We start from the raw sequence: 72089 nt of genomic DNA, 5'->3' as shown, positions 1-72089 counted from the left end.
CTACGCTACATTTCCAATATATGTTTTGTGTTTATTATATTGACTCTTGACTTGACTCGGACTCTAGTCTAAAAACTCGTGACTTGACTCGGACTCTAACCTAAAGACTCGTGACTTGACTCAACCTCTAACCTAAAGACTCGTGACTTGACTCAAACTCTAACCTAAAGACTCGTGACTTGACTCGGACTCTAACCTAAAGACTGGTGACTTGACTCGGACTCTAGCCTAAAGACTCGTGACTCGACTCGGACTCGTGTTTTGTGACTTGTGAACATCTCTGCATGGGGCTAACTCGCTAAATCGCTGTCTTAGTAGTGTGTTCAAATAACCTGACTTATAAGTCAATGACTCTACTGAGACAGCTGCCTATGTAGGCAGTAAGACAGCAAGGCAGCTCACTAGGCTTTCGAACAGACCCATATACCTCAAGGAGTTCACTAAGTAGTTCAAGGAGCTGGAAACTGTAAATGACCATGCTTGTGTACAAAAGGGGAAAAAATCCAAAATTATGTCTGAATTAAATGCTTGTAGTTCAGCCTGGATTTTAATAATGGCACATTAACACACTGACTTTATCCTACATATGCTAGATAAAGCAAGGTTTTACTTGATAATCCCAAAGCACTGGTACTAGCAAAACAAAACACACTACTGCAGTTTTCCTTCTAAGGGGATGGGTCATGTAGTCCTAATGTGGCACTGTCAGACATCCCCTCAGGCATAGACATACCAGAGTGGTCATCGATTCCTATGCACTTAACCTGAGACGTGAACATCTGTCACTGATTCAGAGGGACAAAAATTTAAAAACACATGGCAGTCTATTGTAACTGTCTGAAATATATATATATATATATATATATATATATATATATATATATATTTACATATATAATTAAGGCAAGCCAAACAGGAAATATATAGCAAATGCTGATACATATATAATGAAACTCGATATATATATAAAGAAACTCGATATATATAATAAAACTTGATATATATATATACAGTATAATGAAACTCGATATATATATATAATGAAACTTGATATATACTGTATATAATGAAACCTGATATATATATATGTATAATAAAACTTGATATAAATATATATAATGAAAATCATATATATATATATATATATATAATGAAACTCGATATATATATAATGAAACTCGATATATATATATAAAGAAACTCTATATACATATATAATGAAACCTGATATATATATAATGAAACTCGATATACAGTATATATAATGAAACTTGATATATATATAATGAAACTCGATATATATATAATGAAACTTGATATATATATAATGAAACTCGATATATATATAATGAAACTTGATATATATAATGAAACTCGATATATATATATAATGAGACTTGATATATATTCATAATAAACTCGATATATATATAATGAAACTTGATATATATATAATGAAACTCGATATATATATAATGAAACTTGATATATATAATGAAACTCGATATATATATATAATGAGACTTGATATATATTCATAATAAACTTGATATATATATAATGAAACTCGATATATACAGTACAGGCCAAAAGTTTGGACACACCTTCTCATTCAATGCGTTTTCTGTATTTTCATGACTATTTACATTGTAGATTCTCACTGAAGGCATCAAAACTATGAATGAACACATGTGGAGTTATGTACTTAACAAAAAAAGGTGAAATAACTGAAAACATGTTTTATATTCTAGTTTCTTCAAAATAGCCACCCTTTGCTCTGATTACTGCTTTGCACACTCTTGGCATTCTCTCAATGAGCTTCAAGAGGTAGTCACCTGAAATGGTTTTCAGGTGTGCCTTATCAGGGTTAATTAGTGGAATTTCTTGCTTTATCAATGGGGTTGGGACCATCAGTTGTGTTGTGCAGAAGACAGGTTACTACACAACCGACAGCCCTATTGGACAACTGTTAAAATTCATATTATGGCAAGAACCAATCAGCTAACTAAAGAAAAACGAGTGGCCATCATTACTTTAAGAAATGAAGGTCAGTCAGTCCGGAAAATTGCAAAAACTTTAAATGTGTCCCCAAGTGGAGTCACAAAAACCATCAAGCGCTACAGCGAAACTGGCACACACGAGGACCGACCCAGGAAAGGAAGACCAAGAGTCACCTCTGCTTCTCAGGACAAGTTCATCCGAGTCACCAGCCTCAGAAATCGCAAGTTAACAGCAGCTCAGATCACAGACCAGTTGAATGCCACACAGAGTTCTAGCAGCAGACCCATCTCTAGAACAACTGTTAAGAGGAGACTGCGCAAATCAGGCCTTCATGGTCAAATAGCTGCTAGGAAACCACTGCTAAGGAGAGGCAACAAGCAGAAGAGATTTGTTTGGGCCAAAAAACACAAGGAATGGACATTAGACCAGTGGAAATCTGTGCTTTGGTCTGATGAGTCCAAATTTGAGATCTTTGGTTCCAACCGCCGTGTCTTTGTGAGACGCAGAAAAGGTGAACGGATGGATTCCACATGCCTGGTTCCCACTGTGAAGCATGGAGGAGGAGCTGTGATGGTGTGGGGGTGTTTTGCTGGTGACACTGTTGGGGATTTATTCAAAATTGAAGGCACACTGAACCAGCATGGCTACCACAGCATCCTGCAGCGACATGCCATCCCATCTGGTTTGCGTTTAGTTGGACCATCATTTATTTTTCAACAGGACAATGACCCCAAACACACCTCCAGGCTGTGTAAGGGCTATTTGACCAAGAAGGAGAGTGATGGAGTGCTGCGGCAGATGACTTGGCCTCCACAGTCACCGGACCTGAACCCAATCGAGATGGTTTGGGGTGAGCTGGACCGCAGAGTGAAGGCAAAGGGGCCAACAAGTGCTAAACACCTCTGGGAACTCCTTCAAGACTGTTGGAAACCATTTCAGGTGACTACCTCTTGAAGCTCATGGAGAGAATGCCAAGAGTGTGCAAAGCAGTAATCAGAGCAAAGGGTGGCTATTTTGAAGAAACTAGAATATAAAACATGTTTTCAGTTATTTCACCTTTTTTTGTTAAGTACATAACTCCACATGTGTTCATTCATAGTTTTGATGCCTTCAGTGAGAATCTACAATGTAAATAGTCATGAAAAAGTCAGCAGTGACAGTGAGGTGTTTAAAACCTCTGAATCTAATATTTGTTCAGTCTACAGTGGTACCTTGTAATTCAATGTCCCCTAAACTCTAAATCTTTGAAACCCCACACCCTTTGTTAAGAAATTTGTACCCTTAAACTTGATGTTTACCTTAAATTCAACGTGTTCAGCTTTTTTTTATTTATTTTTTTTATTTTAAATTAACAATGAGAAATTCAGTCTGAAGGCATGCACATGTACAGGGGTTGGACAAAATAACTGAAACACCTGTCATTTTAGTGTGGGAGGTTTCATGGCTAAATTGGACCAGTCTGGTGGCCAATCTTCATTAATTGCACATTGCACCAGTAAGAGCAGAGTGTGAAGGTTCAATTAGCAGGGTAAGAGCACAGTTTTGCTCAAAATATTGCAATGCACACAACATTATGGGTGACATACCAGAGTTCAAAAGAGGACAAATTGTTGGTGCACGTCTTGCTGGCGCATCTGTGACCAAGACAGCAAGTCTTTGTGATGTATCAAGAGCCACGGTATCCAGGGTAATGTCAGCATACCACCAAGAAGGACAAACCACATCCAACAGGATTAACTGTGGACGCAAGAGGAAGCTGTCTGAAAGGGATGTTCGGGTGCTAACCCGGATTGTATCCAAAAAACATAAAACCACGGCTGCCCAAATCACGGCAGAATTAAATGTGCACCTCAACTCTCCTGTTTCCACCAGAACTGTCCGTCGGGAGCTCCACAGGGTCAATATACACGGCCGGGCTGCTATAGCCACACCTTTGGTCACTCGTGCCAATGCCAAACGTCGGTTTCAATGGTGCAAGGAGTGCAAATCTTGGGCTGTGGACAATGTGAAACATGTATTGTTCTCTGATGAGTCCACCTTTACTGTTTTCCCCACATCCGGGAGAGTTACGGTGTGGAGAAGCCCCAAAGAAGCGTACCACCCAGACTGTTGCATGCCCAGAGTGAAGCATGGGGGTGGATCAGTGATGGTTTGGGCTGCCATATCATGGCATTCCCTTGGCCCAATACTTGTGCTAGATGGGCGCGTCACTGCCAAGGACTACCGAACCATTCTAGAGGACCATGTGCATCCAATGGCGGTGCCGTGTATCAGGATGACAATGCACCAATACACACAGCAAGACTGGTGAAAGATTGGTTTGATGAACATGAAAGTGAAGTTGAACATCTCCCATGGCCTGCACAGTCACCAGATCTAAATATTATTGAGCCACTTTGAGGTGTTTTGGAGAAGCGAGTCAGGAAACGTTTTCCTCCACCAGCATCACGTAGTGACCTGGCCACTATCCTGCAAGAAGAATGGCTTAAAATCCCTCTGACCACTGTGCAGGACTTGTATATGTCATTTCCAAGACAAATTGACGCTGTATTGGCCGCAAAAGGAGGCCCTACACCATACTAATAAATTATTGTGGTCTAAAACCAGGTGTTTCAGTTATTTTGTCCAACCCCTGTATCTGTGTTTAGCTGTATTTTTCTTCTGTTTCACTTTCAAACTGGCGTTATAGCTCAGGGTTCTGAGAAATTGTAAGAATCAGCTTTTTTTCAATAAAGAGTCTGAAACGCTTATTTTGAAATAGCTAAAAAGCTATTTTGCCGCTTTCCAAGATCAAGCATTTCCATGATTAAAAACCATAAAAAACAAGAAGTACTTAAAGAAGTAAAGGTAAAGAGCAGGTTTTATTGTATTTTTTATTGATTTTTAACTGTTTTCAATTGTATTTCAGTGTTTTTTATATTATATTTGTGTTATTTTCAGTGTTTAAGTGTCAAAAACAAACCCATTATTTTACATTAGCCTAAAATATATGCAGTTCCACTGGACTATGAAACGCATTAACAGGTTTCCCATACATCCTTATGGGAAAAAATACCTTGAAACTCAACTCCACTCCTAGAACCATGGCTGGATTACTGACCGGGCCAGTGGGGCCAGCGCCCAGGGGCCCTTGAGGTCAGGGGGCCCCAGGGGGGCCCTGGCCCAAAACATTTTGCGATGCCTATCAACATTTATGATACAATATATTTTTATTTCCGAGGGCCCTCCATTTTAAGGATCCTCTGACTATTAGGGACTTTGACCCCAGGGCCTCTTGGGGGCCCTAGCCATGCTTTTGGGGCCCCTAGCCATGCTTTTGGGCCCTAGCCATGCTTTTGGGCCCTAGCCATGCTTTTGGGCCCCTTATGAAAATGGATGAGGCGTTGTGGCACTGCTCTGACTTCGACTTCTGGCTATTAGGGGTCCTAGGAAAGAGGGGGGCATATTTTTAGAGGGCCCTGGTTATGAGAGCCCCTACCAGGGGGCCCTAGAGAAGAGCAGGGCATACCATTAGAGGGCCCTTGATCACGAGGGCCCCTGCTATGGGGCCCTTGACTTCCATAGAAGTCATTTACCATGGCTCCTTGACTTTCTAGGGACCTACAAATTGCCAGGCAAGCTACCATATTTCATATTTCATTCAGGATTAGGATGCGCCAAAATCGCCTGAACTCACTGTCATTTCTGGCCATTGAATCAGATTTGGTCAGACAGCTTAATTTTGATGAATTAGTGGATGACTTTGCAAGAAAGAAGAGTAGAAAGAAACTTATATAAAATAGATTCTTGTGTTAGGGTTAGTTATTGACAGGTTGTTTAATGTATTAATTTATTTATGTTTTTGGAGGGGGGGGGGGGGGGGGGGTGGCGGTGTGGGGCCCAGATTATCCTTAATCCGTCCTTGCCTAGAACCAACTTACGTTGAATTTCAAGGTACCATTGTATTAGGCTAAAACTGTCTGCAATTTTTTATATGTTTTCTTGGATCTTCTTGTCTAATACCTTATATTATCAGGTTGGTAATTTCTGGATAGATTCACCACTGTTCCAAGTCTTTTATATAGAGAAATGTGGTTTGGCTAGTCCTATAGTACTACAAATGTCTTTTCCAGAAGGTATTATCATGTTTGGTTTTTATAATCTGAAAATCATTCATCACCTACTAACATTGCAAGTACTTTTCCCACCACTGTATTGTTATAGATTTCTATTATTTTGACCACCCCCTCTACTAACTGTGTACAGCCTGGGGCATATTTGAAATGAAAAAATGTAAAAAGCATGTATTTAAAAAAAAGAACTCAAGCTGAGTGCTAAAATACATTTAGAAATGCAAACTAGGGCCCATCGAGCCCCTCTCTGTGTGAAGCCCTCTGTGATAGATTACAATATCAGAACAACAAAAGACGTTTAACAAGCCCAAATTTAAAGAGGCATGAATGATGCATAAACACGTGAGAGGCTGACAAAGATGAACGCTTCACAGAGCTGCATTAATATAACACCCAGACACTGTCTCTTCCGTTTCACTACCAACCCCCTACACCTCGCCTTAGAAGTCTGATGGGAAGAGAAGATCAAATTAGAGTCGAGGAAACAAAGAATAAAAGACAAAAATAAAGAGGGGTGCAGAGATGAGAGAGTAAGCTGACAATAGAAGCGAGAGTAAAGGCAGGGCTGTGACCTATTAATGATGGAATGCAGAACTCTCCGTCCGTAAAGACCCAAAAACACATTCCATTGCATCTTTACCCCCCAACCATACTACTATATGCTGGTACATGTGTACACACAAAGCAACCTAATCTATCCAGCTACTGTATGTACATGAAGTATGTAATATAGAATGCATTTATTTGTCATATATACATATACAGATGTACAGTACAATGAAATTCTTCGCATATTCCAGGTTGTTTGGAAGCTGGGGTCAGAGCGCAGGGTCAGCCATTGTACGACGCCCCTGGAGCCAAGAGGGTTAGCTGGAAGTTGCAAGGCTGAGCTGGGATTTGAACTCTCAACCTTTTAGTTGATAGTCCAAAGCTCTACCCACTAGGCTACCCAAACATCCCTTCTAATTATTGAGTTCAGGTGTTTCAGCCACACCCATCGTTAACAGGTGTATTAAATCTAATAAAATACACTATATGTTTTGAACTTGGAACTTGGGATTTGGATGGAAGACTGAATGCAGGGACTGAATTAGTGTTCTTTTTTACTTTATTATTTTTTGGGGGTGGCATGGTGGCTCAGTGGGTAGCACTGTTGCCTCACAGCAAGAAGGTCCTGGGTTCGATCCCCAGGTGGGGCGGTCTGGGTCCTTTCATCAAAACATGACATTAAAATCTTAATAAATGGCGCCCAGGTGACGCAGCGGGGTATTTCACTAGGATACCAACACCGAGATTCTGAACTGGTTCGAAATTCGGCGTTGCCTCCGGTCGGCAGGGCACCATCTAGCAGGCATAATTGACAGTGCCTGCAGCAGATACTAATTGGCCACCATATCTGCAGGGTGGGGACCGGACTATGCGTGGGTAAGTGGGTCTTCATACGCTGAGTAAAGACCCTGATTGGCGGAAGAGAAGCCTGTGCAGAATGCAGGGGCAAGAAGAGGTGATAACTCCCCATCCAGCTGCTCCAAGAGTGACTAACTGATTGATTGACAGTGGTGAAGGATTACTTGAAATATAGCGTAATCCCTCATATGTTTTAGAGTAATTTTAAGAATTAGAAAGCAATTTGGGCTGCATGGTGGCTCGAAGGCTAGCACTGTCGCCTCACATGAAGGTCCTGGGTTTGATTACCATGCAGGATGATCTGGGTCCTTTCTGTGTGGAGTTTGCATGTTGTCCCCGTTTCTGTGTGGGCTTTCTTTTGATGCTCTGGTTTTCCTTCCACAGTCCAAAGACATGCAGTCAGGTTAATTGGAGGTAATACAATCACCCTAGGTGTGTGTGTGTGTTTGCCCTGTGCTGGACTGGCGACCTGTCCAGGGTGTTTCCTACCTTTCAGCCATTAAACTGGACCCACAGCGTACCTGAGTATGATAAAGCGGTGGTAAAACAGATGATGAATAAACAAACAGGAATGACGTGTCTGGGAGGCCACTAATCTGCACCCCTTCTCAGCCAGTGTGGTGGTGGTGCACGCGACAGAGGAATTGAAATAGGGAAAACAGAATATTACATAATTATTATTATTAGGACTTTAATACTAGTTGGCAGACATGGTCTGATCAGGCTTTCAAGTCATAATTTACTTACATAACATGAGCAAGACTGGCTGTAACATTATTACACAACCACATCTTGTGGAGGGTGGAGACTGCACATGTCTAATCTGGTTCATATGAAGCTGTTTACTGTTAACAGTTTAAAGCTCTCACTGTCTCGGCAACACACTCTCTGAAAGTACAGAACATTACTGGATGCGCAGTTCAGTAATGTGAAACATGCAGTCTGTAAATCATATTAAATTAATGCAGAATTTGTGTACATCACTGTGGAAGCACTATAAACTGTCAGTCATAACAGCACAACACTGAAATCAACCCACATGTAGCTCATGGGGGAAATAATATGGATGAGTTTGCCTATACATTACAAAAATGTATCTCACATCGGCTGAGAGTCTGACAACTTCTGGGGGAAAAAAAGGGAATAGTCCAAAGCAAAATCCTGATTGGCTGTAAATGGATAAAAAGATTTACTGTAGAAGAGACTTATTAGTAGATACATGCTCTGCTATTCAATTAAAGTGATTTAGGTTATCCTAAATATATTATTAATATATTTAATATTAATAATATTATTCAAGGTAAATTAAAATAAATGTACCATTTGATGTATTGAACAGTAAGTGCTTTTGTTAATCATTAATATATTTAATATTATTAATATTATTCAAGGTAAATGAAAATAAATGTATTTAATGTATTGAACAGTAGTGTTTTTTTATTATTATTATCTTTTTATACATTTTACCCCCTTTTTCTTCCAGTTTAGTGTTGCCAATCCGCTGCTGGGGACCCCTACGCCATTCAAGGAGGATGTATATTCACCTGACACACTCTCCCCCTGACGTGTGCGCAGTCCACTAATCCCTACTTATTTACCCATACTTCGGTCGGCTTCGCAGACAGAAAGCTCCTCCACTTTCTGTACAGGTGCCCTGGGCAATTGATAACCCCACCCCTTAGTCCGGTCTTTTCCACCCAGCAGACTGGATGACAATTTTATCTGCTGTATTCATTAGCCAGTTGTGCCTGCTAGACGGCGCCCAGCCAATCGGTAGCAGAGCCGAGATTCGAACCCAGGAGCTCAGAATCTCGGCACTGGTGTGCTAGTGGATTATCCCGCTGCGCCACCTGGGCACCATGCTTTTGTTAACCTTTGTTGAATTTTGTATGATTCTAAACATAACATATACTAATTAATATTTCATTCATTGTCTGTCTTAGCACAGTTTTGTCCTATTCTGGGTCGCGGTGGGTACAATTCCAGTCCATCACAGGACAAACACACTCACACCTAGGGCAATTTTGTATGTCCAGTTAGCCTGATTGCATGTCCTTAGACATGAGGAAACTGGAGCTCCACATGGAAAGGACCCAGACCGCTCTGCCTGGGGATCAAACCCAGGACCTTCTTGCTGTGTGACAGTGCTATCCACCATGCTACATTCAGCCTTCCCTCCCTTAGACACAGTTAACTGTATGTGTGGTGTGTTAGTGGTACAAATGAGACTCAAACAAAGGTTTTAGGGGTGGTAAGCTAGTGTAGGGCTAAGAATGGTCAGGAGGATTATGTGAGGGGTTACAAGTTCAATGAGCAACAGTTCATCTGCATGGTATGTGTTGTATGTAATGAAATAATCAATGCATGTTCAGGTAGGTGCACCTATTAAAGTTCTAGGTGTGTGTGTATATACTGTATATAAGGCTTGTTTTACTACAAAAGTAGTAATAATAATGCACCTAAAATGACTTAGTCCAGGTGGACTATGGAACACCTTTAATTACAGTAATTATAGGGATTTAATATTCCAACTGATTTTTCTTTCAGTTTTGTAAGTGCACTTCCACTAGCTGACTTTCACAAATCTCAAGACAGCTACAAGTCTGAAATGGTGATGACTAACGTGCTTCCTCAAGAAAGCCAGCTACTGCATTTGTTTTGGGAGGGTCAACAAGCTTGGAGATAAGCACTACTTGCCTCCCTGTATACACATAAACTCACAGAGACCCAATATTGAAATAGTGACAGTTTAAAAACAGAGATAAAAGAGCCGCTCAGGTGGCACAGTGGTAAAAAGACACGCTGCAACCAGGGCTGGATTCTGAGTACGTAGTATCGAATCCAGCTCTGCTTCACCGGTTCGAAGCTGAGTGGCTGTATGGGCAACGATTGGCCGGTTTCTCAGTTGGGGGGGTGGGACAAAGAACCGGATGTGGGTCTCTCTCTGTCAGAATGCGATTACGACCTCTGCCGGCTGATTAGAGGCGCCTGCACAATAGATGAGGAAGAGTGCCCTTAGGGTGTGTCTCTTCACATGCAAAGCTGGGTGGTGCCAAACTCATAAAAATGTGTAGGTGGCAAAAATGCATCCGGCTGCTGCCCATGTTTCTGCATTTTTTTTGCAGAAATATCGGAGGGGATATGGGTTAGCTTCGGTCTCCTCGGTCAGGGCAGGGTTCGGCATAGACAGAGAGGAAGCACGATGCAAATTGAATAATGTAGATGTAGATTATAAATCAAGTCAATAGTCAACATTCCATTACAAGCGTCAACTAAACGTGCAAATAATAATGAATAGAAATGCTGTCAGCATCTGGAAGCTTTTTCTGATAACATTAGTGCAGTTTGGTGATATTCAGTGATATTCGGTGATAGAAATCCCTGTAGCTCTGCCTAATTCAAATTAAGATACTGAACACTACCAGAGACTCCACTGTGCATATTGTCTGGAAGTTCCTAACTTGTGCCACAGCAGCAAACCTGCCTGGCCATGGAAGAAAGCCCAAAATTTCATCCAGAAGCCTTAGCAATCTCATTGCTAGAAATATGACGGATGCATATGACGAACACTTAACAACCAAGGACTTCATGGCTAGACTCCACACTGCACACCACTCTTGACCAAGAAGTACAAACATGTTCAACTCCACGATCAAGCATGGAGGTGGGTCAGTAATAATGTGGGAATATTTTTCCACTGCAGGAACTATCAGTTGATCCTTGGTGATAATTAGACTTTCTAGCAAAACAATGATCCCAATCACACTTCCAAGTTAACCAAACTAGAGGAAAGCAGAAAGCAGTTGCAGCACAAAAGCCATTAAACCTCAATCAATACAGTTGTAACTGTATGACTACACCTGGCCATAAGCTTGTTGAATATCCAACCTAAAAACCATAGGCATTTATATGAAGTTGGCAGCTACAACAGGCCCCACTCCTCCGGATAATTCTTTCACAAGATTTTGGATTGTGTCCGTAGATATTTATGTCAATTCATTCAGTGTATGAAGAAATAAACAGTATAATTTGTTGTGTACACCTGAACACATCTGAAACACCAGAACTCAATCATTAGTGGGGGTGTCCAGATACTTTTAGCCATACAGCATATACACTGCCTGCCCAAAAAAAAGGTCACCACCTGGATTTAACTAAGCAAATAGGTAAGAGTCTCCCATTGGATAATTACTGCATGGGTGATTATGTTTCAGCTGGCAACAAGTTATTTAACCCTAACTGATGCAGTGAATAGCTTCTCATTTGTTAAACAACCATGTCGAAAGACACATCCTGTGGTCGTGGAAAAGATGTTAATCTGTTTCAGAAGGGTCAAATTATTACTGGCATGCATCAAGCAGAGAAAACATCTAAGGAGATTGCTGAAACTACTAAAATCGGGTTAAGAACTGTCCAACGCATTATTAAAAAGTGGAAGGACAGTGGGGAAACACCATCTTCGAGGAAGGAATGTGGTGGGAAAAAAATCTTGAATGATCGTGATTGGCGATCACTTAAATGTTTGGTGAAATCAAATGGTAGAAAAACTACAGTGAAACTCAGGGATATGTTTAATAGTGAAAGTAAGAGCATTTCCACACGCACAGTGTGAAGGGAACTTAAGGGATTGGGACTAAACAGCTGTGTAGCGTTAAGAAAACCACTTGTCAGTGAGGCTAACCGGCAAAAACGGCTTCAATTTGCTAGGGAGCATAAAGATTGGACTCTGGAGCAATGGAAGAAGGTCATGTGGTCTGATGAGTCCAGATTTACCCTGTTTCAGAGTGATGGGCGCATCAGGGTAAGAAGAGAGGTGGTTGAAGTGATGCACCCATCATGCCTAGTGCCTACCGTACAAGCCTGTGTGGGCAGTGCTATGATCTGGGATTGCTGCAGTTGGTCAGGTCTAGGTTCAGCAACGTTATGTGCCCAAAGAATGAGGTCAGCTGACTACCTGAATATACTGAACAACCAGGTTATTCCATCAATGGATTTTTTCTTCCCTGATGGCACGTGCATATTCCAAGATGACAATGCCAGGATTCATCGGGCTCAAATTGTGAAAGAGTGGTTCAGGGAGCATGAGACATCATTTTCACACATGGATTGGCCACCACAGAGTCCAGACCTGAACCATTGAGAATCTTTGGGATGTGCTGGAGAAGACTTTGTGCAGTGGTCCAAATCTCCCATCATCAATAATATTGAGTGTGTGACCTTTTTTTTGGCCAGGCAGTGTATAAGGACATACAGTAGATGCCAGATCAGACATTTGCTGGTGCTGCAAGCAGCAAAAAGTTACACTTTCTTGGACTCCTGGCACAACTCAGAGTCTCCTAAAGATAACTAAAGTGATGTGGCAATCTAGAACCAAGTTTTTAAAGTGTGCTTGGTGAATGTGCTAAACTGTACAGAGCCGGTTACTCTATAGGCTAGCCTTTATATAAATGCAAGTCATATAAAGAGGAAGTAAGGCCATAATGGAGCAGCTTATTGAATTTGATCTTGATATTGAATTATATGAATTATACAATGATATTTTATTCAGGATAAAAATCCCAAGGGTACATTATTGGTTAACATCAGGATGAGGCTAAGAAAAGCCCAATACTGTGCATGGATCAGATGACTTAATTTTCAATAAAACTTCAGGAGAGGATATAAGTTTAAGCTTTGTTAGGACATCATAAAGTATGTTGATACCTATGTTAGTAGGTGCATAAATCCATAGACAAAGGATTCAGTGGCATTGAACACAACAGTTTCATAGGTTGTCACCTGTCCACGACTACATTTATCTGATTTCTGCCTTAAACTACCTACCTAGTTGGTCCACCTTGTAGATGTAAAGTTAGAGACGATCGCTCATCTATTGCTGCTGTTTGAGTTGGTCATCATCTAGACCTTCATCAGTGGTCACAGGACGCTGCCCACGGGGCGCTGTTGGCTGCATATTTTTGGTTGGTGGACTATTCTCAGTCCAGCAATGACACTGAGGTGTTTAAAAATCCATCAGCACTGCACAAGGAGGTGGTTTTAATGTCATGGCTGATCGTTGTATGTTAAATTTAGAGGAAAGCATTCTCAAAAAATGTTATGTCCATATAACTGCCTGACCTCAAAAAAGCTCTTTTGACCTTCTTGCTGTGAGGTGACAGTGCTACCCACTGAGCCACCGTGCCATCCCTCCTTGATACTGAAGAAGTTATAGAAGAAGATAAATTGGTTGCAAGCCAAGCCAGTGTCTAAACTCACTCATGCTGTCCTGACTGAATGGGCACACTGAGTCCAGAATCTTGTAAGAAGTCTTTCCAGAAGGATAGAGGGTGTTATTAATGCTCATGGTTTTGGAATGGAATGTCCAGGTGTCCACATACTTTCAGCCATATAGTGTAGACCATCAGAGGTCTTCTTCAGGACCTTTAAGTCTCACCTCCTTTTCTATTTCAGGCTTCTCATCACTACTAATTAAATAACTGATTCCTCTCAGGTATGCTTTTATATGAGGGGCCGCTTAGAAGCTGAGTAAGTATAAACCTCGTCCTGTGAATCAAGTAAATGAGCCCTTTTAATAACACAGCACCCAAATTGCACTCCTAATGCTTTTTAAAAAATGGTAAAAACTGTAGTTAAAAGGTGTGTAATTAAACCACTTAGTAGTATGGAAGATTAACCAAATAGAGTTATAACTTTAATCATTGTTTTATTTTCACTTTTCCACTCCCAAATTAATCAAATCCAAGTCCCCATTGCAATTCCTCTGCTGTATATACTACACCCACACTGAGCAAAGACTATCACATGCCACCAAACCTTCTTTGGCCCCGGCCAGTGATCAGTTCTTACACAAAAAACCCTAATGCAAGACCACGCTATGCTCTCTGTATTCCCCCACCATTCATGTCAGTTGTGTCATGGCGCTGCACTAGCTGTCTGCCCTGTGATGGACTGGCAATCTATCTGTCCGGGCTGTTTCCTGCATTTCGCTCAATAAATCTGTCCCACCTCAACCCTTACCAGACGTTTGGTCAGTGACATTGGAAATATGCATTTCTTTGTATTTTTGTCAGTGAGTCACGGTGGCTTAATCACCTCACAGCAAGAAAGTCCTGGGTTTGATTCCCAGGTGGAACAATCTGGATCCTTTTTGTATGGAGTTTGCATGTTTTCCTCCCACAGTCCATGACATGTTAATATTATTTATTAGGATTTTAGGATTTTAACGTCATGTTTTACACACTTTTGTTACATTCATGACAGGGCATGTTATTACATATAGCAGCCAAACTGTCATCTGTTCTTATTCTTCTTGACCTTTCTGCAGCCTTCGACACAGTGAATCACGGCATTCTCCTGACCACTCTCTCCAACCTTGGAGTAACAGGTTCAGCATGGCAATGGATGGCCTCCTACCTGGAAGGGCGCTCCTACCAAGTGTCATGGAGGGGATCCATATCTACCCCATGCACTCTCTCAACCGGTGTTCCTCAGGGCTCTGTACTTGGCCCACTTCTCTTCTCTATCTACACCCGCTCTCTGGGTAAGGTCATAGCCTCCCATGGCTTCTCCTACCACTCCTATGCAGATGACACTCAGCTTGTTCTGTCATTTCCTTCTTCAGACACGCAAGTCTCCGCTCGCATCTCAGCATGTCTGCGAGATATCTCACAATGGATGTCAGCTCATCATCTAAAACTTAATCCCAGCAAGACAGAGATGTTGCTCATTCCTGGAGATCTGTCTCCAACCCAGGACCTAGTCATTTCTCTGGATGACTTCCAGATTAGACCATCTGATAAGGTAAGAAGTCTTGGTGTTGTCCTGGATAACCAGCTGACCTTCTCTCCTTATATAGCCAACATGACGAGATCGTGCCGGTTCCTCCTGTACAACATCAGGAAGATTCGACCATTTCTCTCCAGAGAAGCTACCCAGATTCTGGTGCAATCACTTGTAATCTCTCGGTTGGACTACTGCAACTCCCTCCTGGCAGGAGCTCCCATGGCCACTATTAAACCCTTACAGCTCATTCAAAATGCAGCTGCCCGTCTGGTCTTTAACCAACCTAAACACTGCCACATCACCCCACTGCTACGTTCTCTTCACTGGCTTCCTGTAGCTGCACGCATTCAGTTTAAAACACTGACGCTCGCCTACAAAGCCAAAAATGGACCAGCCCCAAGCTACCTTCGGGGTCTAATCAAACCCCGCTCTGTACCACGCAACCTCCGAGCCTCTAGTCTAGCTCGACTTGAGCCTCCATCCAGGACTAAAGGAAGACAAGCATCAAGGCTGTTCTCTGTTCTAGCGCCCAAATTGTGGAACGAACTTCCTCTGTCTGTCCGAACAGCTGAGTCTCTTGCTGTCTTTAAAAAACGATTAAAAACACACCTTTTCACTAAACACTTAGGCTGATTTGTACTTATTTACTAACACTTTATTCCAATCTTTTCCATTTAAAAAAAAAAAAAAAAAAAAAAAAAAAAAAGGCACTTTGGTTCTAACAGGTTTTAGCAAAGTTGTGTTCTTCGACTGTTGTCTATCTAAACTTAAGGAATGAAATGTTCACTATGGAAGCACTTCTGTAAGTCGCTCTGGATAAGAGCGTCTGCTAAATGCTGAAAATGTAAATGTAAATGTAAATTACAGGTTACACAAGATTCATCAGTTCAAGTATTTAATGTCAAACACAATCATGGACTATTTTGTATCTCCAGTTCACCTCACTTGCATGTCTTTGGACTTTGGGAGGAAACCCACACAGACACGGGGAGAACATGCAAACTACTCACTGAAAGGACCCGGACCGCTCCACCTAGGAGTCAAACCCAGAACCTTCTTTCTATGATGCGACAGTGCTACCCACTGAGCCACTGTGCCACCCTGTAGTCAGGTTAATTAAAGATACTTAATTGCCCTAGGTGTGAATGTGTGTTTGTGTTTATCATGTGATGGACTGGCGACCTGTCCAGGGTGTTTCCTGACTTTTACCCACCGAGACCCTGACCAGGATCAAGCGATGGTAAAACAGACAGTTAATGAATGTATTTTTGTCTGTTATATAAAGGTTCAAGATAATTAAAAATCACATATTCTTGTTTTTATTGCATTGTACAAAATGTCCCAACTTTTTGTATTTCATAGTAATACATACAACATCAAAAGATGTAAATTTGAGGTGAATATACAGTGTATCACAAAAGTGAGTACACCCCTCACATTTCTGCAGATATTTAAGTATATCTTTTCATAGGACAACACTGACAAAATGACACTTTGACACAATGAAAAGTAGTCTGTGTGCAGCTTATATAACAGTGTAAATTTATTCTTCCCTCAAAATAACTCAATATACAGCCATTAATGTCTAAACCACCGGCAACAAAAGTGAGTACACCCCTTAGTGAAAGTTCCTGAAGTGTCAATATTTTGTGTGGCCACCATTATTTCCCAGAACTGCCTTAACTCTCCTGGGCATGGAGTTTACCAGAGCTTCACAGGTTGCCACTGGAATGCTTTTCCACTCCTCCATGACGACATCACGGAGCTGGCGGATATTCGAGACTTTGCGCTCCTCCACCTTCCGCTTGAGGATGCCCCAAAGATGTTCTATTGGGTTTAGGTCTGGAGACATGCTTGGCCAGTCCATCACCTTTACCCTCAGCCTCTTCAATAAAGCAGTGGTCGTCTTAGAGGTGTGTTTGGGGTCATTATCCTCACCTGATTGCCGCCACACATGCTTGAGAACATCTGAACCAAACAAATTAATCTTGGTCTCATCAGACCATAGGACATGGTTCCAGTAATCCATGTCCTTTGTTGACATGTCTTCAGCAAACTGTTTGTGGGCTTTCTTGTGTAGAGACTTCAGAAGAGGCTTCCTTCTGGGGTGACAGCCATGCAGACCAATTTGATGTAGTGTGCGGCATATGGTCTGAGCACTGACAGGCTGACCCCCCACCTTTTCAATCTCTGCAGCAATGCTGACAGCACTCCTGCACCTATCTTTCAAAGACAGCAGTTGGATGTGACGCTGAGCACGTGCACTCAGCTTCTTTGGATGACCAACGCGAGGTCTGTTCTGAGTGGACCCTGCTCTTTTAAAACGCTGGATGATCTTGGCCACTGTGCTGCAGCTCAGTTTCAGGGTGTTGGCAATCTTCTTGTAGCCTTGGCCATCTTCATTTAGCGCAACAATTCGTCTTTTAAGATCCTCAGAGAGTTCTTTGCCATGAGGTGCCATGTTGGAACTTTCAGTGACCAGTATGAGAGAGTGTGAGAGCTGTACTACTAAATTGAACACACCTGCTCCCTATGCACACCTGAGACCTAGTAACACTAACAAATCACATGACATTTTGGAGGGAAAATGACAAGCAGTGCTCAATTTGGACATTTAGGGGTGTAGTCTCTTAGGGGTGTACTCACTTTTGTTGCCGGTGGTTTAGACATTAATGGGTGTATATTGAGTTATTTTGAGGGAAGAATAAATTTACACTGTTATATAAGCTGCACACAGACTACTTTTCATTGTGTCAAAGTGTCATTTTGTCAGTGTTGTCCCATGAAAAGATATACTTAAATATCTGCAGAAATGTGAGGGGTGTACTCACTTTTGTGATACACTGTATGCAGTGAAATTAGTTCTGGTATGTAGAGCTGGCTTGAATCAGAAGCTCTACTGTCAAGGTCTTCATAATAAAGCAGCAGATCTGAAGTTGCGGAGCTTATGATGTAACTGGAACATCTATTCCTGCGAGATTTGCTTAACACAGACCATGACAGCACGAGGGCATCAAGCAAAGTCACATGACATCGGCCTACCACAATGAATGGCACAGCCTTGAACCGCTTTCCTTTCTTTCTTTGCCACGGCGGAACTGTTCAAATTCGTCTTTACTGCACGCTGCATAATTGATAGGTGTAGCGGAGTTATGTTTTATAAAAGCCTTGAAAGTGTCATTCGCTTGACGAGCACCTCAAAAATGTGTCCGAAAAGGTGCCACAGTGATCTCTGTTAACAAAAGGAAGACCTCAGTATTTATATTTTCTCTAACTGTTAGTTCATTCAGCCTTGAAATTCTAGGTTATGTATACAGCCCTTATTCTGTTGCATAACAGTGATGCGCATCATATTCACCACACATGCCCAGGGGTCTCGTGTTCAGTTCAACAAATCGCACGCTGTTAAAAAACAGGCACATGGAGTCAAGCCATGTGTACAAATAGTAATGGAGTACAAGAATTCATAATATGTATTCAAAATACAAAACGATATATTTGTATTCAGTGATATATTTTAAAAAAAAAGCAGTATACAGAGTATAACCCTGTGCTCTGACCCCAGCGTCCGAATCACCTGGGAAATGCAGGACAAGAATTTTATTGTACTGTACACGTGTATATGTATATATGACAAATAAAGGCATTCCAAATAAAGTCTCGCTATACAGCTATTTTTTCGTAAAGCACTCCAAATATACACCGATCAGCCATAACACTAAAACCACCTCCTTGTTTCTACACTCACTGTCCATTTTATCAGCTCCACTTACCATATAGAAGCACTTTGTAGTTCTACAATTACTGACTGTAGTCCATCTGTTTCTCTGCATGCTTTGTTAACCCCCTTTTATTCTGTTCTTCAATGGTCAGGACTCTCCAAGGACCACTACAGAGCAAGTATTACTTGGGTGGTGGATCATTCTCAGCACTGCAGTGACAATGACAGAGTTTTTAAACACCTCACTGTCACTGCTGGACTGAGAATAGTCCACCAACCAAAAATATATCTAGCCAACAGTACCCCGTGGGCAGCGTCCTGTGACCACTGATGAAGGTCTAGAAGATGACCAACGTAAACAGCAGCAATAGACGAGCAATCGTCTCTGACTTTACATCTACAAGGTGGATCAACTAGGTAGGAGTGTCTAATAGAGTGGACAGTGAGTGGACATAGTGTTTAAAAACTCCAGCAGCGCTGTCGTGTCTGATCCACTCATACCAGCACAACACACACTAACACACCCCCACCATGTCAGGGTCACTGCAGTGCTGAGAATGATCCACTACCTAAATAATACCTGCTCTGTGGTGGTCCTGTGGGGGGTCCTGACCATTGAAGAACAGGGTGAAAGCAGGCTAAAAAGTATGTAGAAGAACAGATGGACTACAGTCAGTAATTGTAGAACTTCAAAGTGCTTTTATATGGTAAGTGGAGCTAATAAAATGGACAGTAAGTGTAGAAACAAGGAGGTGGTTTTAATGTTATGGCTGATCAGTGTATATATTTTTTAAGACCAACACCAGTAACTGACAGTTAATGTACCCAACTTACGCGTAACAGAAAAACATGAATGAATTCCACTTTAACATACAGAGAAATAAAAGGAAAAATCTGAATAAATGAGTAGAAGAACTTCATTCATTCATTGATCTGTTTTACCCCCATTTTATCCTATCGTGGTGGGTACAATTTACTGGGCGAAAGGTAGAAAACACCCTGTACAGGTTGCCAGTCCATTACAGGGCACAAACATACACACACATTTACTCCTAGGGCAATTTTAGTACAGTGGTACCTTGTAACTCGACATCCCCTAAACTCTAAATCTTTGAAACTTGATGCCCTTCGTTCGAGAAATTTGTACCCTTAAACTTGACGTTTGTGCAACTGCCGCTTTGTTCAGCACTTGGCTTGAGTGGTGCGGTAAAACGCCATCAAAGTGAGAATATAAGACGAATTTGCATTTGTGTGGAATAACCGTCAAATTCACTCTGAAAGCGTCCACATGTATCTGTGTTTAGCTGGATTTTCCTCCTGTTTCACTTTTATACTTGTGTTATAGCTCGGGGTTCTGAGAAAAATCAGCTTTTTCAAGAGTCTAAAACACTTATGATTAAAAAAAAGGTAGGAAAAAAATGTGACTTGAACCTCTCTTATTATTACTGCTTATAAGTTCTCTTCACTAATAAAATTTCTCTCTTGTTGTGTTAGTACAATAAGTCACGTTAAACTTTGTTCATGTTCAGTGTTGTTCGTACGGTCTGAGTCGCTTGTATCTCCACGATTAAGAAGCATAAGGAAACAATAAAAAAGTAAGGGTAAAGTGCAGGTTTTATTCTGTTTAACTGGTTTTTAATTGTATTTTAGTGTTACCACCTCCTTGTTTCTACACTCACTGTCCATTTTAATCATCTTTTAAACACAACGCCACTCCCAGAACCAATTGACGTTGAGTTTCAAGGTATCACTGTGTCTCCAGTTAGCCTGACTGCATGTCTTTGGACTGTGGGAGGAAACCAAAGCACCCAAAGGAAACTTACAAGAACATTTACGACTATCATCTATCAACTATCATCCTTATTATCAACGGTCTAAAGCATGTAGAAAATGGTGGGCACGTCAGTTAACTTTGTTTTGTATCAAAAAGGCAAGAAAAAATAGGTTCAGTTTTAAACCTAGACCATTTAGGAATATCTAGGTTCAGTTTTTAACCTAGACCATTTGGAAATATCTAGGATCAGTTTTGAACCTAAACCATTTAGGAATATCTAGGTTCAGTTTTAAACCTAGACCATTTAAGAATATCTAGGTTCAGTTTTGAACATAGACCATTTAGAAATATCTAGGTTCAGTTTTAAACCTAGACCATTTAGAAATATCTAGGATCAGTTGTGAACCTGGACCATTTATGAATATCTAGGTTCAGTTTTGAACCTAGACCGTTTAGGAATATCTAGGATCAGTTTTAAACCTAGACTATTTAGGAATATCTAGGTTCAGTTTTGAACCTAGACCATTTGGAAATATCTAGGTTCAGTTTTAAACCTAGACCATTTAGGAATATCTAGGTTCAGTTTTAAACCTAGACCATTTAGAAATATCTAGGTTTAGTTTTAAACCTAGACCATTTAGGAATATCTAGGTTTAGTTTTAAACCTAGACCATTTAGGAATATCTAGGTTCAGTTTTAAACCTAGACCATTTAGGAATATCTAGGTTCAGTTTTAAACCTAGACCATTTAGAAATATCTAGGTTCAGTTTTAAACATAGACCATTTAGGAATATCTAGGATCAGTTGTGAACCTAGACCATTTATGAATATCTAGGTTCAGTTTTGAACCTAGACCATTTAGGAATATCTAGGATCAGTTTTGAACCTAGACCATTTAGAAATATCTAGGTTCAGTTTTAAACCTAGACCATTTATGAATATCTAGGATCAGTTGTGAACCTAGACCATTTATGAATATCTAGGTTCAGTTTTGAACCTAGACCATTTAGGAATATCTAGGATCAGTTTTCAACCTAGACCATTTAGGAATATCTAGGTTCAGTTTTAAACCTAGACCATTTAGGAATATCTAGGATCAGTTTTCAACCTAGACCATTTAGGAATATCTAGGTCCGGTTGTGAACCAAGACCATTTATGAATATCTAGGTTCAGTTTTAAACCTAGACCATTTATGAAAATCTTGGTTCAGTTGTGAACCTAGACCATTAAAGAATATCTAGGTTCAGTTGTTAACCTAGACCATTTAGGAATATCTAGGTTCAGTTTTAAACCTAGACCATTTAGGAATATCTAAGGTTCAGTTGTGAACCTAGACCATTTAGAAATATCTAGGTTCAATTTTCAACCTAGACCATTTAGGAATATCTAGGTTCAGTTTTAAACTGCCCACATTCGGTATAACATTTACATTTTACATTTTCAGCATTTAGCAGACGCTTTTATCCAAAGCGACTTACACAAGGGTTAAGGGCCTTGCTCAGGGACCCAACAGTGGTAACTTGGTGGTGGCGGGGCTTGAACCGGCAACCTTCTTCTTACTAGTCCAGTACCTTAACCACCAAGCTATCACTGGTATAAAACACTAATGCTCACCTGCAAAGCTCATCACAACCCGCTCTGTACCACACAACCTTTAAGCCACTAGTCTCGCTCGTCTTTGTCTTGATCTTCCACCCAGAACTCGAGGTAGACATGCATCAAGACTCTTTTCTGTACTTGCACCCAAGAGGTGGTACAAACTTCTCCTGTCTGTTCGAACATCTGAGTCACTCACAGTCTTCAAAAGACGATTAAAGACCCACCTCTTTACTAAGCACTTAAGCTGAGAACAAACATGCACTTTCTAACCTTCTATAGCATCTATAGAGTTTTAGCAGATTTGTATCCTTGGACTGTTGTTTACTTAAACGAGAGTGGGAAAATGTTTACTGTGGAAGCTCTTCTGTAAGTCGCTCTGGATAAGAGTGTCTGCTAAATGCCAAAAATGTAAATGTTAACATGTATTTTATTGCATGAGAATTTACATTTATATTTACGTACACCGAAATAACACTGATTATCTCTTCATCATGGCACCTGTTAGTGGGTGGGATATATTAGGCAGCAAGTGAACATTTTATCCTCAAAGTTGATGTGTAAGAAGCAGGAAAAATGGCCAAGCGTTAGGATTTGCGTGAGTTTGACAAGGGTCAAAATGTAATGGCTAGACGACTGGGTCAGAGCATCTCCAAAACTGCAGCTCTTGTGGGGTGTTCCTGGTCTGCAGTGGTCAGTATCTATCAAAAGTAGTCCAAGTAAGGAACAGTGGTAAACCGGCGACAGGGTCATGAGCGGCCAAGGCTCATTGATGCTCGTGAGGAGCGAAGGCTGGCCCGTGTGGTTCGATCCAACAGACAAAGTTAATGCTGGTTCTGATAGAAAGGTGTCAGAATACACAGTGCATAGCAGATTGTTGAGTATGGGGCTGCAAAAGGGGGGTCAACACAATATTAGGAAGGTGGTCATTATGTTATGCCTAATCAGTGTATGTCCAAAGCAACTTCTGTGAGAGAATACAATGCAAGCAATTAAGAGATAAGAGTCTTTCTAAGGAACCCAACAGTGGTGATCTGTTGGTGGTGGGCCATGAACCAGCAACCTTCTGATCAGTATCTTAACCTTTGTGCTACCACTGCCATATACAGTGTATCACAAAAGTGAGTACACCCCTCACATTTCTGCAAATATTTTATTATATCTTTTCATGGGACAACACTATAGAAATAATACTTGGATATAATTTAGAGTAGTCAGTGTACAACTTGTATAGCAGTGTAGATTTACTGTCTTCTGAAAATAACTCAACACACAGCCATTAATGTCTAAATAGCTGGCAACATAAGTGAGTACACCCCACAGTGAACATGTCCAAATTGTGCCCAAAGTGTCAATATTTTGTGTGACCACCATTATTATCCAGCACTGCCTTAACCCTCCTGGGCATGGAATTCACCAGAGCTGCACAGGTTGCTACTGGAATCCTCTTCCACTCCTCCATGATGACATCACGGAGCTGGTGGATGTTAGACACCTTGAACTCCTCCACCTTCCACTTGAGGATGCGCCACAGGTGCTCAATTGGGTTTAGTCCATCACCTTTACCTTCAGCTTCCTCAGCAAGGCAGTTGTCATCTTGGAGGTTGTGTTTGGGGTCGTTATCCTGTTGGAAAACTGCCATGAGGCCCAGTTTTCGAAGGGAGGGGATCATGCTCTGTTTCAGAATGTCACAGTACATGTTGGAATTCATGTTTCCCTCAATGAACTGCAGCTCCCCAGTGCCAGCAACACTCATGCAGCCCAAGACCATGATGCTACCACCACCATGCTTGACTGTAGGCAAGATACAGTTGTCTTGGTACTTCTCACCAGGGCGCCGCCACACATGCTGGACACCATCTGAGCCAAACAAGTTTATCTTGGTCTCGTCAGACCACAGGGCATTCCAGTAATCCATGTTCTTGGACTGCTTGTCTTCAGCAAACTGTTTGCGGGCTTTCTTGTGCGTCAGCTTCCTTCTGGGATGACGACCATGCAGACCGAGTTGATGCAGTGTGCGGCGTATGGTCTGAGCACTGACAGGCTGACCTCCCACGTCTTCAACCTCTGCAGCAATGCTGGCAGCACTCATGTGTCTATTTTTTAAAGCCAACCTCTGGATATGACGCCGAACACTTCTTTGGTCGACCCTGGCGAAGCCTGTTCCGAGTGGAACCTGTCCTGGAAAACCGCTGTATGACCTTGGCCACCATGCTGTAGCTCAGTTTCAGGGTGTTAGCAATCTTCTTATAGCCCAGGCCATCTTTGTGGAGAGCAACAATTTTATTTCTCACATCCTCAGAGAGTTATTTGCCATGAGGTGCCATGTTGAATATCCAGTGGCCAGTATGAGAGAATTGTACCCAAAACACCAAATTTAACAGCCCTGCTCCCCATTTACACCTGGGACCTTGACACATGACACCAGGGAGGGACAACGGCACATTTGGGCACAATTTGGACATGTTCACTGTGGGGTGTACTCACTTATGTTGCCAGCTATTTAGACATTAATGGCTGTGTGTTGAGTTATTTTCAGAAGACAGTAAATCTACACTGCTATACAAGCTGTACACTGACTACTCTAAGTTATATCCAAGTTTCATGTCTATAGTGTTGTCCCATGAAAAGATATAATGAAATATTTGCAGAAATGTGAGGGGTGTACTCACTTTTGTGATACACTGTATGTGATGGGCCATTACTTGACGTATACCCCTTCCAATCGACTACATTTACAGTTACAACATTTGGCAGACGCTTTTATCCAAAGCGACTTACAATTGTGACTAAGCAATTGGAGGTTAAGAGAGGCCTTGTTTAAGGACCCAACAGTGGCAACTTGGAGGTGATGGGCTTGAACCAGCAACCTTGATTAACTGTCTAGTTTCTTAACTGCTAAGCTTCCACTGCCCAATTTACATAAAAGTAATCTATGTACCTATACACAAACTCAATGTACCAAAGACGTATCCTTAAGGGTACCACCCCCACCAACAAGCAACATACATACAAGTATTTCCATTCCAAATGTGCACCTGATAAAAATGATGGAACTTTTGTGTCAATATTTTGTAAGGGAATATCTTTTGGAAGAATTGGGTTTCATCCCTCCAGGAATCGCCTCCTAGAATTTACACTCAGTAAGTACTTTATTAGATTCACAATGCTAATACTGGGTAGGAACCCCCTTTGCATCAGAACTGCTTCAATTCTTCATGGTATACACTTCATAGGTTGTTAAAAAGGAGGGTCCTTTGCAATTTTGGTTCATGTTGGGATAATCTGGAGAATCTGTTCTACCACATCCCAAAGTTAGGCTTTTTCTTACAGATCATGTGACTAATGACACATTTAAGCTATGTTTAAGATGATTTGTGCTTTGTCATACTGTGCATTGCAATGCTGGTAAATTATGGCGATAGAGGGATGCATGAGGTAAGCTTTCCCATCACACACCACCAACATCTTCAGTTCAGGTATAGGATTTCACAAGTAAGTGGTCAATAAGTGTATGTCAGGGTGCACTTATGCTGTTCTGACAATCGCCATAAGCCCTACCAAGAAATCTCATATTGTTTTCCATTAATTTGTCACCTGTCTGTACATTTATTCTAAAATTTTAAACATGCACCAAATGGTCAAAAATATGTGAACACCTGACTATGATTATTCAGCAGCCCAATCCAAAACTAGAGTCACTGTTTGCACAAAGTTGGAATAATTTATACACCAATCAGCCATAACATTAAAACCAGCTCCTTGTTTCTACACTCACTGTCCAATTTATTAGCTCCACTTACCATATAGAATAACTTTATAGTTCTACAATTACTGATTGTAGTCCATCTGTTTCTCTACATACTTTTTAGCCTTCCTTTACCCTGTTCTTCAATGGTCAGGACCCCCACAGGGCCACCACAGAGCAGGTATTGGATCATTCTCAGCACTGCAGTGACAAAGACATGGTGGTGGTTTGTTAGTGTGTGTTGTGGTCACAGGATGCTGCCCATGGGGCGCTGTTGGCTGGATATTTTTGGTTGGTGGACTATTCTCAGTCCAGTAGTAACAGTGAGGTGTTTAAAAACTCCATCAGCGCTGCTGTGTTTGATCCACTCATACCAGCACAACACACACTAACACACCACCACCATGTCAGTGTCACTGCAGTGCTGAGAATGATCCAACACCCAAATAATACCTACTCTGCGGTGGTCCTGTGGGGTTCTAAGTGCTTCTATATGGTAAGTGGAGGTGAAAAAATGGACAGTGAGTGTAGAAACAAGGAGGTGGTTATAATGTCATGCCTGATCGGTGTATACAGTGTATCACAAAAGTGAGTACACCCCTCACATTTCTGCAAATATTTCATTATATCTTTTCATGGGACAACACTATAGACATGAAACTTGGGTATAACTTAGAGTAGTCAGTGTACAACTTGTATAGCAGTGTAGATTTACTGTCTTCTGAAAATAACTCAACACACAGCCATTAATGTCTAAATGACTGGCAACATAAGTGAGTACACCCCACAGTGAACATGTCCAAATTGTGCCCAAAGTGTCAATATTTTGTGTGACCACCATTATTATCCAGCACTGCCTTAACCCTCCTGGGCATGGAATTCACCAGAGCTGCACAGGTTGCTACTGGAATCCTCTTCCACTCCTCCATGATGACATCACGGAGCTGGTGGATGTTAGACACCTTGAACTCCTCCACCTTCCACTTGAGGATGCGCCACAGGTGCTCAATTGGGTTTAGTCCATCACCTTTACCTTCAGCTTCCTCAGCAAGGCAGTTGTCATCTTGGAGGTTGTGTTTGGGGTCGTTATCCTGTTGGAAAACTGCCATGAGGCCCAGTTTTCGAAGGGAGGGGATCATGCTCTGTTTCAGAATGTCACAGTACATGTTGGAATTCATGTTTCCCTCAATGAACTGCAGCTCCCCAGTGCCAGCAACACTCATGCAGCCCAAGACCATGATGCTACCACCACCATGCTTGACTGTAGGCAAGATACAGTTGTCTTGGTACTTCTCACCAGGGCGCCGCCACACATGCTGGACACCATCTGAGCCAAACAAGTTTATCTTGGTCTCGTCAGACCACAGGGCATTCCAGTAATCCATGTTCTTGGACTGCTTGTCTTCAGCAAACTGTTTGCTGGCTTTCTTGTGCGTCAGCTTCCTTCTGGGAAGACGACCATGCAGACCGAGTTGATGCAGTGTGCGGCGTATGGTCTGAGCACTGACAGGCTGACCTCCCACGTCTTCAACCTCTGCAGCAATGCTGGCAGCACTCATGTGTCTATTTTTTAAAGCCAACCTCTGGATATGACGCCGAACACGTGGACTCAACTTCTTTGGTCGACCCTGGCGAAGCCTGTTCCGAGTGGAACCTGTCCTGGAAAACCGCTGTATGACCTTGGCCACCATGCTGTAGCTCAGTTTCAGGGTGTTAGCAATCTTCTTATAGCCCAGGCCATCTTTGTGGGGAGCAACAATTCTATTTCTCACATCCTCAGAGAGTTCTTTGCCATGAGGTGCCATGTTGAATATCCAGTGGCCAGTATGAGAGAATTGTACCCAAAACACCAAATTTAACAGCCCTGCTCCCCATTTACACCTGGGACCTTGACACATGACACCAGGGAGGGACAACGACACATTTGGGCACAATTTGGACATGTTCACTGTGGGGTGTACTCACTTATGTTGCCAGCCATTTAGACATCAATGGCTGTGTGTTGAGTTATTTTCAGAAGACAGTAAATCTACACTGCTATACAAGTTGTACACTGACTACTCTAAGTTATATCCAAGTTTCATGTCTATAGTGTTGTCCCATGAAAAGATATAATGAAATATTTGCAGAAATGTGAGGGGTGTACTCACTTTTGTGATACACTGTACCTGTTTGCAAGGTGTGGCTAAAAAACATACTTTTGGCCATGTAGTATTTATGTTATGTAAATTATTACTAGTACTAATGTTAATATGCTATGTTAAATATGTTTAATATGTTTAATAATATGTGTCATTGAGCATTCAAGCCTAACATTAGCTCATTTACTAAAAATCACAGTAAATATGGACATACTGGCATCTAAAAGCAACAAAAATGGTAACAGGTAGAGAAATTAAAATGAAACAAATATCTTTGATCTGAAGCACACAGACAGCATGGCGGAATGGATGACGAAATAGGCAGTAAGAGGTGTTACCAATGACTTATAAAGCTGCCCCCAAATAACTAATCTTCCCAATTAGACTGAGCTGATGTCTAGGTGCAAACATGCAGCATGATTAAACTTATAGACACATGGAGAAACATGGACATGAGAGGATCATGAAGGGAGCGTGGTGGTGTGGTGTATGGGGGAGGAGGTGGGACAGAATTAAGGGATTGCACTGAATCACAAAAAAAAAATCTCTGAAAATGAGATCCGAACTGGTAGTACCATTATTATTTCGACAAAACAGGGCAGAGTGCTAAACGAAACCGACGCATGGGTATGCAAATATTCAGTTACAAAGTTTCCTACATCCTTTTTATAAGGCCACTTTCATTTTGGGGATTGATAGTGTTACATTGGTATGTTTCTTTAAACTTTACAGTCCAGACCAGAATGGCATTATCAAGCTTGTCTAGGAAGGCAAGGCTTCCTGTGCGATCTAGGCATGGATGTGATGGTAGGAGAAGGAAAATGGTAAAATGACTTGGGGTGCCCACATGGATGGCCTTTAATATGCTCTAACAGAATGCCTAAACACGATATAAAGAGTTCTCTCTCGCTGTTCTGATTAATTAGAAGAAATCACTAAAAAATGTAATCTGATAAGAGGATTAAATACCGTAAATGGTTCCCGGAGACTATGGTTTCTTTTCCATCGTGGCATTTCACTTCTTCTTCAGTCCTCACTTTATTCTTCTGTATTCATCTCTTCTGTTAATGACAGTCCTTTCTTCCCTGCTGGATATTAGTGTTTCTTTTCCAGCTTTCCCTCTCCCGCTCCCCACAGTCCTTCCCACAGACACCTCTCTCTCTCTCTCTCTCTCTCTCTCTCTCTCTCCGGCTTCTTTCCTTCCTTTTCGGACAAGGGTAGAGAGAGGAAATTTATGCTCTAATAAATACAGAGCGACAAGGGTGGATTCAAGTGCAGATCGAGCCTGCACTCTGAATGAGAAGCATGCCTGCCCAATGAGGGCTAGAGCCGAGAAAGAGAGAGGGGCTGAGATTTGTTAATGTGAAAGCAGGACAGAGGGTGGGGAGGAGAGAAAGGGGTTGGCTTAGAAGGAATATCTTAGAAATAGAGGAAGAGAGGAGGAGTGTATTAGAGAGGGGAACTTCCTCCCAAATATCCGCCATTCAGAAACAGTCGCACACCATATGGCCCAAAGTGTGTGGGCACCTAAGCATGACCCTGTTGGTCATTCTATTCCAAAACTATAAACATTAATATGACGTTGCCTGCCTTTTGCATTTTTAACACTCTCAGTAAGATTGTGAAATCCTTCCAAGGGAATTTGTGTCCATTGTTAGGTCAGGTATTGATGCTGGACAAGAAGGCCTGGCTTCCAATCATTATTCCAATTTTTTCAAAATATTTTCATTAGAAGCTTTCCTTACACCGGCCTTATCAAACTCTGCTGAAATGGACCTTGCTTTGTACACAGAGGTATCCTTATGTTGCGACTGAAAAGGGCCTTGACAAAACTGTCAGCAGTTCCTAAGCAGATCTTATATACCTGTTAGCAAAAGGGTGTGGCTAATACATTTTAACCCAATAATTATTAAAGGTATTAACTAGGCCTGTCATTAATTTTTTTAATTAAAATTTTAATCGTGATTTAAAAAATTAATCGAAAATAAAATTTTTAATCAAACGATTTTTATTGGGCTTTGTTTGTGCCACTTGAAACATACGTCACTGTGGTAATTTGCGCTGCTTTAACACAGCAACATTGTGTTTATACTGTATAGCAATAACATGGGTCTTTTTCCAGTTTGTGGTCGTGAGTTAGAAACTACTCTAGCTGCTGCTGCTGCTACTACATATTGTGAAATATAGGGTATTATTATAGCGTGAGAAATCATCACTAGACAAAATTACAATTATTAATTGACGCTTCAATATCATCTTTGGTCAGAGCACACCTTTGTCTCGTCAGGCATCTGCGCACACGGATATGCGTTACAGGCTAAATGAGCTCAGACAACTTTATTTCGGATGAATTTGGATGGAAAGCCCATGTACACGTCGTGGGAACATTACAAACACGGGTGTTAAATGGATTGCAATGGACTGTAGGCACTTTAACATAGTTAACAATGTGGGTCTACATGAAGTTATACGTGTTGTATCTAGAAATGGTTCATTGTAGTATGAGCACCTGTTTTCAGTGGCAGGGTTATGAACATGAAATGATCATGCCAAGGCGAAACAAGCACATTGTTATTGGGTGGTAGATGTAATCCAGCACCTGTGATGTTCGAGAATGAACTAATATCTGAACCTGTGACTCAAAAGCCAAAAAACAAAAACAAACTATATTAACAAAAAATCAAACTACAAAAAATAATAAATAAAACCAAAGTCACATGAGCTTGAGAGAGGGCTTGAGAGACAGGTAAGAGCAGAAACACTGCACTCCACACAATGCAATCGCTATAAAACTCTAGAAAACGCTAGAAAACAAAGCGACAGATTGAAGACAGACGAAAACGGCTCTGGTGCAACTCCACAAGCTACTCAGTCCACCAGCAAGCTACAACCCATGTGCTCACCAGAGAAACAAGACAAAGGAACTCAGAAAACTGGTAGCAACCAACAACTCAAATGAGTTACCATCATTCCAGAGGGACAAGCACTTCTGGCTGGACCGGGGAAGGTGTGTGTGTGTGTGGGGGGTTGCTTCAGGTTGGAAAAGCATAAACTTCAGGCTTTAAAAGCTGTTCAAATAGTGATGACCAGCCCTTTGAACACTGGCTAAGCTTTGCTGGGCTCACATTTTGAGGGAGTCCTTCAGTCATAGAAAATGTAACCCGGCACCTGACATATTGAAGTGTTGAATTTTGTAAAAGGCAGAACAATGCTGAAGTTTAAAGACACGCAAACCAACAACAATAAAATAATAACTAAATAAACAAAAAAATAAATCATTTAAAAGAAGCCAAACCAACGTAGCAACTGGCAACTGTGTTCCCAGAAACAAAAGCTGGAAAATGCTGGCAAGGATGTTAGCGAGGAAGTCAGGTGGTAAGAAAGTCATGGCACTCAGCCCAGTGTGCTGGTGTTGCCCCCCAGGTATGGCAATTAACATTTACTGAGATGCAGAGAATGCTTTGAACTGTAGTTCAGAGAGAACTACACTTTTCCTCCAACAGCAACACCCCCACCCGACCTCCATCCCCGCCAGGTCAAACTGTGCATGGCATTATACAAATGTACTGTATGTGTAATTATATAATAACTACACTAATGACATTGTAAGCTTATTTACAGCTTTATGTTGGAACATCGATCAGCCATAACATTAAAACCAACTTCTTGTTTCTACACTCACTGTCCATTTTATCAGCTCCACTTACCATATAGAAGCACTTTGTAGTTCTACAATTACTGACTTTAGTCCATCTGTTTCTCTGCAGGCTTTGTTAGCCCCCTTTTATGCTGTTTTTTTTTTTTTTTTTAATTTAGCACGTCCAATTTTTCATCCCATCTATCATCCTCTCATTAGTGCGGATTCCTGCTCCTGGTTGGGGCTGACGAGGCCGTTCCACGCCTCCTCCGAAACGTGCACAGCCAATCGACCGTCTTATCACCCACACTTGACGAGTGTAGCGTGGCAGAGTACTGTGCACGGAGGATCACACACTCCGCCACACCCCCTCCCGTCTCCATACAGGCGCCACCAACCAACCAGCCAGCGGAGGGCGCGACCGCCCCGTTCCTGAGAGAGCATCCCCTACGGTCTCAAGTCCCGCCCCCCACCCGGACAACAGGCCAATCGTTGTCCAAAGCCGCCCAGCCTCGACCGTGAAGGCAGAGCTGGATTCGAAACGACGCTCCTTCGAAATCCAGCTCTGGTTGCAGCGCATGTCTTTTACCGCTGCGCCACCTGAGCGGCTTTATGCTGTTTTTAATGGTCAGGACCCCCACAGGACCATTACAGAGTAGGTATTATTTGGGTGGTGGATGACTCTCAGCACTGCAGTGACACTGACATGGTGGTGGTGTGTTAGTGTGTGTTGTGCTGGTATGAGTGGATCAGACACAGCAGTGCTGCTGGAGTTTTTGAATACCGTGTCCACTCTGTTGGACACTCCTACCTAGTTGGTCCACCTTGTAGATGTAAAGTCAGAGACGATCACTTATCTATTGCTGCTGTTTGAGTTGTTCATCTAGACCTTCATCAGTGGTCACAGGACGCTGCCCACAGGGCGCTGTTGGCTGGATATTTTTGGTTGGTGGGCTATTCTCAGTCCAGCAGTGACAGTGAGGTGTTTAAAAACTCCATCAGCGCTGCTGTGTCTGATCCACTCATACCAGCACAACACACACTAACACACCACCACCACGTCAATGTCACTGCAGTGCTGATAATGACCCACCACCCAAATAATACCTGCTCTGTAGTGGTCCTGAGAGAGTCCTGACTATTGAAGAACAGCATGAAAGGGGGCTAACAAAGCATGCAGAGTAACAGATGGACTACAGTCAGTAATTGTAGAACTGCAAGGTGCTTCTATATGGTAAGTGGAGCTGATAACATGGACAGTGAGTGTAGAAACAAGAAGGTGGTTTTAATGTGGCTGTTAAATGACAAGCATCATCAAGACTGTCATCTGTCATGGTACTAAGGTGAGGTGCATCAGTGCTCATGGTTATTTCAGCAAGACAATACCTCATTCTGCACACACTACAAAAGTGTGCTTGACTGGCCTGCCTGCAGTCCAGATCTGTGTCTTATTAAAAATGTATGTATGTATGGCACATCATGAAGAGGAGAATAAAACAACGGTAATGGGGTTTGTAAATGGAGCAGGAAGAACCTGCGCAATGGCATTCTCTTTCAGAATAAAATGCGATTTCGTTCTACACAGCCGTCAAAATGTCATTTCTGCAGGGCACCTATGTATCAATAACCTAAAAACAATTACATCTAAGCAGATCAGATGAGCTGTAAGCAAAAGAGCCACTTTGCACTCAAACCTCAAAATCAATTTCAGTTTCTCCTTGACTGCACTTAAACAAACTGGCAAGGACGGCGTCCAGCACACTTTATCTCTGTAGCCTATACACCAGCAGAGATGCAGATGGCTGAAGCTCACAGGAAATCCAAACAGGTATCGATCAGCATTAGAGCTAGAGGTGGTGAATATAGGAGAAAGCCTGAGAGAAGTGTGTGCCTTGATCCCGACACACATAACCATATTACATATGTAGAAGTACAATCCCATTATTGGTAATGCAGACAAACTGCTCATAAGCCCAAGGACAACTAATACCTGGGGAGGAGTGTGTGAAGGAGAACGATGAATAGATGAATGGCATGTTTTATAGAGCGTGATTAAATGTGTATGCACATATGATGAGAAAGAACAAAAGGCAAAAGGAGGTGAATAGACCAAGGGTAGACACAACGCATATGTGTAGGTGTTGGTGTGCGACGACGTGTGCATGTCTGTGAGTGGTCCGCTTATCCTGCTGCTGATCTTCAAAGGCAGGGTTATTGATCATATTAAGCTGACTGCGGAATCGATATGGTTTTGAGGCATAGTGGGCTGCATGTGGTTCCTCCACGTGCAGCCTTTATTGAAACAAGGACCCAAAAGTGGCTGTTAAAAGACCATAAAATTGCTGTACAGTTAAATTCCACACATACTTATTTCAACCCCAAATCAGAAAAAGTTGGGACAGCATGGAAAATGCAAATAATAAAAAACACAGTGTTCCTTACATTTACTTTGACTTTTATTTGATTGCAGACAGGATAAACCAGATACATTTAATGTTTTATCTGCTCAACTTCATTTCATTTATTAATAAACATCCATTCCAGCATTTCATGCCTGCAACACATTCCAAAATAACTTGGGACAGTAAAGCATTTACATCTTTGTAATGTTGCTATTCCTTTTCAACACACTTAAAAGATGTTTTGGCACCGAGGATACCAAGTGATTTAGTGTTTCAGCTTTTATTTTGTCCCATTCCTTCTGCAAACACATCTTAAGATGTGCAACAGTACGGGGTCGTCATTGTCGCATTTTTCGTTTCAAAATTCTGCACACATTCTCTATTGAGGACAGGTCAGGACTGCAGACAGGCCAGTCCAGTACCCGTACCCTCTTCTTCCACAGCCATGCCTTTGTAATGTGTGCAGCATGTGGTTTTGCATTGTTTTGTTGAAAAATGCGTGGACGTCCCTGGAAAAGATGATGTCTTGAAGGCAGCATATGTTGCTCTAAGATCTCAATGTACTTTTCTGCATTAATGCTGCCATCACAGGAGTGAAAATTACCTTTGCCAAGGGCACTGACACAGCCCGATACCATGACAGACTCTGGCTTTTGGACTTGTTGCTGATAACAGTCTGGATGGTCCTTTTCGTCTTTGGTCTGGAGCACACGGCGTCCATTTTTTCCAAAAAAAGACCTGGAATGCTGATTCATCTGACCACAAAACATGCTTCCACTGTGTGCCCTACTCTAAGCCCAGAGAAGTCAACGTCGCTTCTGGACATGGTTAACATAAGGCTTATTTTTTGCACAGTACAGGTTTAAGTGGCATTTGTGCATGTAACTCTGTATTGTAGTGCTTGACAAAGGTTTGCCAAAGTAATCTCTCGCCCATGTGGTTATATCAGCTATTGTTGAGTGGCGGTTCTTGATGCAGTGCCGTCTGAGGGATCAAAGATCACAGGCGTTCAGCTTAAGCTTGTGCCCTTGAACTTTACGCACTGTTTTTAAACATTTCAATAATTTTCTCACACATTTGTTGATAAACTGGAGATCCTCTGGCCATCTTTGCTCACCAAAGACTCAGCCTTTCCTGGATGCTGCTTTTGTACCAAACCATGAATACAACCCCTGTTGACGTCACCTGTTTGGATGTTTATTAATAAATGAAATGAAGTTGAGCAGACAAAACTTGAAATATATTGGGTTCAAACTGTTTGCAATTAAATAAAACTCAAAGTAAATGTAAGAAACACTGCATTTTTATTTTAATTGCATTTTCCATACTGTCACAACTTTTTCTGATTTGGGGTTGTACATACAAAGCACACAATACAAAGCATGAGAAAGCAGAGGAGCTTTGGAAAAAAAGGTAAGTAGAACCCGAACTAAGTCATACAAATACAGGTGCAATAGGAAAGAAATATTAGTGTAGTATGATGCTACCGAGTGCTTTAACCATTCAGAGTCCTTGGAATCGCAACCACTCCTCTGGTATTTGCTCGCCCTCTAGTGGAAATTAGAAATATGACACCAAGACGGGAAATACAGCATAACATACAGTAGACAGAAGTTGCAGGTGTCATAATAATGGTTAATTATCTAATGTTTAATGTGAGCAGACTTATAAGAAATGACCGTCTATTTTAAACATGCACAAACATCATTAGAAACAAAGGAACACTGGTTTGAAGTTAAATTGCACTGCTCAGGACAGACTGCACAGCTAAATGTCCTAAAAGTGCAACCACAATAATAACCACAAGTATCTTCATGACCCAGTCTCAACTTAGATTGTACAATGTGAACTTTACAGTGTACCATTCAAAACCTTTAGTTTATGTATTTATTTATTAGGATTTTAACATCATGTTTTACACACTTTGGTTACATTCATGACAAACAGTAGTTACTCGTTACACAAGATTCATCAGTTCACAAGTTTAATGTCAAACACAGTCATGGACAATTTTGTATCTCCAATTCACTTCACTTGCATGTTTTTGAACTGTGGGAGGAAATCGGAGCTCTCGAAGGAAACCCATGCTGACACGGGAAGAACATGGACCTTCTTGCTGTGAGGCAACAGCGCTACCCACTGAGCCGCTGTGCTGCCCCAATACCTTTAGTGAGCACATAAGAAGTACTGATGAGCACATTCATGCCATTTTACTAAAATTGGATGGATTTACCCTATACATTATTTTAAAACCACACCATCTCCATACTTTGTGGCTACAAGTAGTCCGGCTTTCCACATGTTTAGATTCATTTCATAGGTGTTATAGGGTTACAGTTTCCCAAACTGTTGCAACAAAGTTGTAAGCAAAAAAATGATTTTTATAGTAGATGCAGAATGTATTTCGACCCCTGGATTTGTTGCACACTTTATTGTGTTGTGAAAAGATTTTGAAGACATACAATTGCCAAATAAACTGTTCAAGAAACATGTTCAAGATGCCAAGCAGTTGTAATTCCTGCAAAATGGGCTTCAACAAAGTATTGAAGAAAGGGTCTGAATACTTCTTATAAAAGATATCAGTTTCTGATTTGGGCGGCACAGTGGCTCAGTGGGTAGCACTGTCGTCTTATAGCAAGAAGGTCCTGGGTTCGAACATACAGTCAGGTTCATAGGAGACACTGAATTGCCGTGTGTGTGTGTGTGTGTGTGTGTGTGTGTCTGCCCTGCGATGGACTGGCACCCCGTCCAGGGTGTTACTGTGTACTACTGTGTACCTTGCGCCCATTGAAAAGCTGGGATAGGCTCCAGCACCCCTGCGACCCTAATTGGATAAGCAGTTAAGAAAGTGAGTCAGTCTCTGATTTTTTATTATTTAAAAAAACATCTTTACTTTGTCATGCGTGGTTAAGTGTAGATTGACGGGTAAAAATAATAATATCCATTCAGAATAAAATCCATAAAACAATAAAGTGCACAGAAAGTCAAGGGGTCCATCGTATGTAATTGATTTTATACACCTATTCAAAATAGGTGTCTGGGCGCCCATGGTGGTGAAGTGGGATATTCCGCTAGTGCACCATCACTGAGAGTCTGAACTTTCCGAAATCTAGTCTCAGCTCTGCTACCGGTTGGCTGGGCGCCCCCTTGCAGGCACCATTGGCAGTGCCTGCAGCAGACAAAAGTTGGCCACTAGTCTGCTGGGTAAAAAAAGACTAAAAAAGGGCCAGGGTCTTCAACAGAAGTAAAGAAACACAGAAATCAGTATGTGACCTGAGACTGGCCTCATGTGATTACACCAAAGTATTGGTGGCAGGTGGCCTTGGCTCTGCTGCCTTCCCACTTCCTTGGCAGCTGCTCTATTACCTCACACCATTGTTTATCAAAGTTACAGTTGCAATCAAAATTTTCAGTTCTCACTGCGAATTACAATGTCAAATAATAAAAAGTTGAATCAGTATAAAAAATGCATTTTTACTCTGGGATGGTCCATCCCAGATGCTTCCGAGCCCACAGAACTGGCCACGGAGCTTTTGGACATGGGTAACATGGACTTTTTTGCACAGTAAAGTTTTAAATGTTGCTCTTATATACTCAAATCAAATCAATTATGTTCTGTGGAGCCATGAAACATGTATGTCTGGAGGAAGCTGAAAAGAACACTCCGCCCACAGTTAAGCATAGTGGTGGCTCAGTGATGCTCTAGGGCTGCTTTGCATCCTCTCACACTTAAAACCTGCAGTGCGTGGAGGGCAAGATGGATTCAATCAGGTATTGGGAAATCCAACGAAAAAATGTCATGCTTTGTTTGAATAAGCTGAAGCTTGGGTGTCCAACAGGACAATGATCCCAAGCATACTTCAAATTTCACCAAGGCTTGGTTTTAAAAGAGGTCCCTGAAGATTCAGGTGTGGTGGTCATAGTTACCTGACTTGAACCTCATAGAAACTGGAGGCTATTGGCTATTAGGAATGGGTTAAGATTCTTCAGGAACGCTGCCAGAAGCTAGGTGTCAAGTGATGCATCACATTTTTAGCAGGTCATAACAGCAACATAGAGCTTTACTAAGTATTAAAGACGTTTGTCATGAAGGGGTTGAATAGTTTTAAGACTGCAGTAGTCATTTTGTGTGAAATGTGGAGACACTAGTTGTTATATCTATCTATCTATTAGTTGTGTTGAGCTATTTAAATTTGTTCTTGTTTGATTGGTTTATTGCAAACAACCAAAAGTCTGCAAATTGTGCTAATGAACCTAATTTTCTTCTGGGGTTTGAATACTTTTGATTGCAACTGAACATACACATTGTCCCCATTTTACCACTTGCTTGAGTCCCAACTCCCACTATGGGCTACTGTCTGCCTCGTGGTGTCCAGCTTCCCCTCAGTGACCTTTTTTTGTTTGAAAACTAAAATATGGTTACCATATTTTTGGCCATATAGTGTATCTGTATGTAAAACAAAAATAAAAGAAAAATACAGTGGTACCTCGAAACTCAATGTCAATTGGTTCTGGGAGTGGTGTTGAGTTTTAAGGCGTTGAGTTTCAAGGTATTTTTTATCATAAGGATGTATGGGAAACCTGTTAATGCATTTCATGGTCCGATGGACTTGCATATATTTTAGGCTTATGTAAAATAATGGGGTTATATACAGTATATACTTATACACTGAAAATAACACAAATATAATATAAAAAAAAAACCACTGAAATAAAAAGCTGATTCTTACAATTTCTCAGAACCCCGAGCTGTAACACAAGTTTAAAAGTGAAAGAGGAAAATCCAGCTAAACACAGATACACTATATTGCCAAAAGTATTCACTCACCCATCTAAATCATTAAATTCAGGTGTACCAATCACTTTCATGTGTATAAAACCAAGCACCTAGGCATGCAGACTGCTTCTACAAACATCTGTGAAAGAATGAGTCGCTCTCAGGAGCTTGGTGAATTCCAGCGTGGTACCATGATAGGATGCCACCTGTGCAACAAGTCCAGTCATGAAATTTCCTCGCTACTAAATATTACACAGTCAGCTGTCAGTGGTATTATAACAAAGTGGAAGTGATTGGGAACGACATCAACTCAGCCACGAAGTGGTAGCCATGTAAAAGGACAGAACGGGGTCAGCGGATGCTGAGGCGCATAGTGTGCAGAGGTCGCCAACTTTCTGCAGAGTCAATCGCTACAGACCTCCAAACTTCATGTGACCTTCAGATTAGCTCGAGAACAGTGTGTAGAGAGCTTCATGGAATGGGTTTCCATGGCTGAGCAGCTGCATCCAAGCCTTACATCACCAAGCGTAAAGCACACCACTGGGCTCTAGAGCAGTGAAGACGTGTTCTCTGGAGTGACGAATCACGCTTCTCTGTCTGGAATCCAATGGACAAGTCTGGGTTTGGCGGTTGCCAGGAGAACGGTACTTGTCTGACTGCATTGTGCCAAGTGTAAAGTTTGGTGGAGGGGGGATTATGGTGTGGGGTTGTTTGTCAGGAGTTGGGCTCGGCCCCTTAGTTCCAGTGAAAGGAACTCTTGATGCTTGTGTATACCAAGAGACTTTGGACAATTTCATGCTCCCAACTTTGTGGGAACAGTTTGGGGATGGCCCCTTCCTATTCCAACATGACTGCGCACCAGTGCACAAAGCAAGGTCCATAAAGACATGGATGAGCAAGTTTGGTGTGGAAGAACATGACTGGCCTGCCTCAACACTTTTGGGATGAATTAAGAGCGGAGACTGTGAGTTAGGCCTTCTCAACCAACATCAGTGTCTGACCTCACAAATGCGCTTCTGGAACAATGGTCAGAAATTCCCATAAACACACTCCTAAACCTTGTGAAAAGCCTTCCCAGAAGAGTTGAAGCTGTTAGAGCTGCAAAGGGTGGGCCGACATCATATTAAACCCTATAGATTAAGAATAGGATGTCACATAAGTTTATATGCGTGTGAAGGCAGACGAGCGAATACTTTTGGCAATATAGTGTACATGTGGACGCTTTCAGAATAAATCTGGCGGTTTTAAACTCCACACACACACACAACCAAAAGTGAACACTTATTTTCCTTTAGAATAAACACAGATAATTAATAACATAATTAATATCATATAATAGTGGAAGCGACATTGTTATTAGCCTCGCCATGTAACGAGTCGGTTATTGTTAAAAAAAAAAAAACTGAACACGTTGAGTTTAAAGGAAACGTTGAGTTTGAGGGTACAAATTGCATTTCAAAGATTTTGAGTTCAGGGGACGTTGAGTTACAAGGTACCGCTGTTAAACAGCTCGTTCTGTTTACAGCGCGTTCACGGATTGCCCATATATGGTCGGTATCCGTTGCTTAATCGGTTCGTCACTCTGGTATCTGATGTACAGTGGGAGGGAAATAACAGCGCAGTTCACGAACCAGAACAGGAAAGTGAGTCAGAGGCTGCGTCCTAAATGGCACTAAATAGTGTCAAACATTGCTGTTCAGCAGTCAGTGAGGGTGCACTATTGCTATGTGCTATGTAGTAGAATTGTAGGTGATTTTGGACGCACCCTTGAGTGAGTCACTTTTGGGAAAGTAATGCTACTGCGCTTAACACAAAGCCGCTACGATACGAGGAAACGTGGAGCAGTGTTGAGTATTGTAACAAGGAAGTAACGTAAAATAAGTAATAATATTAATTATCTAAAGTTTTTAGACATATTTCTTCCGTCAAATCAACCGTCAGTGAAGGTCTTAATAAATGCTAGGTGAGTTATATCTAATTCTTTTAAACAATATACGTCATGATTTGATCATATTACCATTATTGATGAAAACTGATTACAAATAAATACGTAATAAGTAGGATTTAGCATTTAAACATATAAAGGATTAAAGGATATAACCTATATCTACACGTCTAAAAGAATACTTAGCTTTATTACTATAGAAATATATAACTATTTAGCAGTTCTATTTATTGTGTTTTGTAAATTATTGCTTGAAAGAAAGGTATCTGTGTACATGTAATAATAACAGTTATTTATTATTGTTGTAAAGTATTATATAATAATCATAACATGCCAATAATTATTGAAACATTTGACACAAATGTGACTAGCAAAAGTAGTCCTGTTGAAATGATCTGGGAGATTCCCGGGGAATTTCTTTTGAACTCCTCACACACACGCACACAACTAACCAAAGGTAAACACTTATTTTCACTTCTCCTTTATAATAACACATAATTAATAACATAATTAATATCATATAATAGTGTAGCCGACATTTGTTTTTTGTAAAACGAGTCATTTAGTTTGGCATTGTTATTCGCCTCGCCATGTGGCATCGGCCAACAGTGCCAGTGATGTGTGTTTTGCGAAGGAGTCGGTTTATTGAGTGAATCGGCTCCTTTGTGAGCCAATTGATTTGGTTCACTCGTAAAAAGAGAAATGCTCAGCGTTAGTGTTTTGCATGTTGTGACCTTTCAGCTGTTTAATTTTTTTATGTCAGTTATTAAAATATAGGATTGTATTTTAGTTCAAATTAAATCAAGAATGAAGTTATTGGATCTGTTTGACTCTGTACCGACTCTCATCCGTCTGTCTGTTCTGTAGCCAGCTGTTTTTATACAGTAGTTTATCATTCACAGTGACATTCACTAAAAGCTTTTATTAAGAAAAGTGAAAGAAATTTCATGCCAAAGGAGCACTGAGTCAAAGGAGCGTCATTACATTTTCAGTTTGTTACTGTGATCTTGCATCATTCAGCAGCCAACTCACTTACACTGATAAGGAGCATTCACATAAGTAACAAGGTTACAGTGGAGTGTCATGTCATGGCAGTCTTGGGATTTTAATGAATGCCCCAACTTTCTGTTACTAAATATATACACCGATCAGCCATAACATTAAAACCACCTCCTTGTTTCTACACTCACTGTCCATTTTATCAGCTCCATCTGTTTCTCTGCATGCTTTGTTAGCCCCCTTTTATGCTGTTGTGCTGGTATGAGTGGATCAGACACAGCAGCGCTGCTGGAGTTTTTAAATATCGTGTCCACTCACTGTCCACTCTATTAGACACTCCTGCCTAGTTGGTCCACCTTGCATATGTGAAGTCAGAGACGATCGCTCATCTATTGCTGCAGTTTGAGTTGGTCATCTTCTAGACCTTCATCTGTGGTCACTGCCCACGGGGCGCTGTTGGCTGGATATTTTTGGTTGGTGGACTGTTCTCAGTCCAGCAGTGACAGTGAGGTGTTTAAAAACTCCATCAGCATTGCTGTGTCTTATCCACTCATACCAGCACAACACACACTAACAGGGGTCTAGAGTGCGACCAATTTGGTCGCATGTGCGACCTAATTTCTCAATGGTGCGACTAAGAGAAATCTGAGGTCGCACCGGTGCGACCAGCCGTTCGAGGGAAAAGTGTCCGCGACTCTGAAAGCCTTCCTGTGGTTCAACAACAGACACACATTAGGGCCATATTGCGGTATAAACCAGGGGTTTTCAACCTTTTTGGACATGCGCCCCGATCCGTTTGCCGACCGCGAACTTGCGCGCGCACGCACACACACACACACACACACACACACACACATGCACGCGCAAACTTGCCATCCGCATCCCATCTGAGCCGATTCTATGAACACATGATATAAACTCGTGGTTCACTTTGGTAAATCGTAAGCGGTTCTTGCTTTTGATGTAGATGAGAGCAGAAAACGTTACAGAGCCAAGCAGAGGCAAAAGTACATCAATGACTAAGTTGGTTGGTTCAGGATCATCTGCTTCGTCTGACTAAACTTTTAGCCCACAGTCAGAACGAGTCTGACTCGGTTACCGCTCTGTGGTAATAGCATTAATTAAATAATTAAATATCATGGTAATTTAGCCTGCGCTTTATACGGTAAGCGAGTCACACATAATGTTCCAGTAACTGGTGTTTATTTAAAACCGCAACATTCATTATAACAGTAAAAGAGATAACTGAAAAGAAACTTACGATTCGCATCTTGTAAATCGACTCATGACTCACTTATAGCGACACTGTGAACAGAGCATCGCCGACACCTTTCTTAAAGACACACACACACACGTACTATAACAGCACTCATTGTTTAGTCACCGATTTATCTTCACAGTTAGCCCTATTTTTAAACTGGATAACATTAAACGTGTGTTTGTGCGTGGTCAGCGAGACCAAATCAAATATGTCTCCTGTGGATGAAAAATGAATTGCTTTATTTTTAAAAGTTAAAAGAAAAAAAAATCTCATAATGCCACGCCCCCTGGACAGGCACTCGCGCTCCCCCAGACAGGTACTGGTGCCCCCCTTTCTTGTTTGTTTGTTAAGATTTTAACGTCATGTTTTTACACTTTGGTTACGTTCATCACAAGAACAGTAGTTATTCATTACACAAGGTTCATCATTTCACAGAAGTTTATTTCAAACAGTCATGGACAATTTTGTATCTTCAATTCACTTTACTTGCACATCTTTGGACTATGGGAGGAAACTGGAGCATCCAGAGGAAACCCACACAGACACGGGGAGAACATGCAAACTCCACACAGAAAGAACCTGGACCGCCCCACCTGGGGATCGAACCCAGGACCTTCTTGCTGTGAGATGACAGTGCTACCCACTTAGCCACCGTGCCCCCCCCCCCCTTTTTGTAGAATTGTGCTTCAAATAAAGAACTTTATATTGAAGAGATTGTTAGTTATTTACAAGTCAATATTGCCTATATGGACAGCGATTTAAAAACAAAAACAAACAGTGAACCTGTAAAACTGCAGTGTTAAATGCGCTGTGGTCGAAAATTTTGGTGCACCTAACTTTTGTGCTGGTGCACCTAAAAAAAAGAGTTAGGCGCACCAGTGCAACCAGTGCAAAAAGTTAGTCTAGAGCCCTGACTAACACACCACCACCATGTTAGTGTCACTGTAGTGCTGAGAATGATCCACTACCCAAATAATACCTGATCTGTGGTGGTCCTGGGAGAGTCCTGACCATTGAAGAACAGCGTTAAAGGGGGCTAACAAAGCATTAAAACCCCAAAATGAACATGTAAACATATGCAGGGATGAAATTTGTCTTATAATCAGATGTAATTCAATAACCACTAAAACATGTGTGTCATGTAAGTTCTACAGCTAAGTTCTACCATATAAATAGGGCTACTGTGACTGAACCCATTAGCCACAATCACTGCAATTTTCAGACAGTATAAATGTTTATATATTTAGGATCCTGTAAAATGTTTTTGTAGGGTAATAAATGGCACAAACTGCCCCTGAGTAAGAAATGTAATGTTTATTTGTACAGAAGTAAAATACTATGTTTTTTTCTTTAGAAGATTTCACTTTACTACATTTCTCTTTATGGGCCCTGCTGAGTCTGGTTCCTCTCAAGGTTTCTTCCTGTAATTTTCAGGGAGTTTTTCCTTGCCACAGTCGCCCTCGGCTTGCTCAACAGGGGTTTTTGTATCTGTTGGTCCTGGATTTTGTAAAGTTGCTTTGAGACAATGTCTATTGTAAAAAGCGCTATATAAATAAAGTGGACTTGACTTGACTTTATTTTTCCAAATAAAAAAAAGTTGGAACAGTATGGAAAAGGCAGTGTTTTATACATTTACTTTGACTCTTATTTCATTGCAGACAGTGTGAACCCAAGATATTTCATGTTTTGTCTGGTCAACTTCTCGTTATTTGTTGATTCCAAATCCATTCCTGCACTACAGGCCTGTAACACGTTCCAAAAGAGGGCACTGGAATAGGGCACTGATGCATAATTAAGAAATAATAAAAATTAAAGCTAATGTCTGTAATTTAATTAAAATGTCATTGTATTTGCATTTCCATAAATCCATGTCCTAACTTTTTTCGATTAGGCGTTGTATTACTTAGTCCGTCCAGACGCCTACACACAGACATAATTAGCTAATGCCTTCCACAGACACGATTGGCTAACATCTGCAATTACGGCTTGAATTGCAGTGGTTGCATGAAATTGGAGTTGGATACATCAGAGATTCCTGAAATGTTTATCGCACCACAGTGTGCAGCTCATTGTGACCCTTATAGCTACTCCATAGTGCTGACAGTAATCAAACTTAGCTGTGTGTGGTGAACCCAGTAATCCATTAAATTTGGTAAACTGCCTAGTTGAATAAGTAAGAGGCCATAATTCTACACGAGGTCAGTTTGTGCTAGATAACTGTTCTTAAATGATTATTCTCTGTTTACTTGGGTAGATCTAAAAGATATAAAGCAATGGGCTGCTAATATTAAGGAACGGTCATAAATATTCACAGGACTGTAAATTGAGATAAAATAAACAGGCAACAGTTATGTAACATGTAAATTAAAAAAAATAATGTTGAATGTTAATCATTGAACCATCAGGAAGATGAAGAGAGAAGTGAGTGCTGCTGTGAACTTTCTGAAATGCATGGCCTTGAAACGAGGAGGTGTTGAGGAAAGCAAGGCTGAAGTGTTTTCCGCCAAACTACAAGAGCTGCTGTGCGCGAAGTACACGGACCACTGGTACCCTAAAAATCCTAACAAAGGACAGGCATTCAGGTAAAAATAACCAATTACATTGTATTAATACACTATTTGGCCTGACGTCCAGTTATGTCCAACTGTGTAGCTGCTGTGCTTCTGTGCATGAAGCTTTTGTGTGTAGTGGCCTGCATTGAATCCTGTGATCAACCCCATTGAACACCATTAGAATGAACTGAAATGTTGATACGGTCCATTTCATTTAACATTTGGGGAGTCAAATACAGTGGCTCAACGTCAAACTCAATGTCAATTGTTTCTGGGACTGGCGTTGAGTTTAAAAGGTCTTGAGTTTCAAGGTTTTTTGTCTCATAAGGATGTATGGAAAACCTGTTAATGCGTTCCATGGTCCTGTGGAACTGCATATATTTTAGGCTTATGTTAAATAATGGGTTGTTTTTGTCACTTATACACTGAAAATAACACTAATATAATAGAAATATAATATAGAAAACACTGAAATACAATTAAAAACAGTTAAAAATCAATAAAAAATACAATAAAACCTGCACTTCTGTGCTGCTGTGCCGTTATCGCTTATGGAGTGTGGTGGTACACAAAGCTTAATGTGATTTATTGTACGAAAACAACGAGCGAGAAATTTTATTAGTGGAAAGAACTTATGGGCAGCAATAATTAAGAGAGGTTTAGTGTTTCTATGGCGTTCTTTTAATACATTAAGAGACTCTCAAAAAAAAGCTGATTCTTACAATTTCTCAGAACCCCGAGCTATAACACAAGTTTAAAAGTGAAACAGGTCATTCATTGTTAATTTAAAATAATTTTTTTTTTTTAAACCAAACACATCAAGTTTAAGGTAAACGTCGAGTTTAAGGGAACACATTTCTCAACAAAGGGCATCGAGTTTCAAAGATTTTGAGTTTAGGGAACGTTGAGTTACAAGGTACCACTGTACATCCAAACTGGTGCACCACACAATTGCATACAATAAAACTGTATTGATTAACCAGACAATTAATTATGGTCATAAAATGATTACAGTAAACCTTTAGGCAATCGTGTAATAGTTTTGACAGTACTAGTTGACCTGTAAAGCAAAGACACAGTGTCACTGATATGAACGAGTACAACTGTTCCTTATCCCCACAAAAAATACTAATGTAGTCCCAGTTGCTCCCCTTTATGAAGAATTGCTGCTTGCTGAAAGTTGAGGTACAAGTTCTAACACCCCGGCCTTTCATTAGATGCATCAGGATAAACAAGACATCACCGTTAGACGATTCAGTACAACAAGCCTGTGAGAAAAGCGAGCTAAGGCCGTCCGAGCTGGGTCTCCCCCGCGAGATTACCCTATGGATCGACCCACTTGAAGTGTCTGCACGGTAAGTGCATTCCAAAAGAATTTGAATAATGGATTGTTTACACTACTTGTTTGCAGTAGTGTTGAGTTACAATTGTAGAAGAATACTACAATATAATATAAATGTTATAATGATACAAACCCACTTCCAAAAAGCTGGGGCAAATAAGAAAAAAAGAACAGTTACAGGTATCACTGAAAAATCCTTTTCATGACTACAAGGGAGTTGTTCTCTTTGGAACAGCCTTCATATTAGGATTTTGATTTTTATATAGGGGCAGCACAGGGAATTGATGGGTGGCACAGCATAAAGGTTCCCAGTTGGAGTGCTTTGGGTCCTTTCTGTGTGTCTGTGTGGGTTTCCTCCGGGTGTTCCAGTTTCCTTCCACAGTCCAAGGACATGCAGTCAGGTTAATTGGAAATACTAAAGTCCCCCTAAATATAAGTATGTGTGTTTGCCCATTAATGGACTGGCGACCTGTCTGGGGTGTTTCGCCCAGTGAATCAGACCCACCCCAACCCTTAATAAGATAAAGCTGTGGTAAAACAGACAATGAATGAATGAATATTTAAATACAAACCCTATTCCGGCATTTTGGTAGAAGCAGTAAATGCAATTTATGTGATGCAGGCAACAAAGTTAAAATTTGTTTATATTTAGGTGCCCAGGTGGCGCAGCGGGATATTCCGCTAGCACACCAGCGTCGAGATTCTGAACTTCTTGGTTTGAAACTGGCCGTTGCCACCCGTTGGCTGGGCGTCATCTAGTGGACATAATTGGCAGTGCCTGCAGCAGACACGTTTCTGCTAGGGCGGGATAACCGGACTATGTGGGTGGGGTCTTCAAACGCTGTGTAAGGACCCTGACAAGCAGATAGAGAGGCACCTGTGCAGAATGCATGGGTGTAAAAGGGCTGCACGTGGGTCAGAGGAGACGTGAGCAGCAGTATACCCACCTCAACTGCAATCAGGGATCCCCCAGCAGCAGAAGACAAATTGACTACACTAAATTGGGAGAAAATGCATAAATAAAATAGAAAAAAAATACAATCAAGCTGGTCAGCCAAAACATCAAAGGCCATTTCTTTGTACTTTCATCAGATGAATGTTTAAGAGAATGATAAATTTTTTGTTTGTTTTACCACCGCTTCATCCTATTCAGGGTTGCGGTGGGTACGACTCATCAGGCAAAAGGCAGGAAACACTCCAGACAGATTACCAGTCCATCACAGGGCACACACATTTACACCTAGGGTAATTTTATTAGCTTCAATTAACACGATTGCGTGCCTGTGAACTGTGGGAGGAAACCAGAGCTCCAAGAGGAAACCCACACAGACATGAGGAGAACATGCAAAATCCACACCGAAAGGACTGGGACTCCTGGCTCCACCTGGGAGTTGAAAGTCAGGATCTTCCTGCCTTGAGGCAACAGTGCTACCCACTGAGCCGCCTTTGTCCAATTTTTAATGCTGTCCCATATGAGTTGGTGGAGGTCCTGGCATTCAGTATTGATTTTTGGCTTTGCCCTTTATGCACAGGGTTTGTTGTCTGATTTGTTTGGATCATCTGGATTATTTTTAAATGTACATATAGTGTATTTCCTACTTAATCTAAATTTTTTCTACTCCTACTGTTTGAACTTCTACTGAACACATGTATGTTCTCTAACAGATCGGGTGAGAACTGCAGGCATTTCACAGTGGCTCAGTTCAGCGAGGAAGAACAGGAAGCAGAGAATAACAAACACCCTGAAAGGATAGTGTCTGGGAATCTGGACACGTCAGACTACCACTCGGCTAGCTCCTCTGACTGCGGTTCCACCAGTTCGAGTGACGCTGAGGATGAGGTGAAGGAAGCAGAGGTGGAGAAAGTGAAAGACAAAGTGGAGAGTAAGAAGAAGGCAGAGAACAAGGATTCTGTGATTACAATGGTACCCAGGTTAAGGAACCCAAAGGCACGAAAAATCCCCACACCTCAGGTAAATAAGCCTTTTGTGGTCTAATTTTAGGGAAAAAAAATCAATGCTTAAAAGAGTGGTGCAATAGTGTGGGTATGAAATAGCTCCAGCAGCAATGGTTTGATCCCTATCCACAGATATTGTATTTGTGGATATGCTACTGGTAGCTACTGGTACTGCATATAATAAAAACTGAGAACCGGATTTAACATCATGTTTATATACACTATAAGGCCAAAAGTATGTGGACATCCCTCTCGATTATAGAGTTTTAGTCACACCCATTGGTATTAATTTTAGCAAATTAATTAAATCATTCATTGTCTGTTTTACCACAGCTTTATCCTATTCAGGGTCACAGTGGGTCTGATTCACTAGGGGAAAGGTGGGAAACACCCTGGACAGGTCACCAATTTTATTAGATCCAAGTCGTGTGAATGTACGTATGTCTCTGGACTGTGAGAGGAACCGGAGCAGCTAAACATACAGACACTGGGAGAACATGCAAATTCCACACAGAATAGATTCAGACTGCTCCAACTGGGAATTGAACCCAGGACTTCTTGCTCTGAGCTGACAGTGCTACCCAACGAGACACCTAGTTTAGCAAATGAATTATGTAAAATATATTTTATGCTTTCAACTGTGTAATAACAGTATGGGGAAGGTTCATTCCTGTTCCAGAATGACTTTGCACTTGTGCACAAACTGAAGTCCATAAAGACACGGTTTGGTGACACAAGTTTGGTGTTTAAAGACTTGGTGGCCTACACAGGGCCATTAAATCTTCATTGAACATCAATGGGATGAATTGGAACACTGATTGGGAACCGGCCCTTCTCATCCAACATCAGTCCCTCACCTTATCAATTCTCTTTTTAATGAATGACCACATATTCCCATAGACACACTCAAACATATTGTGGAAAGTTTCCTTTAGGGTTTCAGCTTAAACATTTTCATGTTTGTTTACCACCACTATCCTGGTCAGGGTTGCAGCACATCCAGCTTCCCCAGTATCACTGGACACAATGCAGTCACACACCCCGGACAGGATGCCAAACCAGCTTGGGGCCTTAGCCACTCCTGCTTCCTCAGACAAAACCAATCATGTCTGTTTGTTGATGCCCAACCGGCCAATAGCACAGCTGAGGATTTGCTAGCATAATTTTACAGCTGCGCCACCCAAGCATCTAGATCAATATTCTACCTGCAGGTTGATCTAAAGCTTGGGAGCCGTGGTATGCCTGAACAGTTTTTGTGTTGCTGTTGCTTTAAGGGGTAGTATATGCTTTTACACCTTTTATTATGCTCTCTGTTATGCTGAACATTCTGATCCCACTGTAGTTCACAGTATGTAACATAAAGCCTCCACAAGGGGGCATTCATGTACAAGTGAATTTTGTGTTTGAGTGGCAATTAAAATTTGTTTATTTAATTTTTTTTCTGCAACCTATTTTTTGGCTTGCGACCCACTTAAGGGTTGTGACCCGTTGCGAAACATGTTAAAATGGGTGTGGCTGAAACACCTAAACAAAATAATAAATAAATAAATAACTTTTGACCATGTAGTGTATTGTATTAAATAATAAGTGTAGCATTAGGATTGACATTATTCTTTGCATTCTCTTTTCGCAGCTGGCAGGAATGCAGTACTTATACCATCCAACACCAGTGTGGTCTCCATATAAGAAAAAGAACCCAATTTTTGTTGCTGCAGTCTGCGCTCCTCCTCCACCTCCTGTTCTCGGCTACTACGTCTTTCAAAAAGCCCCACCTCAGTTCATCGTGCCTCATGCCAGTCTGCAACCAGCTAAAGGGTAGAAGGCACTAAAAAGCTGATCATAGAATGGTATAATGCCCGGTTGAACTGTTTTCCTTTTTGAACTTGTTTTTACCCTTGTGTTCTGTTCAGGATTTTTTTTTTTTGGCCTGGATATCCCACATTTGGTTCTGAAGCAGTACAATACAGTAATGTTGGTTTTATTCGTAGCATATAGTTTTTAATCCCTGTGTAAACAAAATATTTTACATAATCAGAAATCCTCCTGCTGGCAGGTATGTCCACCATAGACTAAGCATTGTTAATATACTGAGCTTAAATAAGTCGAGTGGTTTAGTGCAGTGCATTAAGGTGGAGGTCAGAGCTTTGTGGTAAGACCTTTTGTTTTATGTAATTGATATTATACACCTGTGTGGCTGAAATACATACTTTTGATCATTATTTTGAACTCGTCAGTTTGAAACTTGGCACCTACACAAACAACGATTGGCTGTTGTTCAAGGCTGATGCAAGTACGACCTCGGCTGGCTGATTGATAGCGCCTGCACAGAGTCGAGGGATAATTTATTGATCACGGTGTGTCTCTCCATACATAAAGCTGATCTACATATGAACTCGCCTCGTACAGGTGAAACGATGCAGTCGACTACTGCACAGGTGTCGGAGGGGACGTGTGTTAGTCACGGCTCTCCTCAGTCAGAGTCGAGGTCAACATCAGTAGAGCGGAAGCGTTATGCAATCGGATAATTGGATACGACTAGATTGTGAGAAAATTGGGGGGGGGGGGGAGCAAAAACTGAGAAACTTGGTGGAGACTTTTTGGATTAGTCTAATTGTCCTGAATGATTGCCTGACCTAGGTAGCACAGATGTAGTTTCTTATATTTCCACACCTTTGATGGTCTGAACTGGTCAATAAGTGAACAGTCAATGTTTGTTGCTTAATAGATGTTCTTATAACCTTCTGATCTGATCTGCTAAAATGTGAGCCACATTTACAGTACTGTACCTAAGTTGAGCCAATTTTTGCAGCTATTATCCAAGCAGTCATTTTTGGGTAGCTTTCACGGTCAAGCAGTTTTGTCCAAGTTGTCTTTAGAAACATATTCTGTTCTGCCTGTTTCTGCTTTGGCAGTGTGCTTAATCTTCCATCCCACGTCAAAGGGAGTAGCTTTCGAATCCAAGATCAAATTGCCTGGTTGAGGATTGCGTCTGTTTCCTTCTGGAAATACCCTGATATTTTCCATATACAAATCCAGGCTATTCTTGGCGCAAGGCAAGTATACCCTGGACAGGACACCTATCTATTGCAGAGCTTTGGCTATCAATCCCCTCATCTCCCCAACAGCATGAATGTTCGTAGACACTTAGACGACCGATGAGATTCAAACCCGTACAATAGACTGCTCTGCCACAGGAGCACCTAATGCCGCACATACCGCTTGATTAGGAGGGAATTCCAGCCCAAGAAGACGTCTTTTTTTCTTTTTATCTGATAAGTCAGTACTGCTTTCTAGATCAAATGAGGGGATGTACAAGCATGGTTGGAACCAAATACTTTTTTATGGCACTGTAGTTACATAATAAAGTGCTGAAATGTTTTGATACCATTTATAAGACATTTGGAATACACATGCGTGATTTCACTATGATTATTCAAAGCTGTTTTTTATTTCTCATTAATGCTGAAACAAGCAATACTCAATTTAATATACATTTAGCCACATTCTTTATTCAGGGACCAAGATATATGGTGCTTTTGCCATAAAATGGCATTATGCTGAATAATGCTGACAAGATTTTGCTTCTGGAACACTTGAAATGAATTTTTAAACAGACAAAAAATCCTTACCACCCTTTTACTGAGAAAATACCTGTACATTTCAATGAGATAAGCACATGAGATTTTTATTATACACTATATGGCCAAATCTATTGGGACACCTGATCATGAGTTTGTTGTGCATACCATTTTAACTACAAATGGTATTGGAATAGAGTGACCTATGTACTCTTTACAGCTATTTTAACAGCCCACTCTATTAAGATGGCTTCTCACACGACAGAAAAATGTCTGTGGGAATTTGTGCACATTCAGTCAAAAAACATTTGTATGGCTGGGCACACAAGAAAGCCTGAAGTGACGTTTCAGTTGATTCCAAAGCTGTTCAGTGGCTGAGGTCAGGGCTTAGTGCAGACCACTGGAGTTTCATTGTGTCTTTATAGTCTTTATAGATGACCATAATCATGCTGGAAGAAGAAAAAGGCCTCCTCATTTGCCTTAATGAGCATTACTTATATTGTAATTTATCTACAGTAGCTGCTATAGCTGGCCACAAGCACACACGCTAAGTTTGTTCTTGTTCCTGTGCACTGAATAGACATAATTGATAGAATACATGCACTCTTTGGCCAAAAGTATGTGGACACCTGGTCTTGACCATTTGATTTGATGTTCTACGGTGGCTTGGTGGGTAGCACTGTCGCCTCAAAGCAAGAAGGTCCTGGGTCCTTTCTGTGCGGAGTTTGCATGTTCTCCCCGAGTCTGTGTGAGTTTCCTCTGGGAGCTCCTGTTTCCTCCCACAGTCTACAAACATGCAGTCAGGTTACTTAGAGACACTGAATTGCCCTATAGGTGAATGGGTATGTGTGTGTGTACAGTGCCTTGCAAAAGTATTCAGCCCCCTTGAACTTTTCAACCTTTTGCCACATTTCAGGCTTTAAACATAAAGATATGAAATTGTAATTTTTTGTGAAGAATCAATAACAAGTGCGACACAATTGTGAAGTGGAACGAAATTTATTGGATATTTTAAACTTTTTTTAGAAATAAAAACCTGAAAAGTGGGGCGTGCAATATTATTCAGCCCCTTTACTTTCAGTGCAGCAAACTCACTCCAGAAGTTCAGTGAGGATCTCTGAATGATCCAATGTTGACCTAAATGACTGATGGTGATAAATAGAATCCACCTGTGTGTAATCAAGTCTCCGTATAACTGCACCTGCTCTGTGATAGTCTCAGAGTTCTGTTTAAAGCGCAGAGAGCATCATGAAGACCAAGGAACACACCAGGCAGGTCCGAGATACTGTTGTGGAGAAGTTTAAAGCCGAATTTGGATACAAAAAGATTTCCCAAGCTTTAAACATCTCAAGGAGCACTGTGCAAGCGATCATATTGAAATGAAGGGAGTATCAGACCACTGCAAATCTACCAAGACCCGGCCGTCCCTCTAAACTTTCAGCTCAAACAAGGAGAAGACTGATCAGAGATGCAGCCAAGAGGCCCATGATCACTCTGAATGAACTGCAGAGATCTACAGCTGAGGTGGGAGAATCTGTCCATAGGACAACAATCAGTCGTACACTGCACAAATCTGGCCTTTATGGAAGAGTGGCAAGAAGAAAGCCATTTCTCAAAGATATCTATAAAAAGTCACCTGGGAGACACACCAAGCATGTGGAAGAAGGTGCTCTGGTCAGATGAAACCAAAATCGAACTTTTTGGCCACAACGCAAAACGTTATGTTTGGCATAAAAGCAACACAGCTCATCACCCTGAACACACCATCCCCACTGTCAAACATGGTGGTGGCAGCATCATGGTTTGGGCCTGCTTTTCTTCAGCAGGGACAGGGAAGATGGTTAAAATTGATGGGAAGATGGATGGAGCCAAATACAGGACCATTCTGGAAGAAAACCTGTTGCAGTCTGCAAAAGACCTGAGACTGGGACGGTGATTTATCTTCCAACAAGACAATGATCCAAAACATAAAGCAAAATCTACAATGGAATGGTTCACAAATAAACTTATCCAGGTGTTAAAATGGCCAAGTCAAAGTCCAGACCTGAATTCCATCGAGAATCTGTGGAAAGAGCTGAAAACTGCTGTTCACAAACGCTCTCCATCCAACCTCACTGAGCTCGAACTGTTTTGCAAGGAAGAATGGGCAAAAATTTCAGTATCTCGATGTGCAAAACTAATAGAGACATACCCCAAGCGACTTGCAGCTGTAATCGCAGCAAAAGGTGGCGCTACAAAGTATTAACGCAAGGGGGCTGAATAATATTGCACGCCCCACTTTTCAGTTTTTTATTTCTAAAAAAAGTTTAAAATATCCAATAAATTTGGTTCCACTTCACGATTGTGTCCCGCTTGTTGTTGATTCTTCACAAAAAATTACAATTTCATATCGTTATGTTTGAAGCCTGAAATGTGGCAAAAGGTTGAAAAGTTCAAGGGGGCTGAATACTTTTGCAAGGCACTGTATGTGTGTCTGCCCTACGATGGACTGGTGCCCTGTCCAGGGTGTTACTGTGTGCCTTGCGCTGAGTGAAAAGCTGGGATAGGCTCCAGCACCCCCCCGCGTCCCTAATTGGATAAGCGGTTAAAAAAGTGAGTGAGTGAGTTTTACCACCCTGGATCACAGCGGCAGTGGGCTAGCACAATTACCTGCTGTGCCACCAGAGCACCAACCCCCTTTCCCATCCAACATTCCAATCCAAAACTATGGGCATCTATATAGAGTTGCTCTACTTTGCAGCCACGACAGACTCCACTTTCCACAAGACTTTGGAGTGTGTGTGGGGATTTGTGGCTATTTAGTCAAACGAGCCTTTGCAGCCAACCGGAGCTGGATCTCGAGTACATCGTATTGAATCCAGCTCTGCCTTACTGGCCAAGGCTGGGCGGCTATATGGACAACGATTGACCTGTTGTTCAGATGGGCGGGACTAAGGTCGGGAGTGGGTCTCTCTCTTGTCAGAATGGTGCAGTTGCGAGATTGGAGGCGCCTACACGGAGATGAGGAAGGAGTGCTCTTAGGGTGTGTCTCTCCGCACGCAACGCTAGGTGGCGCAACACTCGTCAATGTGTGGGTGGCAAGATGCATACAGCTTGCTGCTCACGTGTCGGAGTTAGCTTCGATCTCCTCGGTCAGGGCAGGGATCGGCAGAGGCAGAGAGGAGGCGTGATGCAAATTGGGCAATTGGACGTGCTAAAGGGGGAGAAAAAGGGGAGAAAATGCATTAAAAGAAAAAGAGCCTTTGCAAGGTTAGGTACTGGCTAACAACTGACAATCATGTTCATCCCAAATGTGTAATGTGGTTGCGGTCAGGACTCTATGCACACTCATCCTCTTGATTAGGAGGGATGTTGACATACTTTTGGCCACATGTGCTGAATCTTGCAGATCTCTGTGCTGCACATTGAGACACATCAAGATAAAATGTGTTATTATTTATTAATACGCCCCTAATAATGATAGATCAGATAAACCCATGTTTAAACCCTTTTTTAAATATTTTTGTTACAGGCTTTGAACTCAGGTGTGTCATTTTTTGTGTCATAATTGCTTTAACAGTTCTAATCCAGAGTGCCGGCAAGACCGGACAACAAACACTGTGATTTACATAATGCTTCAGTTTAATCAGAGCTCACTGTGATAAACAATTCTGATAATAGTGTCTGCATTAATATAAACCATGAGATTAACTAATAAATCAAGCTAATGTATTTGTAGTAGTCAAGTGCAGCTTTTTGTACTCATCTGTATCATTTATTTCAGAACTGGAGACTATTGTGCCATGTTTAGGACGTATGTGAACACCTGACCATTAGCTTCTCGGACATGTCATTTCAAAACCACATGCATTAACGTGGTTACAATAGCATTCAATACCTTTCTGGAGGCATTTCCTACATTTCTTATAGAGGTGTTCACATACTTTTAGACATGTAGTTTAGTTTTTTAATGCAATTGCTTTTACATAGCCTTGTACACACAATTCTAGCCACATCTGACAATCGAATCCAGGAAAGCCATTTTTACAATCATGAATGATCTCAGTCTGATTCTGCACTTTACTGTTGTAAATAGTTTCTGACACTGGAATTGTAAACCTGTGAGCTTTGTATCATTTTCTACTTTTGCTAAACTGACATGTTCTTATCTGATTGTGAATTAAGTATTTCTATTTATTATTTAAGCCTATTATGTTGATATAAACCTGTGATTGGTTGCTTTTGTTTTAGATATACCGTACAGCTTCATTTTTATATTTTATTCTCTGTACTATTGTATTATTTGTGTATTTCTAATAAAATAATACTCAGCCTTTTATTTCTTACTTTTTGACTCTATTTAATACAATGTGTCTGTGTGTGTTAAGGCTTGGGTGATATAACAATATGCAATTATTATTATTTTATTTTTTTAAAGAAGGAATTTTTTTAATGGTTTTAGATTTCACCAGAGCTGACATTTCAAACTCATCGGTTCGAATCTCAGCTCTGCCATCCGGCTGGGCTGGGCACCTAAATGAACGATTGGTAGTTGTTCATATAGGTTGGAAGCCAGATAGGGACTCCTCATAACTGAGCGAATTACAACCTCTGCTGGCTGATTGATGGCCTCTGCAAGGGGATAATGCGTTGATCAGGGTGTGGCTCTTTGTACACAAAGCTGATCTGCATATGAATTAATCTCATGCAGGTAAAAAGATGCAGTCGACTACTGCACACGTCAGAGGGGACGTGTGTCAGTCTCGCTCTCCTCAATCAGGGCGGGGATTAGCATCAGTAGTTAGAAAGTTTATATGTATATTTATATTGCGTTGATTGGAAGGGGGTTGTTCAAAATAATAGCAGTGAGGAGTTCAATTGGTGAAGTCATTCATTCTGCAGAAGAATGGGTGTCAATTTTGGCCCTTATTTAATTTAGGAGGGTGGCAAATGTTGCACAGGTTGGTCATAGCACATTTCCTTTTGAAATACTGGGTAAAATAGGTTGTTCCAGACATTGTTCTGATGAACAGCGTACTTTGATTAAAAAGTTGATTGTAGAGGGAAAAACATACAGAGAAGTGCAGCAAATTATAGGCTGCTCAGCTAAAATGATCTCAAATGCCTTGAAGTGACAACCAAAACCTGAAAGATGCAGAAGGAAGTGTGGAACTACTGTTTGAAAGGATCGAAGAATAGCCAAAATGGCAAAGGTTCAGCCAGTGATCACCTCCAGAAAGATCAAGGAACATCTGAAGTTACCAGGGAGTACAGAAGATGATTAAGTGAAGCCAATTTACCAGCAAGAACTCCTGCAAAGTTTCATTGTTAAGAAAAAGATGTGTCCTGAATGGGTTAACATTTGCCAAGGAACACATTGACTGGTCCAAAGAGAAATGGCTCAACATTTTGTGGACTGGTGAAAGCAAAATTGTTCTTTTTGGGTCTAGTGGCCGTAGACAATATGTCAGACGACCCTAGAGCACTGAATTCAAGCCGAAGTTCACTGTGAAGACAGTAAAGCATAGTGGTACAAAATGATGATATGGGGATGTTTCTCATACCATGGTGTTATGTCTATTTATCACATACGAGGGATCATGGATCAGTTTGAATACATCAGAATACTCGAGCAGATCATGTTGCCCTATGTCGAAGAAGAAATGTCCTTAAAATGGATGTTTCAACATGACAATGGCCCAAAACATCTTGGTTACAGACAAACAAGATTGAGGTAATAGAGTGGCCAGCCCAATCCCCTGACCTCAATCCCATAGAGAACTGGGGGGCTGACATCTGAAGCGCATTTTTTTGAGGCAAAACTCAAATTGCAAAAGAACTGTGGAATGTAGTCCAATCATCCTGGACTGGAATACCTGTTCAGAGGTGCCAGAAGTTGGTCGACTCCATGCAACACAGAGCTCGGAAACAATTGTTATGCCACTAAATATTAGTTCAGTAATTTAAAGTGAAACCTCAAAAAAAAATTTCAGTTTATAGATCATTTTTTTGGGTTTTTAAAGAAAAATGCTGGCACTGCTATTTTTTTTAACAGCCTAATATTCATTTTTTTTAACTTTCTGTAAAGGATTAACACAAACTGGCTAAATTTTGTTAATGTTTTGATTTAGAATTGAAAGTGTAGTATTTTCAGTGCATTTGCATTTATGGAAATACAAGTTATTATAATGATTTTGTGCTTTATTTGCTTTTTTAAAATCACTGCTACTACCTTTCAAAAGTTTTAGAACACCACAATTTTTTTTTTTTTTTTATTGAAACTCAAGCAGTTCAAGTCCAATGAATAGCTTGAAGTGGTACAAAGGTAAGTGCTGAACTGTCAGATATTAAAAAAAGTGAGGTTACCCCAAACTGAAAAAATAATGTACATTTCAGCATTATACAAAATGGCCTTTTTCAGGGAACAAAAAATGGGTTAACAACTTAAAGCTGTTCTGCAGTAATGGAGGTTGATCAAGCCTTAAAAGTTGACCCCAACTCCTATAGGTCTTCCAATTTTTGTCTGCATAAAAGTAGTGTTGGAACTATGGCGCCACATCAATGTCAAAACTAGGGGGCGCAACTTTTAACATTTCGCGTGTGTAAATATCCCTCTCGCGAGTGCAAATGTGAAACTCGCGAGCACAAAAAGAGGAATTATATACAGTGTATCACAAAAGTGAGTACACCCCTCACATTTCTGCAGATATTTAAGTATATCTTTTCATGGGACAACACTGACAAAATGACACTTTGACACAATGAAAAGTAGTCTGTGTGCAGCTTATATAACAGTGTAAATTTATTCTTCCCTCAAAATAACTCAATATACAGCCATTAATCTCTAAACCACCGGCAACAAAAGTGAGTACACCCCTTAGTGAAAGTTCCCGAAGTGTCAATATTTTGTGTGGCCACCATTATTTCCCAGAACTGCCTTAACTCTCCTGGGCATGGAGTTTACCAGAGCTTCACAGGTTGCCACTGGAATGCTTTTCCACTCCTCCATGACGACATCACGGAGCTGGCGGATATTCGAGACTTTGCGCTCCCCCACCTTCCGCTTGAGGATGCCCCAAAGATGTTCTATTGGGTTTAGGTCTGGAGACATGCTTGGCCAGTCCATCACCTTTACCCTCAGCCTCTTCAATAAAGCAGTGGTCGTCTTAGAGGTGTGTTTGGGGTCATTATCATGCTGGAACACTGCCCTGCGACCCAGTTTCCGGAGGGAGGGGATCATGCTCTGCTTCAGTATTTCACAGTACATATTGGAGTTCATGTGTCCCTCAATGAAATGTAACTCCCCAACACCTGCTGCACTCATGCAGCCCCAGACCATGGCATTCCCACCACCATGCTTGACTGTAGGCATGACACACTTTTCTTTGTACTCCTCACCTGATTGCCACCACACATGCTTGAGACCATCTGAACCAAACAAATTAATCTTGGTCTCATCAGACCATAGGACATGGTTCCAGTAATCCATGTCCTTTGTTGACATGTCTTCAGCAAACTGTTTGCGGGCTTTCTTGTGTAGAGACTTCAGAAGAGGCTTCCTTCTGGGGTGACAGCCATGCAGACCAATTTGATGTAGTGTGCGGCGTATGGTCTGAGCACTGACAGGCTGACCCCCCACCTTTTCAATATCTGCAGCAATGCTGACAGCACTCCTGCGCCTATCTTTCAAAGACAGCAGTTGGATGTGACGCTGAGCTCGTGCACTCAGCTTCTTTGGACGACCAACGCGAGGTCTGTTCTGAGTGGACCCTGCTCTTTTAAAACGCTGGATGATCTTGGCCACTGTGCTGCAGCTCAGTTTCAGGGTGTTGGCAATCTTCTTGTAGCCTTGGCCATCTTCATGTAGTGCAACAATTCGTCTTTTAAGATCCTCAGAGAGTTCTTTGCCATGAGGTGCCATGTTGGAACTTTCAGTGGCCAGTATGAGAGAGTGTGAGAGCTGTACTACTAAATTGAACACACCTGCTCCCTATGCACACCTGAGACCTAGTAACACTAACAAATCACATGACATTTTGGAGGGAAAATGACAAGCAGTGTTCAATTTGGACATTTAGGGGTGTAGTCTCTTAGGGGTGTACTCACTTTTGTTGCCGGTGGTTTGGACATTATTGGCTGTATATTGAGTTATTTTGAGGGAAGAATAAATTTACACTGTTATATAAGCTGCACACAGACTACTTTTCATTGTGTCAAAGTGTCATTTTGTCAGTGTTGTCCCATGAAAAGATATACTTAAATATCTGCAGAAATGTGAGGGGTGTACTCACTTTTGTGATACACTGTATATACCTGACACTGTGCAAGGAGAAGATGCATCAAAATGAAATTGTAATGGTATGCTTCAAAGCTAACTAAAACATGAATCTCAATACTGGTCTGTCAAGCTAGATGTAGTGTTTGTCTATTCTAGCAAAACAACCACTAACTAGTTTACAACTAGCCTACTTGCATGGTTATAAGGAAATGTTTGCAAACGTACTTACCTTCGTATTTGTCCATGTAGCTGGAGTTGTACATTTAAAATCGTTCACTGTCAGACGAGGTTAATCTTAAAGACAACAAGTGTAAAAGAGAGCCATGCCTAACGATATCTGCTTGTTGACGATCGGCGTCTGAATACCGGAAGTTGATCTGGCGTGCATAGAGCCAATAGCATTCGCTGATAGAGACAGCCCTGACTCTTTATTTTGACGCAAAAATTTCTCTCGCGCAGAAAGAGCAGCCGAGCGCACTTTGCTTTTGCGCGCGAGCACAACAATGAAATCGAGCAAAAAAACAACATTCGAGAGTGGAAAAGACAGTTTGAGAGCGATTTTATGATCAGTGCGCACGCAATTCCGCAATTGTGAACATTATTTGAACAGTATTGTTCTGCAGAAAGTATTGTGTTCAATACTTCAATAATTCAATTAACAATGGAAGAGAGACAGACCATCATAACGCTTATGTCACTAGGTCTTTCCTATAGAGAAATTGCAAAGAAAATCAAGTTGTCAGTGAGTACAGTTTCCTTCACCATCAAAAGGCACTTAGAAACTGGGGGAAACTCTGACAGGAAAAGGTCTGGCAGACCCAAAGCCACAACAGAATTAGAAGACAAGTTTCTGAGAGTCAACAGCTTGCGTGATAGGCGGCATATGAGGCGCATAGTGCGCAGAGGTCGCCAACTTTCTGCAGAGTCAATCGCTATAGACCTCCAAACTTCATGTGGCCTTCAGATTAGCTGAAGAACAGTGTGTAGAAAGCTTAATGGAATGGGTTTCCATGGCCGAGCAGCTGCATCCGAGCCTTACATCACCAAGCGCAATGCAAAGTGTCGGATGCAGGGGTGTAAAGCATGCCGCCACTGGACTGTGGAGACGTGTTCTCTGGAGTGACAAATCACGCTTCTCCATCTGGCGAACTGATGGACGAGTCTGGGTTTGCTGGTTTCCCAGGAGAACGGTACTTGTCTGACTGCATTGTGCCAAGTGTAAAGTTTGGTGGAGGGGGGATTATGGTGTGGGGTTGTCCTGACCTCAACCCAATAGAACACCTTTGGGATGAATTAGAGTGGAGACTGCGAGCCAGGCCTTCTCGTCCAATATTAGTGTCTGACCTCACAAATGTACTTCTGGAAGAATGGTCAAAAATTTCCATAAACACACTCCTAACCCTTGTGGAAAACCTTCCCAGAAGAGTTGAAGCTCTTATAGCTGCAAAGGGTGGCCCGACATCATATTAAACCCTATGGATTAAGAATGGGACGTCATTTAAGTTCATATGCGCGTGAAGCCAGACGAGCGAATACTTTTGGCAATATTGTGTATATACTATATATTTCATATTTATTTTCTGTACTATTGTATTTTTTGTGTATTTCTCTTAAAATAATACTCTGTCCTTTATTTCTCATTTTTGTGACTACTTTGACACACTAGGTTAAACTGGCCATTTGCCATTTATTTATATTTAATGAGGTGACTTTTTAAATGTGTTGGATTTTGTGGCAGACTGGTACTAAACCAGTTCTCCACTAGAGGTCTCCCTTTACACAAATTATACCTACAGGGTTCTATACTACAAGGTAAAAAACAATAGCACGGTACCCAATAAGCTGCCACGAAAAGTGCAGACGAGGGGAGTGTCTCTACACCAAACTCGTCACACTATGTCTTTATTGATTGATTGATTGATTGATTACTTTATTTATCTATCCCTAAAGAGAAATTGTAATGTTACAACAGCAATTCACAAGCTCACACAAACTCATCCATGTAGTGCAAAAGGAAATAAAATACAATTAAAACATTGTAATGTAAATATAAGATATAAAACTAAATAAAAAAGGGATAAAAAGGCAAACAAATAAAGAAGTAAGACTGGATTGTTATTATTATCATGGCTATTAATAATTTAGTGATAATAATGTTAATGATGATGATGGTAATAGTAATTATAATGGTAATAATAAATGTGTGTATTGATACTTTACATTATACTGTCTTTTACTCCATATTTGTAGTATATAGCAGTGCCCCTGTATATCCCTCCCTTACTGTTTTTTTTTCTATATTGTATGGTTGTGCAATACATGTACTGCAGAGTTCTGTGTTTTTGCTGCTGTAACGAAACAATTTCCCTCAGGATTAATAAAGTTAAAATACAGTATGGTGTGCAATTATGCATTGTGCAAATCAAGCAGTACCATGTGCAACTGTGCATTGATTTTTTTTTTTACTTACTATAGGTGGGCAGCACGGTGGCTAAGTGGCAGGGCTGGACTGGGAACAAAATACAGCCCTGGACTTTTTTCTTGACCAGCCCACTACAAGCACATCGCGCCACTCATATTACCCCCTAATCAAATGTTAGATGATTGTTATTGATAGTTTTCAAGATTGATGAATTGTTCTATTGGATTTCCCCATCCTGTCTCATTTAAACCTTTAACACTGGTAAATATGCTTTTTTCGCACTTCTATTCACACGTGATTCACGTTTGTTCCAAATTAGTGCATTGATCCGATGAGCAAAGAAATAAATCGCATGTGTAAATACTTTAATATGTTGACAAGGGAAATGAACCATGTGAGCTATGCACATAATCACTCTAAAAATGTCCTGAACAACTGCATTTTCCGTTCTGTATTATAGAGGACAAGATGAGGAGCAGAGACTAATGGTACCATCTCAAATTATATCCACCGCCCTATGTAGGACATGACATAATTGAACTTTCACAAAAATAGTCCTTAACACGGCTGGTTTAAAGCCCCTGGTATCCAACAGTAGCTTAGATAACTACTTATTAATCATTCAGTGCCTGTTAAAAGAAATGTTTTGTACTGTTAGGAAGTACCCTAAGTAGGGCATAAACGACATTTGAGATGGGCCCACAGTCTCTTCTTAAAATCAAGGTTTATTTGTCACATACATGGTCATACACAGTACAACTGGCAGTGAAATGCTTTAGTGACTGCTCCGCCACAGTAATTACAAAAACTACAAAATAGTTAAAAAATATATTATACAAAAAATATAAAATGTTTTTAAAAGTAAGAATCTAGAAACATTAGAACAATTAACAATATAATTAAAAAGAGCAATTTAAAGTAAAGTGAACATTAGAAGAATTAACAATATAATTACAAGGGGCAATTTAAAGTGAACAAGTGTGTAAAGTAAAGTGACAAGTAGTGCAGAACATAATGCTACATAATGCTATACAGATGTAATAAATAATAAATACACAAATACTAATCTATACATATACATACATATACATATAAAACAGTATACACGCATATACTTATATACCCATACATACAGTGTATCACAAAAGTGAGTACACCCCTCACATTTCTGCAAATATTTTATTATATCTTTTCATGGGACAACACTATAGAAATAAAACTTGGATATAACTTAGAGTAGTCAGTGTACAACTTGTATAGCAGTGTAGATTTACAGTCTTCTGAAAATAACTCAACACACAGCCATTAATGTCTAAATGGCTGGCAACATAAGTGAGTACACCCCACAGTGAACATGTCCAAATTGTGCCCAAAGTGTCAATATTTTGTGTGACCACCATTATTATCCAGCACTGCCTTAACCCTCCTGGGCATGGAATTCACCAGAGCTGCACAGGTTGCTACTGGAATCCTCTTCCACTCCTCCATGATGATGGTGGATGTTAGACACCTTGAACTCCTCCACCTTCCACTTGAGGATGCGCCACATGTGCTCAATTGGGTTTAGTCCATCACCTTTACCTTCAGCTTCCTCAGCAAGGCAGTTGTCATCTTGAAGGTTGTGTTTGGGGTCGTTATCCTGTTGGAAAACTGCCATGAGGCCCAGTTTTCGAAGAGAGGGGATCATGCTCTGTTTCAGAATGTCACAGTACATGTTGGAATTCATGTTTCCCTCAATGAACTGCAGCTCCCCAGTGCCAGCAACACTCATGCAGCCCAAGACCATGATGCTACCACCACCATGCTTGACTGTAGGCAAAATACAGTTGTCTTGGTACTTCTCACCAGGGCGCCACCACACATGCTGGACACCATCTGAGCCAAACAAGTTTATCTTGGTCTCGTCAGACCACAGGGCATTCCAGTAATCCATGTTCTTGGACTGCTTGTCTTCAGCAAACTGTTTGCTGGCTTTCTTGTGCGTCAGCTTCCTTCTGGGATGACGACCATGCAGACCGAGTTGATGCAGTGTGCGGCGTATGGTCTGAGCACTGACAGGCTGACCTCCCACGTCTTCAACCTCTGCAGCAATGCTGGCAGCACTCATGTGTCTATTTTTTAAAGCCAACCTCTGGATATGACGCCGAACACGTGGACTCAACTTCTTTGGTCGACCCTGGCGAAGCCTGTTCCGAGTGGAACCTGTCCTGGAAAACCACTGTATGACCTTGGCCACCATGCTGTAGCTCAGTTTCAGTTCAAGACCATGACAGGTCCTCAGAGATGTGAACTCCAAGGTACTTGAAATTGTCTACTCTTTCCACTGCGGTGCCACTGATCATAACGGGGTGGTAGTTCCTCTCCTGCTTTATGCTGCATTCCACTATCAGCTCCTTTGTCTTGCTGACGTTAAGGAGGAGATTGTTGTCCTGGCACCAGTCCTCCAGGTGTTTAATCTCCTCTAGGTAGGCCCTCTCATCGTTGTTAGAGATCAGGCCCACCACAACAGTGTCGTCAGCAAACTTGACAATGGTGGTAGAGCTGGAAGTGGCCACACAGTCATATGTGTACAGTGAGTACAGCAGGGGGCTCAGGACACAGCCCTGGGGGGCGCCAGTGCTAAGGGTGAGTGTGGGTGAGATGTGTTTTCCTACCCGCACAGCTTTTGGTCTGTCCGTCAAAAAGTTAGAGATCCAGTGACACAAGGATGGATGAAGTCCCAGGTTCTCCAACTTGATGGTTAGTTTAGAGGGGATAATCGTGTTAAATGCTGAGCTGTAGTCAACAAACAGCATTTTAACATAATTACCCCTCCCAGCATCCAGGTGTGATAATGTAATGTGAAGGAGGTAGGTGATGGCATCGTCTGTGGAACAATTGTGGCGGTATGCAAACTGTAAAGGGTCCATAGAGTCCGGAAGTGATGAGGTGATGAAGTCTCTGATGATCCTCTCGAAGCACTTCATCACGACTGATGTCAGGGCCACTGGGCGAAAGTCATTGAGGCAGGCTGGCTGGTTCTTCTTCGGGAAGCACGCTGGTACGATGCACTGGGTCAGGGACAGGTTGAAGATCACTGTGAACACCGGTGCTAGCTGGTCCGCGCAGGCTTTGATGACTCGGCCGGCGATCCCGTCCAGTCCTGCTGCTTTCCTGGTGTTCACTCTCCTGAAGGCTCTCCGTACATCACTCTCCCTGATGATGAGGGGTCTCTGCGTTCCGACGAGCTCCGTCTGCATGCTGGTCACGCCGGTAGCGCTGATAGCATCGTTAGCGCTGTTAGCGTTGCCGGCTGCAGCCTCGAAGCGAGCGTAGAAAGTGTTCAGCTCGGTTGCCAGAGACGCGTCCGCACTCACCAGTCTGGAGGGTGGGCTTCTGTAGTCTGTGATGGTCCGTAGTCCCTGCCACAGGGTTCTAGAGTCACTCTGCTGGAACTGTGTCTCTATTTTCTCCCCGTAGCGCCACTTCGCCTCTTTCACCGCTCGGCGTACTCCGTAAGACGCAGCTTTATATTCCTCCATGTTACCGCTGATGAGCCCCGCGTTGTAGGCAGCGGTGCAAGAGTTCAGAGCGCCGCGGACGGTTTTATCCACCCACGGCTTCTGGTTGGGAAGAGTTTTCACTACGGTTTTCTCCACCATATCGTCCACAAGTTTCCCAACAAATCCCACAACCGCTTCCATAAACACGCTGACGTCATCAGCGGAGCTCTCTCGGAACATATCCCAGTCTGCGTCATCCAGAGCGTCCTGTAAGGCAGCCACCGATTGGTCCGTCCAGCGCGTGACCTCCCTCTGAACCGGAACGTCCTGTTTCAGCCTTTGTTTATATTTAGGCATGAGAAAGATGGCGGCGTGATCAGACGGTGGATGAGATTGTGCCTTGTAACTGTCTTTGAACGGAGTGTAACAATGATCCAGTGTCCTTTCTCCTCTGGTGGGGCAGGTGATGTGCTGATAAAAGTTTGGTACTGCAAGTTTGAGGTTAGCGCTGTTAAAATCACCAACCACAATAAGCGCAGCGTCCCGGTGATGAGTCTGAAACTGTGTGAGTGTGTCATGAAGTTCATACAGTGCAGTGTCCGTGTTCGCCCGAGGTGGAATATAAACGGTGCTGACAATAACCGAAGTAAATTCCCGAGGAAGGTAGAAAGGACGAAACTTGAGTGCCAGAAGTTCCATGTTAGGTGTGCAGGAGCGTGCAAGAGTAACGACGCTGGTGTTATCACACCAGCTGCTGTTTACCATCATGCACACACCACCTCCTCTTGACTTTCCCGACTCCATTGTTCTGTCCATGCGGTATACCGAGAAGCACTCGGCCGGCTGGATGGCGTGGTCCGGTACCACTGGGTTCAGCCATGTCTCTGTGAAGCAGAGAAGGTTGCAGTCCCAAATGTCTCTCTGAATCTTGATCCTGGCCCGGAGGTCGTCGAGCTTGTTGTCCAGAGACTGAACGTTGGCTAACAGGATACTAGGCAGGGGAGCTCGGTGTGCCCTAGCCCTCAGCTTGTTCCTGACGCCGGCTCGTTTTCCTCTCGGCCGCCACTTCGGGTCCCGTTCTTTGTTGTCCCTCAGGATCTCCTTCGGCCACGATGAGTCCGGAGTTAAAAACGGCGAAAGGTGAGTGGATTGTATATTAATAGAAATAAGAGTACTTCTATCATATCGGATACAAGCCGTGGTGAAAAGAAAAAGAGGTTAAAACCGATAAAAAGCTGCGAAATAAACAAAAATAGGTAAAAAGTTGTCGGAGCAGTCGTGACGGCAGCCGACCTCACCGGCGCCATCTTGAAAACGTCGTTACTAACGAAGCAGAGGCTCTGAACTCTAACTATATCTTTCTGCTCTCTGGCTATGCTGTAGTTTCTCACTGCCAAAGAGGTTGTCCAGTTTCCTGCACTTTTCTGCAACTGCTTGTAGCTTCTTCTGTTTATTATCACGGGCTTTTTCTGCACCTCCTTTACGCCTTTTCGACCATTTCTCCATCTCGCACTCATTCACTATGTATTTTTTGTACTGGTGGTTGTTATTACGATTAATCCTGGGGGAGGGACATTTCTGTGATTGGCCAATGGACATGCAGTGAAGATACTGTGGTGTGCCAATGCACACTTTAGGATTATTATTCAGGAATATTTAAAACAGAATTTATTTTTCACTCCCTCAGCGGCCCACATACAGAGCGGCCCACCGGGAAAACTCCCGACCCTCCCGATGGCCAGTCCATCCCTGCTAAATGGGTAGCACTGTCGCCTCACAGCAAGAAGGTCCTGGGTTTGATCCCCAGGTGGGGAGGTTCGGGACCTTTCTGTGTGGAGTTTACATGTTCTCCCAGTGTTTGCGTGGGTTTCCTCCGGGTGCTCCGGTTTCCTCCCACAGTCCAAAAACATGCAACTGAGGTGAATTGGAGATACAAAATTGTCCATGACTGTGTTCGATATAACCTTGTGTGACTTGAAGAATCTTGTGTAATGAGTAATTACCGTTCCTGTCATGAATGTAACCAAAGTGTAAAACATAACGTTAAATTCCTAATAAACAAACAAACAAACTTACTATAGGTTCTGTGTCTTCCTTTGCACCAGTAAGAGTCATTATAGATTGTGTGCACAGTCATGCTGGAACAGCAATGGACCTTTCCCAAACTGTTGCTACGAATTTGGAAGCATATACTTTATTTTACATAACTGATTAGCAGCAGATGTGGGCAAAACACTTGAACTCACTAATAAGAGGTGTCCACATACTTCCAGCCTTCATTCTAGTCTCTCTGGCATCCTTCCGTCTTCGGGAGACGATGGTGTAGCATCCGTTGCGGGTACATTTATTTGCACCTTCTAGAGTGGCTGTACAAGCCAACCCTTGAGTGGCAGTCCCGGCTACAGTTGCCGCAGACAAATTGAGTCGCACGCTGTGGTTGAGATTGCCGCGCCTTCCTTCTGGCTTTCTTGTCAGCAAGATGCTTGAACCTGTCCTCCTCTGCTTTCTGAGTACCCTGTCTAACAGCAAGTCGCCAGGCTGTACGGTCTTCAGCGCTGGATTCCCACGAACTAGGGTTGATGCCGCATAATTTCATGTCCCTCTTGCAGACATCTTTAAATCGCAGTCGGGGGCGTCCAGTCAGTCGTGAACCCTCAGCCAGCTCACCATACAGAAGATCTTTGGGGATTCGACCTGGATCCATTCTTCTAACATGGCCAAACCAACGGAGACGCTTCTCACAGAGGATGGCAAACATGCTGCTCGTGTTGGCACGTTCCAGAACTTCTGTATCGGGTACTTTGTCCTGCCACTGTACACGCAGGATGCGTCGCAGGCACCTCAGGTGAAAGCTGTTTAGCTTCCTCTCATGCCTAGCGTAGGTTGTCCAAGTCTCACTACCATAGAGGAGTGTGCTTAACACGCACGCCTGGTAGACACGCAGCTTGGTTTTTACAGTAAGGTTGCAGTTTTGCCACACTCTGTGATTTAGTCTGGCCATAACTGCTGCAGCCTTGGCAATCCTGCGATTTACCTCTGCATCGGTGGAGAGTGAACAGGATATACTGTAGTCGAACCGAGGTAGGTGAAGCTCTCCACAATTTCCAGGTTGCATCCATCTATGGCAATGCTGGGAGGATGGTCTGTACCCTGAGCCATGATGTTGGTCTTCTTGAGGCTAATGGTCAGCCCAAACTCCTTGCAGGCGTGGGAGAGGCGACTGACAAGCTGCTGCAAACCTTCCTCCGTATGTGAGATCAAGGCTGCGTCGTCGGCGAAAAGCATCTCGCGTAGAAGTAACTCAACGACTTTGGTCTTGGCGCGAAGGTGGGCGATGTTAAAGAGCTTGCCGTCAGACCTGGTGTGTATGTAGACTCCCTCACTGCAGTCTCTGAAGGCATATTGGAGGAGCATGGAGAAGGAGATACCAAAAAGTGTGGGCGCAAGGACACAACCTTGTTTCACTCCGCTGCTAACTGGAAAAGCGTTAGACGTTGCACCATTGAAGCAGACTGTGCTGTGCATGTCCTCATGGAATGCAGTGATGACTGCCAAAAGTTGTGGCGGACAGCCGATCTTCTTCAGTAGTTTGAAAAGTCCACTCCGGCTAACCAGGTCAAACGCCTTGGTCAAATCTATGAAGGCAATGAAGAGAGGCATCTGCTGTTCTTGACATTTCTCCTGAAGCTGGCGTAGTGGGAATATCATGTCTATGGTTGACGGGCCAGCTCGGAAGCCACACTGAGACTCTGGGTAGACTCGGGACACTAGGACCTGCAGGCGTGTCAGGACAACCCGTGCAAACACCTTTCCAATGACGCTCAGTAGGGAGATGCCCCGATAGCTGTTGCAGTCGCTGCGGTCCCCTTTGTTTTTATATACTGTGACGATGTTTGCGTCTCGCATGTCATGCGGGATATATCCCTGTTCCCAACACAAGCAGAGGAGTTCGTGCAGGGGCTGTAGTAGTGCAGGTTTCCCACTTTTCAAGATTTCTGCCGGGATGACATCGCTCCCTGGAGCCTTCTCACAGGCCAGGCGGTCTATGGCTGTTCTGAGCTCTTCCATGGTTGGCATTGTGTCTAGCTCCTCCATGGCTGTCAGGTCTGGGATGACATCCAGAGCGGTGTTCGTGACAACATTCTGGGTTGCGTACAACTCGTGGTAATGCTCCACCCAGCGCTGCAGTTTCTTCCCCTGGTCAGTAATGACCTCTCCTGTCTTGGACTTGAGTGGGGCAGTCTTGGTGATACAGGGACTTGTTGCTTTCTTGATGCCTTCGTACATAGCTCTTGCATCCACAGTATCGGCAGCTGCCTGTATACTGCTGCAGAGGTTCAGCCAGTAGGTGTTTGCGCAGTGGCGGGCAGTCTGCTGGGCGTTTTTTCTAGCAACCTGAGGGCTTCCAATGTGCTGGGGTTTGGCGCAGCCTTGTATGCCAGGAGAGCTTTCCTCTTCGCATTGGTTACAGGTTCCATATCCTCCCAGTGGGCTACGTACCAGTCGGCACTTTTCTGCTCCTTCTTACCATAGGTGTTAATCGCTGAGTTGTACACAGCTTCACGGATGTGAGACCATTTGGAGTCAATAGTACCATGCGGTGGCTTCTTTGCGAGGGCTTCTTGCAGCATACTGACGTACCGCTCAGATTTTTCTGGATTGTTTGCACAGCAGGTGTTAATGCGAGGGCGACCTTTTTTCTTGGAATGGTGCAGTTTCTTTGGCGATACACGCACCTGGCTGGCCACAAGGGAGTGGTCGGTGTTGCAATCAGCACTGTGATAACTGCGGGTGAGGAGAACGCTTGCAAGGTCCGCACGCCTGGTGATGACTAAATCTAACTGGTGCCAATGGCGGGAGCGTGGGTGCCTCCAAGACACCTTGTGAATCTCCTTACACTTGAAAGAAGTGTTTGTAATGCAGAGGCCATGGAAGCAGCACAATTCTAGCAGTCGCTGACCATTTTCATTGATCTTTCCACATCCGTGAGAACCAAGGCAGGTGGGCCAGGCCTCATGGTCAGCTCCTACCCTAGCATTAAAGTCCCCAAGCAGGTAAAGGCTTTTGGTACTGGGTATCCTGGAAATCACTACATGTAAGGCCTCGTAGAACTGGTCCTTCTCATCTGGAGCTGAGCATAGTGCTGATAATGCTGGCTAGGCCAGCGTCTGTGGACAACCGGAAGGAGAGGATTC

At 42.0% G+C, this 72089-nt stretch overlaps 1 protein-coding gene across 1 annotated transcript; it reads left to right on the top strand.

The window, feature by feature from the left end:
• Nucleotides 1–41036: 41036 nt before the first annotated feature.
• Nucleotides 41037–50974, top strand: si:dkey-79d12.5 (maternal B9.15 protein). Its single transcript, XM_062991933.1, has 5 exons — nucleotides 41037–41063; nucleotides 45711–45887; nucleotides 47075–47212; nucleotides 48865–49171; nucleotides 50789–50974. Exons 2-5 carry the CDS (start codon nucleotides 45715–45717, stop codon nucleotides 50972–50974), a joined length of 804 nt encoding a protein of 267 aa, XP_062848003.1. The 5' UTR covers nucleotides 41037–41063; nucleotides 45711–45714.
• The last annotated feature ends 21115 nt before the right edge of the window (nucleotides 50975–72089 follow it).

Source organism: Trichomycterus rosablanca, chromosome 3, assembly GCF_030014385.1.
Source record: "Trichomycterus rosablanca isolate fTriRos1 chromosome 3, fTriRos1.hap1, whole genome shotgun sequence".
Lineage (NCBI taxonomy): Eukaryota > Metazoa > Chordata > Actinopteri > Siluriformes > Trichomycteridae > Trichomycterus > Trichomycterus rosablanca.
Note: the sequence above shows the minus strand (reverse complement) of the source record. Positions and strands in the feature narration are given on the sequence as shown.

Bases quoted from the DNA above. Each gene is read 5' to 3' on its own strand.
- si:dkey-79d12.5 (XM_062991933.1), top strand. From the start codon at position 45,715: ATGAAGAGAGAAGTGAGTGCTGCTGTGAACTTTCTGAAATGCATGGCC. The intron at 47,213-48,864 runs GTAAGTGCATTC...GTTCTCTAACAG, and splicing joins CCACTTGAAGTGTCTGCACG to ATCGGGTGAGAACTGCAGGC. The intron at 49,172-50,788 runs GTAAATAAGCCT...CTCTTTTCGCAG, and splicing joins GAAAAATCCCCACACCTCAG to CTGGCAGGAATGCAGTACTT.